The sequence below is a fragment of the Crocodylus siamensis genome, chromosome 1 (assembly GCF_052110815.1).
Source record: "Crocodylus siamensis isolate JL-2025a chromosome 1, ASM5211081v1, whole genome shotgun sequence".
NCBI classification, from domain to species: Eukaryota; Metazoa; Chordata; order Crocodylia; family Crocodylidae; genus Crocodylus; species Crocodylus siamensis.
The window spans coordinates 181,183,282-181,255,370 of record NC_143395.1 but is presented as its reverse complement, the minus strand read 5'-3'; the positions used below and the strand labels follow the sequence as shown (position 1 = coordinate 181,255,370).

The following is a 72,089-nucleotide window of genomic DNA, read 5'->3' as shown; positions in this document are numbered from 1 at the left end:
TGGTCTGGGGTTCTCTCTGATGTCCCCTGGGAAGCCGTGCTCACACCTAGAAGAATTGCCTTCAACAGTCAGAAATTGCCATCCAGATCCATGGCTCACAGCAGTACATCCACCTTCCACAACAATTGTCCATGCACACACGTCCAAACTAATACTCGCACATCAAAGTCTCGCTCACACCAATCAAACCCCAATCGCATACCAAGTCTTCGGCTCAGGCTCTTTTATAACCCTCTAATCACACCACTTTTCTGTACCAATTACACTGCCAATGGCTTATTCCCATAACTTCAACCAATCAAACCAAAGATGCGCTTGTCACTCATCACTCTCAGATGCATACTTGTCACATTCTCAATCAGCAACCAGTCACAATGTCAACCGCTTCGTAAGGTGAATCTTCTGTCTTCCACACTTTTGGTGCCAAAACTTGTTTGTCACTTGTGTGCCAACTGACCGTGCTCACAACTCCTAAGTAGGACAATAGTTCAAAAGTTCAGACCTTCTCCATCCTGCTGTTCCACACTATTGAGCATGCACAACTTTAACAGAAGGAACATAACCAAGGCCCGGGACACAGAGGTCTCTGGTAACAGGATTGGAAGACTTTACTCCAGAGCCAGGGCAGTAGCTAGTTAATTAATTTACTGAACTTAGCAAGGCTGCATGTGGCAGCCTGTACTTCTCTGGAATTAGCAGTGATGACCCCAGTCCAAAGCACACTGAAACCCAAGGGACTCTTCCCATTTCTACGACTTCAGATCAGAATCAGGCACGAACAGGGTGTGGGTGAGTGTACAGAGGACAAGTGACAAAATGTACAGCTGATGTGTAAAGGGAGGAAGAATTAGATAGCAGTTAGCAGTTACATGAGGGGCACATTTATAATGCATGTCTACTGCATACATTAATATAATGAGCAGGCGAATCTGAATAGGTGAATCACTATTTGTGCAGCTGTAAGGTTACTACTGTATTTTACTGTTGTCAAGGCATATGATCAAGAGAAGGGCAGAGAAAGCACTTCAAGGACATCCTCAAAGCCAACTTAAAAAAAAATGCAGCACTGACATCAACTTGTGGGAGACTGTCACCCAGGACTGCTCTAAATGGAGGAAGAGTGCTGCAAGGATCTGAGGACTTTGAAACCTCACGATGACAACAGGAAATGGAAAAGTGGGAGTGGCAGAAACAGCGTGTTGGGGACCAAATCAAGAATCTGGAGCTGCCCACCTCATGGAAACACGTGCCCAAGTTGCAGTAGAACCTGCCGATCCCAGATTGGCCTCATCAGCCACCTGCCAACCCACATATAAGGAAACCGTGGATGACAATTACCCTCAACTGTGAGGGATTGCCAATGATGGATGATTGTAATTATTAACATAATTTATCCTAGGGAGAGGTGGTAGGCACCACCTATTATTAAGGGTGCCCTACACTTAGAAGATGCTGTTTTTCCTTGCATATAGTTTTAGCAATCTTTATCAGTTTGGTCTGGTATTTTACACACTGGCTGTCTATCTCAGACCATTGGCAATGCATGAGATCAGCCAGGCACCCCTTGGAATCGCCAGCCGCTGACTCGGCGATTGGATTTCAGGCAAAACACAGTTCTACTATTTCCAAGAACAAGGTTAAGGGAATGTAAATTGTTTTACCCATGTTAAAAAAAGCAGATGGTTTTGTTTTGTTTTTTTTAACATGAGGTCCTAACACACCCACACTTGGGAGCAGCAAATTGAAATCTGGCTTCTTTCCCAGAGATAGGTTCTTTGCTGTCCTCATGAAAAAGCCCTCCAAGTCTCACCAAGGTCTGGGTTTTTGAGAAGCAACGTTTGCCCATGCTCAGGAGAGACTTCATAGATCTTTGCTGCTAAAAACTTTGGAGTCCAGAGCAGGCACTTTCCTTCCGAGCAGGACTTCCCCATCAGTTACAGCCCCTGGTTGCAGTGAAACTGGAAACAGGGAGATTCTCTTTACCGTGGTTTTCAACTTGTTTCAGGCCCCTTGTGCATATATGCTATGAATGTCTTTGATGATATTGTTAGAAATGGAGTATTGTTAGAAATGCACAGCTTGCATCTTGCACCCTGTGGCGAAATGCCGGGCTAGCGGCTCCGGCACCGCTTAGGGGAGCCGCGGGCTTTGCGGAGTTGTGTGAGCGCGCGGCTTGTGGGGCGGAATTGAGGTAGCTCTTAGCCGCCCTCGAGGTTCGCCGAGTTGGCACAAGTAGACGACTTAGAGTAAGTAGTTAGTGTCTCTTAATCTATAGGGTGTCCGTTGGTTCACGAGGTTCCAGAGCCAGCCCTTGCGTTCCAACAGTGGAGCTAGTCCAAAGCTAGGTGCGGCTGCCGGCTCCTTAAGTCCCAGAACTGGTCAACGGCTCATAATTGGGAAACACAAAGCAATACTGTAACACAGCAAATCGTTGTCAGTTGTCGGATTTCTGAGGCCTTTATCTTCGCTGGGATACGCCCAGGCGGGGAGGCTGAGAACCGGTCTGCGGGGTGATCAGGCCCACAGAGTTTTCCAGTTGTCGTCTCTGCTGCTTCCTGCTTTTTGCCTCTTTTATAAATGTTTGTTGGACTGCCTCTATGACACTAACTATAGTATACAGATAGGATAATTTTCTTTTACATAATTATTGCTAGGCAGATTTTCTACATAAGTTTCATTTCTGCAAAAATGACACTTTTAGATAAGAAATGAAATTTACAGAATGCGCATGTGTAGCTTAATGCCAGTGGAGAGAAGTACAAAGCGTTCATTTTGATTAACAGTCTACTTCAAGGTTACATAAATGTGAGAGTGCCGCGTGGCAGTTACACAAAAAAAAGAGAAAATAATATAAAGTCTTTGCTAAAAACTATAAGACAGTTACACACCCGATAAGAAAGAAACACTGCCAAGGACTTTTTTCCTTGCCCAGCCTTGCCACAGCTCTTCTTATACTAAATCGCAGACTCTTCCCCCAGCTTCTCCCTAGCCTTTCTCATGCAGATTACAGAAGCTGGAATTCAACTGACTGTGTCCTTGAAAGGGGGGGGGGGTTTAAACTCTTGGTGACCTATAGTGCTGTCTGAGCATGCTTAATTAGCTGATGCATATTTACCTCTCCGCCCTGCATACTTAAGTAGTTAATTATAATATACATGCGATATATGTAGTGATGTAACTACATGTATGCTTGTATGAAACGGAAATGAACTGTAAGAGTTCCTGTTTCTGCACACGTGCCCAGGAGGAAAAAGATAAATACAGCCTGCAAAAATTCCTTGGTGGGTTCAGAGTAATCTGAGTTTTTGACTCTGCTCTGACCCTATTTGCAAATACACCTTTTGTGCCATCTAATGTATGTGTGTCTGTGATACTTTGCAAGCCTCCAAGAAACGGACCGCAATTTTTTGCATCAACATGATGGCAAGACCCTGCTTTGTTCAGTGCACAGGAAGGACCCACTCCGGGGATGAATCAATAGGTGGTGAAGTTGGCTGTGGTCCAGGGTGCCTGCAGATGTGCGGGGAGGCTGCTCTGACACACTGTAATTACAGCGCATTGGAGCAGACTTGATTAATTGAGTCTGCTGAAGTGTGCCAATTAGTATGCTCCAGCAGCTTTCATGTCTTGTGTATCAGGATCCCTGCGCTCCAAAATGGCAATTGGGGGAGGGCACTACAACTAAAGTTTGTTTGAACTTTAGTTAAATTGCCCCTGGTACCATTTTGAAGCACGGGGACACTGATACAGGAGACGCAGTGGGCACTTTCAAGCACCCCAGAGCAAGTGTAAAAACACAAAGTCCCTTGTCTCACCTGTTGCACACAGGGTAAGGCAAATCATGTAGGGGACTACAGGAAAAGAAAAAACAATGGCTACATGGCTAAAGTAGCTGTATGCCATCCAGGAGAACTGGATTCCCTCCCTGCCTCTTCTCCTCATGGAGTGATCACTTAAATCAACCATGAACTAATTACGTGTTCCTTGTTTTCTGGGGAATTTTTGTGAGTTCCTGCGGTCTGATTTGCCTAAATGCTGAGCACTTACAGCTGCTGCTGAAGCCAATGGACACTGTGCCTGGCACATATAGAGGGCTACCTACTCCAAAAAAACAGCAAACCAGTCAGCTCTGAGATGTCACATCTTGGGCACCCAGCAATAGTGAACACTTTTGACCTTAATCTCTTGGGGTCTCAGTTCCCTACCTCACTTAGTTCTGCCATTTCTTGACTTTTGCATGCTGAATTTTGCAACCTTAATAATGTTTTTTTTTACTACATTTTTTGCATGTAATTATTTATCTAATACCATAGACAACCATGACATCTGCAGACAGCACGGCTTCTGCAGTGCAGTAAACAGGCAGCCTTAGTTGTTTTAACTCTTTGACTACAAACGGATGTCACGTTTCTCCCAAGATAAACCATTCCATCCCAAGACAAAGTGCAATTGTTGATATATCCATGTCTGTTGTCCTGGGATAAATCCTAAAAAGGTTCATGGGATAAGAAGTGCTAACAGTTTATCCCAGGACATTGCAAAGTTGCATCTGAACAGTTATCTCAGAACTGCATAATTGAATCAGTAGAAGCAACACAGCAACGCATTCATCCACTCACTAAATCATGATTGGAAGGGTGATGTGTGTACATACCAGTCCTGAGATATTTCTGTTCTAGGTCAAATGCAACATTTGTTCCTAGCCTTTGTAAGCCAACTAATAACCAGGAAATAAACTCTAGAAGCTGGGTCTTTGGACCAGTCAGGTAAACAGTCTTATTGCTGTAGTGAGCACCCTCCCCTGCAAATTCTTACATCCTCACAGGAACCCACAGAGGAATCCCTCCAGCATGCAGTCCTGGCTCAGCACCATTCCTAGCTGGTACAGTGCCCAGTGTCATGGGAAACAACATCCAAGAAAGGTTCATTGGAATGACACTACTTTCCCTAGAAGTCTCAAACGAAGCTGAAGCATTTGGTAAGCACACCAAAAGGTCCACTTCACCAGCAAAAGGTGCACTTAGGGAGTGGACCTTTTGGTCCACTTGCCAGAGTCATGCTCTTAAGCCTACAGTCACAGCGGGGATGAAGCCAAGGAGAAGCCCGGCCCTGCCTCAAGTCATAGCTATGAACACAAGAGGAGGAAGCTGAATGAGGAGAAGGTGGGCCAGGAGACTAGTGCAGGCAGCAGCCATACTCATGGACCTTGGCAGGCAAGCTGGACCTGACTCCGCAGAGAGTATTGGTTAGACTGAAAGCAGGGTTTTTCTGAATAAAGATGGCTCCTCCCTTCAAGCTATCTTTGACAGCACATACTTACGGTTGAACCATTTTAGCCTCCTTCAATAGCACAATTATTGGTGGAAGAGTAGGCCATGAGCCCACACCACCAACTTGGCGGGGGGCACACAAGAATGGAACTACCACCATGGCTGGCCTGGTTGTCGCAGCCGCTTCGTCAGCCTGGCCTGGCTCAACCCACACACCACCCAGGGTGCAGAACCATTTTGTTGCACCCTGGGCATCCTTGTCTTAGTCCCTTTATGCTTACTTAGCTTCTGCATTTGGCCTTGTTTCCTTTCTCTCTGCAAAACACTATGTACACTTATGGCATTGCATATATGGTGTTCTTCAGGATACTGTAATGATAGCTGCTAGGCACCAGCCATGCAAGCTCATTCATCTCTCCCTATTGATCTCACAACATTGTATTATTTTTCTGTGCAAAAAGCCTGGAGCTTCTGCTTGTTTACATTGGATTAATGATCCATAGGACTTACAGCCTGTTGTAAAAAGACTTTAATTTGTTTGAGAGACCAATAACAGACTCTCTAGTTCCCCATGTGAAGGGTCTGTAAAAGAAAGGCAAACAATGAATTCTTTGCCTGATGTTCTCTTCAGGTTGGAAAAATACCTGGCTGTTACTGTTGGCTCCTGCTGGGGTTAGCTGATGGATCATCCCTGACTAAACCATCCAGTCCAGTGTCTGTATTCTTGTCAATACTGGTATGTTTGCTTACTGTGCCTGGATTCCTTTATTCCTTTTATTACATTTAATAACTTAATCTGATGAAAGCTGCTTGTTATGCTGGTTGTCAAACTCATGCATCAGGAATGGAAAGTCCCCACTGATGGAAAGGATTTTCAATTTTTGTTCTTCTTTCTCCAAATGGGTTCGCAACGGCAGCGGATGGGGTCACGATAAACAGGGATCTGGGTTTTCCATTTACCTTGAGCAGAGAAAATGCAGATTTTCTCTGTTAATGAAGAAAATCATGGATTTCTCCTTTAAAGGAGAAACATGAGGGTTTTCCCTTGCAGGCGGGCAGAATTCTGGCCTGAACGGGGCTGCTTGGGGCTGAGGGGCGTCGGGGAGAGTGATCGGGGGCAGGGGGTGCAGTGGCAGAGAACAGCTCCTACAGCTCCCTCCAGATAAGTCTATGTGGGCAAGGGGGAACAAATGATGCATTAGGAGAGCAGGGGTGCAACGGCACCTGAAGGTAATCCAGCTCTTCAGACTTATCTACTAAGAAAGATTGATCTGGAATGGGAATTTCCCCAGTATCTTTTTCAGTAAACACCAAATAATTCATTTAGCTGCTCTGCTGTGGCCTTGACATCCCCAAGTGCACCCTTTACATCCTGGTCATCTAATGGTGCCAAGTCTCTAGCTAGCTAGCTTCTTGCTTCTGATGTTGTTATCCGTAACTTCAACATCTTTTGCTAGATGCTCCTCATATTCTTTTTTGGCCTCTCGTTTTACTTTTACATTTCAGCTGTCGGAGTTTATGAGCTTCATCCTCATTTGGGCATGTCTTCTATTTTTGAAGGATGCTTTTTTGGCTTGAATGACCTTGTTAAATCTGCTGTTAAACCATGCAGGGGCTTTACTGGTTTGCTTGGAACCCTTTTTGATTCATGGCATACACTTTTCCTGAGCTTCTAATACGATATTTTTAAGCTGCTTCCAAGCTGCCTGCAGGCCTTTTACATTTTTGACTGTTCCTTTAAACTTTATTCTAGCCAACTTCCCAATTGTTATGCAATTTTCCTTCCTAAAGTCATATATCAGCCTGGTGGACCTTTTTTTTTTTTTTTTTTAAGCTTATTCCCTCCTGCTAGAATGCTGATTATGATTATGTTACCGTTGCCGCTACAGAGTGGTTCACCAACCGTACCTTTTGAACCAGGTCCTGGACGTTACTCAGGATTGGGCCTAGAATTTCTAACTAATTAATTCATTAAGATCAAAGCGTGGTGGGCAAGGAGGCAGGCAGTTACCCCAAGAACAGGTGGGCGGGCAGTGTGGGATGCGACCCCGAACGGGCCCCCTGTTACAGGGTTCCATGACGAATTGTTCTTGAAGCAGTCATTTATCACTTCCAGAAATATTATCTCCACATCTTGCCCTGATGAGGTGGATACCCAGTCTATGTGAGGATAGATTAAGTTTGCCATTATTATTGCTTGTCCCATTTTACCAGCTTCGCTACTCTTTCTGAGCATTTCATAATCACCTTTGGCTTCTTAATCAAATGGTCAATAGTACAATGGTAGTACTATATTATTTTATTCAGGTATGGAATTTCCACACACAGGAAGTCTACGGTAGTTTTCCTTTCAAATAACTTGTTATGCTGATTACTGTATATACTATCCTTAGCAAACAGTGCCACTCCTCCACCTGCACATCCTACTGTGTCTTTCCTATATAGTTCGTAACCTGTTATAACACCATCCCATTGATTATCATCCTTCAATCAAGTCTAAGATGCTTCAAATATTGAAGTCACCATTTAATACCAGCATTCTAATTTGCCTATCTTGTTGTTTAGCCTTCTCCCATTTGCACTGAAACATGCATTTTGTCCTTGCTCAGCTGCCTGTTACTTAACTGGAACTCTAGATGTTCTGACTTACCCTGTGTAGCAGGGCTATTGAGTTGCCTGCTACCGAAGATAGGGAATGGCTTAGCTGCCAGTTAGTAAGGCAGCAGGTGTTAGTTGTTGGGAGCCGATTAGATCAGCTGACCGCCAGGGGGTGAGGCTTGGCCTTCATAAGGCAGGGAAGGCTGAAGCCAGACAGTTCCCCTCTGGCAGGGGCAGGGGCAGGGGCAGGGGCAGGGGCAGGGGCAGGGGCAGGGGCTCGGGCTCGGGCATGAGCAGAGCAGCCTGAGTCAGTGGTTGTAGCCTGACCACTCTGACCGGCTGCAATGATGCAGGGGTGGAGAGAACCCTGACAGAGGTAGGTGAGAGAGCCAGCATAGTTTTGTGGAGTTGTGATTATTAGACCGGAGGACCGGGTGAGGCCGTAGGGGTGGAGGAGCCCTCAGCAGGAGCTCCCCAGTAAGGTGGGGGAGTTCCTGGCACCACGGAGGGTGCCGCTTTGTGGGGTTGTCCCGACCCCAGCCCATTGGGGCGACTTTGGGAGGAGTCTAGGAGAGGCGGAAGTCCAGTAGGGCACAGGCCCAGGAAGGTGGGTCTAAGCAGTGGGGGAATCCCGCCCCCAGTCCAAAGTGGGCATTACTGGGACAGGCCCCAATTGGGAAGAGCCCCAGTGGGGTGTAGGCCCAAGTTGGGCATAGGAGGCCCGAGTGCAGGCGGGGAGCGCACAGGGCGTGACCACAGGCCCAAGTGGGGGCATAGAAGGGCCGAGTGCGGGCAGGGAGCACAAGAGGCACAACCAAGGGCCCCAGTGGGGGCATATACAGGCCCGAGTGCAGGCAGCGGAGTGTAAGGAGTGTGAGCAAGGCCCCAGTGGGGGCAGAGAAGGCCCAAGTGCGGGCAGCGGAGCTTGAGAGGCAACCACAGGCTCGACTGTGGGCATAGAGACCGTGGGGAGTGCGGGGTGCAGGCCAGCACGTGAGTGGCCGTGAAATATAAGGGAGGCAGGCCCGAGTGGGGTGCTGCCTGTGAGATACGAAGGCCCGAGAGGGGAGTAAGCCTGTTGGGAAGTCTGGGCTGGGTGAGAAGGGGCACAATCAGAGAGAGCTGCCCCAGGAGGGGGTGCGTGTATTGAGTTGGCCCCGGGAGAAGACCAGCACCGGGACTTGGAGGAAATCCCGGCATAGTAAGACTGGCCCCGTGCCAAGAAGAGTAGGAAGGCAGCCACCTTAACTGAACTAAGAAGATCAAAGACGTGGCGGGCAAGACGGAGGATGTGTTAAAGACCCAGACTTGGCACGGTAGGCAAGGGCACTAGGGGAGGTCACGGCACCCCTAGGGGCCACCCTGCCACACCCTCATTATCTACAGATGAACTCCTTATTCCTCTGCTGTCCTCCTCGAGACCGTATAGAATCTGTATGATGTCCTGCTTCGCATCAAATCTTACCTATGTCGTCATCCTCTTCCCTCCATCTTTTTAGTTTGAAAAACCAATCCACAGGTCTTGCATGTCAGGGTATGGCAGGATTCCCTTGGGGGAAGTGCTACCCAGGCAAGTTGATAAAACTAATCCTAGTAACCTCAAGACCACCAGTAGCCACATCAAAATGTATCATGACACAATAAAACTGGATGGATCAGACAGATTCGCTCTCTAACTAACAACTCAGTATTTCTGCACCAGGCTTCTAGAGTTCCTTTAACACACGCATCGAAAGCAAAGTAAACCACTCCTTCTACAAGGAAGAGAGGAACCTCTTTTTTTAAGCCTCTGGTATTCTGCTAGTCAGAAGATGAAGTAACATGCTCTCTCATACTGACTGTCTCTATTTTCAGGAAAGAGGAACTATCAGTTTATTCACAAAACTTAAGCATACAGGAGAAGAGATTGCGTTGTTAAAATCTGAATTCTCACAGCTTACAGTGTTAGTGTATAATGCAATCCAGACTGGCAGCTTGGAGGATTGCTTTGTGGAAAATGCCTCTGTAACATTAATCAAACATAACTTTTGTAGCCAATAGACTCCTTGATATACTACAAGTCCCAGAGGAGTACTTGGTAGGAAACATGTCCAAAACATTAATCAAATAAAACACTGTTGTCAACCAACCCTGAGGAATATTACTTCACACAAATCTGGAGAGTACAGGGATGTGTACACCGTAGCAAGATTTGAGGATCAAAAATATTTTTAAAACCCCAAAAAAACAGTCCAAATAAACTGCTGCATGTAGGAAGGACTGTAAAGGTGGTAAAGAAAGCATGTGACTGAAACTAGACAGGTACCAATGAAGATCACAACCCTTTGGGAAACACAAGACCTCATTTTCAGGGCAGGGGAAAAGGAAGTTGTTAGTGTAAACTCACCTGGAAGCTACACAGACTCACAAGTTGGTGTTCAACCCAGCAGAATGAAGCATCAGAAAATGAAAGGCATATATAAAACTGTTTATATTGCAAAGGACCCTTTTGTTGGTTACTGTTATGTGGACATGGAGGGGAAAAAATGGGTGACATTTGTGGCACTGGTCACAAATGAGAGGAATCAGATCCTACTCCACCTGGTAGGTATGGAAAAGTTTGCCTATGCTGTGACAGAGTGCACCACTCAGGACAGCCCCATGCATGCCCCTGCCAGGCAGACTGTCTTGTACACACCAACACTGGAAGACACCAGTGAGGCCTTCCTTGTGGTGTTGCTGCCCTCAAGGAGTTTTACCATCAAAAGGATTTTTTGTAATGGTAAAGTAGTTATTCTAATAAATCGGATCAATGGGTCTGTGTCAAACTGACCATAACACCACAAAACGGGGTTAATAGATCCCAGCTGGTCCCATCTAGGGCAGAACGTAAGAGTGGAAGCTCACAGGCAAGGGCTTTAAAAAGTCTGTGGCTTGAAGACCCCTTTAGGGACTCTGACTGGTAAAATTACCCAGCACCTTGTATAATTACGCTTTATGGAAAAAAACGGAGTAAATTACCTGTTTACATCTTTCTTAGTCATATGACAGACAGAAAGAAATGTAATAGCTTGATCTGAAAATGCTGGGAATTAATGTGTTCATTGAAATGACTGAATTCTAAAGCTCTTTCTTGGACCTTCTTCCTATTATGTTGAATAGGAATTCTGTAACTGAGACACTGAAAATGTTGTGCACTGATCTTGCACTTATGAATGTGCAAAGTGATTTGCATTACTAATTCCATGTTTTGGGGGGGTGCTAGTTGTAGCCCTGTTAGTCTAAGGACATAGGCCAACAAGATTCTTTGGGTAAATGCGATAATCTTTTATTAGACCAACTAAATAGTTGGAAAAGTTGTTCTTTGCAAGCTTTCAGGTACGAACACCCTTCTTCAGGCAGAGGGAGATGGAAAGCGAGAGTGCAAAGGGGAGGGGGAGGAAGAGTTAGACCGTAAATACGTTTGTAATCACCGTACTAGCTGGGAGCCTCAGTATCAGAATATTACTGCCATTCCATGGCTGGGGACCTAAATTTCACAAGTGAAAAAGCTTGTTGACCATTGCACCAGAAGTGATATAACTGGTAAAAGAACCCCAAACCTCTGCTTCCTTGTCCCGTGAATTATGGATATGAACATCCATCGTATAAGGACTTGTTTCCAAAGACTCTTAAAATTTTTGCATATACAAAAATAATCCCCCACTGGATAGGCTGGACTGATAGTATCCAAAGTATACACCCAAGAGAGAAAAAGCCAGGCAACAGAATTTTAGCCAGACCAAAACTAAAAAGGAATGAATGAAAGAGAAAGTTGAAGAGGTATTTTTGCAGTCAAATAGGTATAGGGAATTTTAAACAGAGTATTCAAGTCGAACAGCATCCATGTATTTAAGCAAATACTTAAAAATTAAGCAGACCTTTCTGCTCTTTGAAGACATCCAATGTGTTTTTGGGGAAAGGGGTATCCAGCCATGAAAACAGCCGTTGCTATTGTGGGGTTTTTTCTTGTGCTGGATGGTGTCTCATGGCAGCATCCTTTTTACACTCCCTTGCCACAAAATAATAGAAATGATCTCTCAGCAGAGCCAGTAGCACAGCCTGTACTAAAAGCAGCCTGAGACTTTCTGTAGGCCATCGTAACAAACTGTCATTAAATGACAGTGTTATTAAAATTCTTGTGTGTGTGTGGTAATTGCAGGCGTTGATTTTTTTTAAGCCACTATAAGAAACAAGTGCTACTTCCCGTTTTTACTATCTTAAAACCATCTTCAGACATTTAATCACATTTCTGTATCAGAATTCAGTCTGGCAAGAGAACAATATCTTTTAACTGCTTCCAAAGCTTCTGAGCATTCATACTGTTAAGCAATAATTTTAGCAAAAGAAGAACTTGATTGCTTAGAAAACATTTGCTAAAAATCATTTGTTCTCTGCAGTAATAGAATATTCATATTCCCCACGTATGCAGTAGAATATCCAGCAAGCTCCATGGCTACTTACCTGAAGGGAGCACCCAAAGGCTACAACTGAGAGTCGACTTACTTGCATTAGATACAGCACCATAACCATCCAGGAAGGCAATTTATCATACAAAATACACGAGGCAGAATGTGTTTTGAATAAATGGAATCAGAGAGATGAGGGGGCTTGTTCCATAGCATATCGGTGGTAGAACCAGGAGTAGGATGCAAGTCTTATGAGCATTCCCAGCCACTGCTGTTTCCTCAACCTCTCTGCTCCTTGCATTTGTGCAGAATATAACTACAGCCTTAGCAAGCTAACCCATAGTGGCAAAGTTATCCAAAAATGTTATACAAGATCACTTCCTGGATGGATGTAAGTTTCCATCCAGGAAGAGCACACACTGACTGCAGATGCTTCCTCAGCCTGACAAAGGGTATTTATGACCGAAAGCTTGCTAAGAAGAATTTTTCTAACTATTTGAGTTGGTTTAATGTATTTCCACATCCTCCTTAAAGTGTGGGACCCAAAACTGGACACTGTAAAACCTGATGACTCCTCTGAATAAAGCGGGAAAATCACTTCCCTTGATCTGCAAGAGACACTTCTGTTAAGTGAACACCCTGCTGGATTGTCTCTTTTTTTTGCCACAAGAGCACACCATTGGCTCATATTCATCTTATGGTCCACTGCAACTCCCAAGTCCTTCTCTAATTGGCATCCCAGCCAGTTATTCCCCTGTCTATATTTGCACATGAAATCATTTAATCACAAATGTAGGACTTTGTATTTGTCTCCGTTGAAGTCTGTCTGCTTGATGCAGACCATTTTTTCCAGTCTATCTAGGTCATCCTGAATTCTAGCCCTAGCATCTGTAACTCCACCCAGTTTGGTGGTACCTGCAAGTTTGCTAAGCGTGCACTCAATCTCATTGTCCAAGTCATTAAAGATGATGTTAAATAATTCTAGACTTGGGAACAACTGCTGGGGAATGTCACTTGAATCCTCTTCTCAACTGAATCCCGAAAGCTTGCAGAAAAGGGCATTTTTCTTGCGACTGCCCAGTTGATCTAATAAAAGGTATCATTTTGGAACCAAGAGTTCTAGTTTTTTGTATGTCTTCTTGTCTCAGACCAACACAGCTACCAAGTACACCCTTTCTCAACTAGACAGAGCCACTGAACACTGCTGAGCATGACTATCTAATCAATTTTGTATCCACCTTACAGTACTTCCATCTAGTCTGTATTTCCTTAGTTTGTTAAGGAGAAGGTTAAATAGAAGCAGATAAAAGTCAAAAGCCTTGCTAAAGTCAAGGTCACTGCTCTCTCCTCATTCATAGATCCTGTCACCTTGGCATAGAAATAAACCGAGTTAGACAGGGATGACATGCTGTTCCTGATCACCCTTGTCTCTGCTTTAGGAGCTGCTCCATGATCTTTCTAGGTAACAGAGTCGGGCCGACTAGTCTATAATTCCTCAGATCCTCCACCTTCCCCTTAAAGATGGCAGATGTATTTATCTTTTACAATCATCTGAGACGTCACCTGACCTCCACAAATTGTCAAGGAGGGTAGCCAGTGGCTTTGCAATTACCTCAGCCAATTCCTTCAGTAACCTATGGTGCAGTCCATCTGGCTCTGCTGACTTAAAAACATTTACCTTCTCTAAGTCATCCTAAACCGGTTCCTCCACTACTCTAAGCCATTTGTCTCCTTCCTTATCTTTGCTACCAACTGCATTCTTGATCTGGCAGATGACCTTATTTGTGAAGACTGAGATAAGAGGGGCATTAAATACTTTAGTCCTCTCTGCATCATTGATAATTAGGTCACCTACTGAATTTAGTAAGGGACCTACCTTTCCTCAATTTCTCCCCATCTTCCGACTTACATGTAGAATTCTTTTTTTATTGCCTGCTATATCTTTTGCCAGTCATCTCTCAAATTGTGCCTTGACCTCCCTGATTTTCTCCCTGCATGCCTATGCAACTTCTTTACTCTTCCCTGGCGTGATGACCAAGTTTCCACTTCTTGTATCCTTTTTGAGCTTAAACTCATTGAGGAGATGGCCATCTGCCACGCTGGTGTCCTGTTGTATGGCTGGTGTCCCACTCTTCTGTCACACCAAGATAGTTTGCTTCCATGCCCTTATTGCAGCCTCTTTAAAAAGTACAGGCAGCTCTCCTGGACTTCTTTTCTCCTCAGACTTGCCTCCCAGGAAATCCTGCCCATTGGTTCCCTGAATTCTCTCTTTTTTTTTTTTTAAATGCAAGTACATTATCTTTATTCTGGTCTCTTTCCTTAAGATCTTGAACTGTATTATTTAGTGGTTGCTGTCCTCAAGTTATGACAGTAAGTTAAGGAAGCATACACAGCTGGGAATTGCTGGCAGAAGCAAAGAAGTCTGCTTCTTGCACCAAACTCCTCATCTAGCCTCGTTTTATTTGGGGAAGTCTCAGCTGACCAGCTGTGGACAGATTACATTTTTGCTGCACAGCTCAAGCAATGCAAAACAGACAGAACCATAGTTGGGAATCTGGCTCAAGGAACCCACTCTGCAATAGACAGCAATGAGAAATCCCTTTCAAAACTGGCGTTAAGTCAAGCGCTGAAAAAATGTTTAAAGTTCCAGACCAGCCCAAATTTACTAACTCTTATCTTTCCTCTCCAAAGCTCATATTGCAGAACTTTCCTAGCTATTGCTTTGAAACTGTTTTTTTTCCCCATGCTTCAGGTAGGCAGATGTTTTCTTTCATTCCTACCGTATATCATCAGCTTGATACTCTGCTTGTAAGTACCGCTTGCATGGGAATATCTCCACATTTTTTCCAGGGACAAAAGCCTCATTCAACTGTCCTGCACACTGGCACAAGGTTTCTAGTAAAAGTTAATCATTCACTTTCTTTCAAGTGTAGTATGCGTCTCATATAAGATCTTGCTCCTCCTGTACTCAGTGGTGTTTGCCTCAGTGCAGCACATCAGAGAACAGCCCACTCATAACTCCATCGTCAAATAAACATATCCTTGTTGTAGTTCTGTGCCATATGTAGCTGTGATGTAACTGGAATAGGTCTTTCCAATGAAAGATATGCATAGGGTAGCGTTTCCCTTTGTATATGATCCAAAAAGGAGCTTCAGCATGCACTGCTCTGTTGCCAACTCTGATGATTTCATTGTAAAATATCTTCCCTGTGTTTCTGTTATTCTTACAAACCCAACTCGGAGCCTCCTGAGAGTCTAAGAGAATCTCAGCTTCTTTGCTTTTTTTTTTTTTGTTGGGAAAAAAAAAAAGGAAGTTTTTAGCAGACTGGTCCAATTTTCCAGCTTTGTTCCACAATCACAAGTACTAAGGACATGTCCTCACAAGCAGGAATGTGCATTTCCCCAGGGACAAATAGGAGCCACAGCTGCTTGTCCCTGGAAAATGCCTGTGCACATGTGTTCCAGCACATGGTACATTGCTCCCGGCAAGAGGATGGAAAGAGGATGCCCCCAGCAGATTTACCTGGGGTTCTGAGGGCCCCTGGGGACTATAGCCACGGCAATCCGGCAGCCCGGAGCCCAGCCAGCAGATAGAACATGGCTCTGGCAGGACAGGGTCCTGTTTCCAGCTGTGAGCATGCTACCCTGCTTTTTTAAGGTATGGATTTTTTGACACCAGGATCTCCTGGTGACAAACCCCCTCATCCCCCATGTTGCAAATTAGCAGCACAGAGAATTTCTGCATGCATAGGGTCTGTGGTGCCAAAAACTGCATGTCCATTCATCCAGAGGTGCCCTCAGATCTCAAAGCCTGCAACGCAAATATTAAAAACTATACCAAGTAAATCAGAGGAGGGGGTAATCTCATGATTTTGGGTAGGGCCAACTCAAGATTTTTGAATGCTTGGGGTTGGCAAACCCCAATAACTTAAAATTCTCCACCTACAATAATGTAGTTATTCCCATTTATTTGCATATGAGAGAACTACAGTGATGACTACAAGGAGTTTAAAAAAAAAAAAAAAGACCACTGCCATACCCCTTCCCCAAAGTTTCAAATGTTTGGCTTGCCCCTTAGGAAATGCATCTTGGTTTTCCAAATATTGCTAATGCATTTCCTTATTCTGAAAAACAATATTTGTTATGCATTTAGAAGTGGTTAACTTTCTTTCAGAGTACATAGATTGGGTTTGGGTACAACAGATTTAAAAAAATTAGGAAAATAATATTGGTTCTCGTACAAAGGGACATATTCTCTTTTAAGCCAATTTGTCAATAACTTACAAGACTATCAAAATGTGTTAAGTCAGGTCAGATGTCAGCTGCCAAAATACTTCTGTAAAACTCAACTCTGCTCCTTCATATCAGTACTGGAAAGACTGAATGGGAAATATAACAAAGGCAAGATTACCTATGCATATGTACCTCTTTTTAGAGGACTAAATCATCTTTATCCCACATCACACCCTAGCCACATTCAGTACAAGCCTCAAAGTGGAGAAGAACCTGTTGTGTCTCATCATCATTGCATGCATCCTCCACAACCTCTGCGAGACCAAGGGGGAGATCTTTTGCGAAGCCTGGGCAGAGAAGGCACGGTGCGCAGACCAGTGATATGGAGAGGTTGTGGGGAGAAAGCCCCCCCCTGAAGTTGGGGGTGCTGGCCCTGCAACTGTGGCAGGGAGTCAGATCAGATGGGGGAGGGAGGAGAAGGCAAGAATACTAGCTTGCTACTTGCAGGCCTTTCCAGAGTCAGCTAATCTGCTCCTGATGCTAATATAAGACAACAGTTCTTAACAGTTCCCAGGTGGGGTTCCTGCCATCACTTTCATATCTTTCTTGGACTGGGAGGGACACAGGGAAATAGAGTTATTTAGCAAGGGGGAAGTTTCTCATTCCTGCTGTTCTGCAACTCCGGTTGTTTTCATAGATAGCTTTGTTATCTCCTGTCCCCTGATCTCTGTCCTCTTTGCCATCAGGCCCATAGCATTGCTAACTGGGGAGGAATGCAGGGCGCTGGCACTTAGCCCTGTTTTCATCCAATGCTGGAGGCAAAGTGGAAAATCTTTCTGTGCCTTCTTAAGCATACAAGGGAGGTGAGGCTGTTTCAGTATCAACGCTCTGGGCAGCTGGAAGGAAGCTCAGCTTCTCCCAGTAGCCAAGCATAGCCCTAAGAGAAGGCAGAGAAGTGCAAATGAGGCAGATTTAATTTTTTCACGAAATAGGAGATGAGCTGCTAACTGCCTAAGGCTGGCGGGGGGGGGGGGGGGGCAGGAGGGGAGGTGTGTTGCACCTTGGCTGCACTCTAGGAAGGGAGAGGTAAAAGGGGAGGGGGTGATTGTCTTTCAGCCCAGTGCTGAAAGACAGAAACCTCTTGAGAAATTAGTGGCTTGGAGCCCTGCGCTTTGAGCAGTGAAGGCAAGGCGCCATGCCCCTCCATCCATGCACTGGGCCCCCTCCTCTTCTGGACTTCTTGCAGGCTGTTGTGACAGAGAAGGCTGTGATTGCAGGGATAGCTTCTAGTAGCCTCTGGTCCTCCAAAGCTTGGGGGGGGTGGGGTGCAGAAAAGGCCAACAGTTTGCGTCTGGTGACTGCCTTCTGGAGATAAGCTTGCACAGAAGGCTTTGGACTGGTGGAGCATTATCCTACCATTATCTCCCAACCCCACTGGTTGTGGACACAGCCTGCCTGCTCCCCTCCTTGCAGGGGTTTCACATTTTCCCTGGTACCTGGATCCCTATCACAGCTGCATGGAGCAGAGAGCCATACCATCCTAGGCAGAAAAACATCCTCAATCAGTTCCAGTCTTCACCAGAACTAGGGGACAAGGCTGGTCATGAGTGCTGTAGGTTGTGCTGCAGCAGTGGCCACTGCACTGGTAGTCAGGGATCTGCATGGCTCTGCACAGCTGGAAGGGGGGCAGTGTCCTGGGGGCCAAGTTCAGCTGTAAAGTGGAAGGCATAGCCTTGAGGTCCACATTCTGGGTCACAAGTCTGTGGCGTCAGAGTTCCACCTGCTCCTGCGCACATGCTTAAGCATGGTCCTTGGGGACCTGCTCCTGGGTACCCAGTGTCCCATTGGCTAGGGGCCTTTGTGAACCTGGGGCCTCCTCTTACAGTGTGGGTCCCTATGCGTGTAGGGTAGCAATAGGCTCTCATGGTGAAGCACTGGGACAAACTCCTTGTAGAGGGGCATGCTCTGCCTCCTGGCCCTGGACTTTTTATTGGCATCATGCACATGCTTGTACTGGATGTCTTTATCCATTCCATCTTGGCATCAAACTGCACATAGTCCCTTTTGTAGCCTGTGCTTGTATCCGTTGGTCAATGTATTTTCACATGTCCCTGTTGTGGTGCTCTTTGCAAAGATGGTGCTGGATCTTCTTGCCGCAGATGGCAATGAAAACTAGAAGGAAATGGGACAGAAGTCTTCCAAGGAGTCCCAGTGCTTGCAGGTGGGGTCTGGTTGAGGAGGCAGATGGAATGGTGGGTGTAGATAGGGTCTCCCTGTCATTCCAGTTGGGTGCAGCCTCTGCTCCAGAGTGACAAGAGCTCCACAGACCAAGCCACCTCCATGACCCTGAACTTCCCAGGGGCTTCCAGTAGATGCCCTATGATGCTGGGAACTTCCCATGCCCCAGCCTGAAAAGTTCTAGTGTCCTCTACCTGTAACACAGAGGCAGCTACTCCTGAGGTTTCTAGGGGCATCTGACTGCTTGCCTCAGCTTGGATGCTTAGTGCTCTCCCCTCTCCTGGCCCTAATACTCCAAGACCCGATAGCTGCAGGCCAAAAAGCCCTTGTAACACCCAGCTACATGTAGCCCAAATACCTAGCAGCAGTGACCAAGCCATGGGGGGTACAGGATAGCCTCTATGTGAGCCCAAGCCAAGCTCACTGACTCTTGCTTGGGAAGTGATGTATCTATGCTGGGGTTTGGGTCACAGGGTACCTGACCACCTCTGTCCTTTGTGTGGTATGAGGGTGCCAGGGTCAGGGTCTGATGAGCTTTGCCCGAGCCATAGAAGCATGGGCATCTCTAGCTGGATATGCAGGTGCCAGGGTTGAGGGCTGTGAGCCTGTGCCCAAGCACGAGCATTCTTCCAGGGTCAGTGTCTGGGTCTTACACACACATGTTGTGGGGGCACAGCCCAGGGACTCAGTTGCCCAGGTCCCAAGACTTGTGCAGGGGACACAGATGCTTCCCTGCCCCCACTGCCTGCCCATGGCTGACAGGGCTGGAGGCAGGAAGCAAGGGCCAGGAGAGGTGCTGTGATTACTTAGCACTGGGACAACCCAGGGACATATGTGCACACCCACACACGACCCAGAAGTGGGGCCAGGTAGGACAGTATGACATGCGCAAGCACACCCAGAACCTCCCCCACCCCACAGCTCCCAAAAGCATGGGTTAGCATGTGTACACCCCCCCCGACCCCATGGCTCTTAGGAGCAGGGACAGGTAGGACAATGTGGTGCACGTGTGTGCGTGCGTGCACATGCACACACACAACCCTGACCCCACATTTCCATGCGCACCTCCCTGCCCCAACTCTACTATGCAAGACTCCACTCATAACCCAGAGGGGTCCAGACCAGGGACCAGCCCACTGCCTGGGTTCCCTGGAGAAATCTGCAACAATTTCTGGGTTGCCACAGACACCCCTCCCTACAACGCATGTGGGTAGGTTCCTGCCAGCCCAGGACTTTTGCTTCAATTTTCTCCAACAGCTACGATGATGAAATCTGAGACTTGTCACACTACTTAGGCACAATTCACATACAAACAGTCTAAGCAGGGCAGTTGCATCATTCTTCTCTCTGACAAAATGATAATAATCACGGCTGCAATAAGCAAACAAGTGGGTCTTCACCTCCATGCCCACTTTGATATACATGGGTGCCATTTCACACAATGTCATGCCTTCTCAAATGCTGTCACCCAACAACAAATGACCAAGTTAATGGGTAGTGGAAAAAGAGCAGAGCACAGAATGAAAACTGTTAAGGAAACTAACAACCTCATGGAAATGCAGAAAAGAAAAGTGAAGGTAAATTTTACATTTGGAGAACTGAATTGTGGGCAAATACAATAAAATTATAACCCAAATGGTCTTTTCAAGTGAAAATCTGGTTTCATAAAGTGAAATTGTAGGGGTCTCCTTAATGACAGAACTTGCTTTTATTCTTTCTTCGTTCAGCCTCATAGGATCATCTGTGCATCCCAAAGCAGACAAAACATTTTCATCTGCAAGAAATAAAATGGTTTTTTTGAAAGGGGAGAAGTAGACAGGAGGAACTGTTTAAGTGAATTCAAGAAGCACACAACCCCCCGCATAGTATTAACACCTAAAAACTGGAAAACAGACAAAATTCAGTAGTAACACACAAAATAATCCTGTAATTCCAATAAATGTTATCTTCACTTACCTATGCAACCTTCAGCTTTGAAAGGTAGCCTGTAGGCATTAAAATAACTCCTACCTCCAAGCTTCTCCAAAGCAATATTGTCTGTAGGAAATAAGTGACAATGATAGCTTCACACCAATTTTGTACCAGTTTTAACTTCATGAGCAAAAAATGGGAGTCACCTTGAACTACTGTAAAATGGTTACAATCCATTTTGAGCTATAAAATAGTGTTATTTAATTTCTAATATGAACAATGCAACTTTGTTTATATCATTACTTTAATCTGAAGGCATTAATTAACACCCATAAAGTTCAGGGCTTTAGAGAGCTGCAAACAGTTTAGTCTGCCCAAACACAAACTAAAAAAGGGTCAAATTCTATCCTGCTATTCCTGCAAAATTCCATTCCTTAGGAGCAGAATCAGGCCTTTACATGGAGGTAAGGTATTCTAGTGCTAGGGTAGAAGACTGTTTTGGAATCTAGGTCTGATTCAGCCTGTCAGCCAGAATGACCCAGGGAAAGTGACCCCTGCAATGCATAAGAAGGTTCCTTAGAATCAAGGGCATTGAGTGCTAAAAACTGAAACAATGCAGGGGAAGAAAGGACAAGAACAAAGGAGTAGTCCTGGATGTGACAGATGAAGTCACACAAGACTGGACAGTCGGGGAGGAGGATGAGGGGAGAAAGAGGGTGGCAAGTGAGCTACTTCAAGGGGAGGAAAGAGGCAGTGTTCAAGCAAGAGGATCGGCAGTGGGAAGTGAATGAAAGATCTCACAGAGTTGCAAATTATACTAGGAGGAGAAGTCTGGAGAGAGAAGGCTAGGGGTTCAAATGGGAATTGCATCACAGGCAGTTACTGGTAATACAGTTTTCTCCCATTATACATCCCTTGAAAGCACAGGAAATCTTCATTTTTCCTGCTTTGTCTAGAAAAGGTTATGCAGGCAAGGAGCTCCTGTGACCCTAGAAATTTGGTGGCTGGGAAGCAGTGGCCAATAACAGTGCCACTGCTTCCCACCACCAAATTTCCAAGCCCTGTGGCCAGATGACATACTCTGTGCACTGGATTGGGTCACAGCCATAAGCCCAATCTGGCACATGGCTCAAGATGCAGCCAAGCACGAGTCTGGGGCCATGCCTGCTTGTGGATCAATGCCATACAATTTACCTACTCTGCAGCCCAGAAAAGCTAAGAACACATGATTAGTACTTGCATTTCTACAAAGAGTTAAATACAGCCAAATGTAAATGCCTGGTGCATCATATACAGACATGTCTAATTAACACATTAGCTGCCATTCTGCTAGTCTCTAGTTTGAAGTAAATTACTTGGTTACTAACCAGGTCTGAGACTTCTTTGCACAAGTTATGGCCAAGACAAATATGATAAAAAAGTGTTATTAGATTTTAGCAACAAAATCTTGGGCCAAGGTTAATAAGAAGCAAGGAGACAGACCTCTATCATATGTTCTGTGGGGCATTTACAAATTTCCCCTTTTTTGTCATGATCCAATGCATAAGTTTTAAGACCTTCCCTGAAATCTTAAGACAAAAGAAATCCTGTCCCTAATCATCCTCAAAGATGTTCTGTACAAGAACTTATTCAAGTTGTTTATAAGGTGTAGCATGATCCATTTTCTGACAGGGGATTAGGCTGGCAGCAGAGGTTCTATCACAGGTCTGTAATGTAGTCACACCCTGCTGGATCATGGTAATGGCAATCTTGCTAAGGTTGGAGGCATGGTAGTTCTGGAGGGCAGGCAGGCTAAAGTTCAGGTATCATGCCAAAAGCCTAATCAGCTGCCCAACAAAGAAGAAATACAGCAGAGTCCAAGGGAACAAATGCATGATCCTTCAAGGCCAGATTTACAGAAGTAGGAAGGTGCCTACCAGGATTTTTAAGAGTAACTGAAACAAATTAGGTTCTCAACTCACTTAGGCACTTCATATTCATTCTGCTACGTACTTGTCTGCACTTTTGAACACTAAAACCTTTAGGTCTGGTCTTCAGGTGTCTCTAGCAATAACCCAATCTCTCACAATCAGGGAAAATATTATTTTGGGGAGGGGGGTGTGTGGAAGGGAGGAAAAAATCCACCGCATGGGGTGCCAAGATTTGACGAGGAAACAACTTACCCTTTTGTTAGTGGAAATTCAAGGGGGGGGGGGGGGGGGAAAAAGTGAACATATAAAGCCAGCAGCTAGTCCAGCAAGTATACTGGCAAAAGAATCTGACATAAAAAAAAGCAGACATCCATCCAACTGGATTAGGCATTGCCTGGCTTCTGTCCAGCACAAAACTAATGCATGTAAATGAACCTTGCCTGCCTATGTAGTTAGGCCAACATGGCTACAACCAACAGCTCTGAGAATGATCTGGCACTTTCAACATTTAAAAAAATATTTTTTTTTCCTTTTTAGCATCTGTTTTACAATTTGTCTTCCCCCCACCATCCCATTTTCCCCAAGGATGGATTTAAGGACAAGGTCCCAGTAGACAAGAAACCAGTAGGTCCTAATGGTAGAATATGGCAGAGTAAAATATCCACCAGGGAAATAATACCGCCTCCTTTCTTCCTACCATGTTCCATTCATTAAGCTGCAGCCAAACCCATTTCCACCCTTGTTTATTTACTTATTTTGACCAGGTAGCTGGTTATTTTAAGATAGCTTTCATTTCTGCACTTCCCATGCTGCTCCTTCCTCCACTACAGCAAATGATCTGCTCCACTACCTTAAAATCAGTAATACTGTGCATTTTGGTTGTCTTCTGCCAACTACTAACTCCTGCTCATCTTCGCCCCATAATCCTTCAAACTTGCATCTTGTTAAATTAACCATTCTCCTTGTAACAAAATGTATGACTAATTTAATTGTTCAGTTGTATGTTTTATAGTATACAGCACACCAACACTACAATATAATTAGCAAAATTGGGAGCGGGGGGGTGAGGAGGGGTTGCTTACCCTCAAGGAGTAGCTCTTGCTTACCCTCAAGAAGTAGTTGCAGTTTGTTTTCTTGTTATCCAGTTCCCTGTTGCAACTGTAGTCCTGGGTATTTCTCTATTTTCCGTTTTCATTTCAGGTACTCTGGGACCCTTGCAACAGCTTTGGAGGTCCATTATTGACTACTCTGCTCTGGAAGCCTCAAGCAGGGGGGAGGGGGGAAGACAGACAACAGGACATAAAATCTGTTCTTTCAAGGAGGGAAAGAACAGGAGTTCAAATAAGTATTATAGCTGGAAAGCAGTTTGTTAAACAACAAAAATAAGGGTTAGCTACTAAGCCTTAATTCTATTTCTCTGCCTCTTTGTACTACTCTCTGCACCCTCCTGGCACGGTACAGAAACGGGTACAAACAATTCCCTATTTCTAACTCTGTAGTTTTTCCTAGGGGGGTTTAAAAAGGAGTTCATTATTCTTGCTCTTTACTATTTGATGTCGTCTTAGCCCAACTGTAGTTTAAGTACTTAGAAAGCTGAAACATAATTAGGACTCAGCATGTCTTTCTGCCATCTCTACTGCATTCTAGACTGCAAACAGTAGTATACTGAATAAACAACTTGATATTCCTAAGAAGTTCTTTAAAATAGCTTTTTATGGTTTCTTATTCATTTAACAGCTTGATAGCTCCACAGGTCTGTATTAAAATGGAGAAGGAGACATACAAAAACTACTTAAATCACATTTTATTTTTCAAATTCAAAAATAACAATTAGCTTTATTTAACATATGTTACACATCTCAGATTTAAAATACCATGCTCTATTTAAATATCTGAGTGACAACACTATACAAATAAAATGTTACACAAAATATATTTAAGAAAATGTTTTGGTCTTCAATCTGAACAATAAATAGACAGGCACTTCTACATATACAAAGGAAGCAGTCACTATTAGAATAATTCTCATATAAGCAAAATGAGGAAACAGAGCAAGAAAAAAAAAGATTCTGAGTTTTGAGAACATTTAACCCTACATGAGCCATCATGCAACTTGCAAGTTTCTGTTTCAAATTTTGAAACATTTAAGAAGATCTGCACAATTCTAGATTTGCTACCAGCTTGTAGAAGAGATCCAAACCAAATTTTTATAAGCTGACTGCAATTTCACATTTCAGTATCAAATCAAGCTACTTGGTAAGGGTTTTGAAGCCAATACAGAAAACAAGACGGACCAAGTAGCCTTTCACAGGAGTGACAAAACCATTTAAAATATCATTTATGCTTTGAAAAAAATCAGAAACAAAACTGTGCCTATTGCCAAGATGATCTCTCCTTCCCCTTGGGTATTCAAACCTCTTTTAAGTTTTATCCCTTTTGAAGTTATATTGTGCTTAAAAAAAAAAATAAAATAAATTGAAGAAAAAGCACTACTCAAAAAAGGGAAAATCCTCCAGACTTTGATAGACACATTTTTGCACAGCAGATCACATTTAAATGAGAGAATACTGTAGGATAAGACACAGGAAGAGTAAATAAGAATAACATTAAAGCATTTAAATAAAATTTGATTTCCTCCAATTTCTAAATTTCCAAGTGATGTTGCTATTTCATTCAGGCAGCATCTTTCATGGAAATAGTTTACATCTTCTCCCATCACCAGTAATGAAAGATGCAACAGCAACTGTAAGTGGGTAACTCCATACTTCCAATGTTACAAACAGCTAACCAAATCAATGATTTGGGTGTTAAAACTTCTGAAGTTTATTTTAATTTATTTTTAGGCAAGTTTGAAACATAATGACCACTGCAACAGTGGAAAGATCAGGACCACATCTTCACATAATACCATCAAAAGTTATTACATTACTATTATCACTTTTTGAAGTATGGACAGAAAAAGTTTCTAGCTAATGAAGACAAAGGACTTTTAATAGTTCAGAGAGGAAATCAGACCCAAACTTGGAAAAGAAGTATTTGGACTTAAGACACTTATACACATTACTTAATGCATTAACAATTTAAGTGTGGATTCTGTAACTGTGTCCAAATCTTAATCATTTCTTGAGGTTTTCTGCTATGCACCAACATTAAGCTTGTATAGGAACATATGTTATTCCTGTATTTCTCTTCAATATCAAATGTTTTGAAGCCTTTGTGTTTTTCTGGAGCAAGCCCAAGTTTCTGAAGGCACATTCCAGTATAAACATCATCAATAGGATAGAGAAGTACCTGGTCAGATGCATTATTCAGTCTCAGTGCCAAGTCACCAGAGTACAGAAACCCACCACCTCCGGCATATGGAGGATAAGAACCTTCATAAACACTTTCCGGGATGTAGTATTTCAACTTTTTCTCTCGATGAGGTCCAGCATCTTTAATCACATCACCTATAAACAAGTCTTTGGCTTTGTCCTTTGATAAGCTCTTCAAGTAATCCAGGATCTGATGAGTATTCACAAAAACATCATCATCCCCCTTAAAGATAAACTGGACATCTGGACAACTGTTAGTGACCCATTTAAGGAACAGCACCTCTTTCAGAGTCAAATTGAAGAAAGTGTCTCTGTAGTTCCAAAGAAGAATGTCTTTATGAGTTTGACTCTCAAACTTCAACATGGCTGACAGGTTGGGAAAATTATCTTCTGGTGGGGTCTGCCCCAGTAAGAAGACCCTCACTACTGTTATACCTCTTAATTTAATTTCTTTCCCCCAAGATTCCCGAATTGCTTGCCTTCTATCAAAATGTGGTATAAGTGACTTGATAGCCAGCAGCAGAAAAGGTTTATGTTTGCATTTGTTTGGCTGATCCACTAGTAATGAGTAATTTCTACATCTCAAATAATACAGAAAATCTTTAAATCTGTCTGGCAAATTTGCGAAGTCATTAACCTCTGAAGTCACTGATGGGTCAGGATCACAGGAATTCAGAACACTAGCATTTGAAATTAAACTTTCTTCTACAGTCATATTGGAAAGCAAGGTTAAAATGGGGTTGTACAGGAGATCAAGCTTCTGTTGCTGTTTATTCCAATAGGCCTTGTGAGGCCTCCAGAATTTCCTCCAGAATTTGCTGGCAGGTATAACAACCTGTCCTTTTGTGTTCTTCTCGTGGCCACCACTTCTTGAAACTTCCACAATTACATAAATAAAAAAGTTTACCATCATTAGAATTCCGAACAGCTTTAATCTTCTGCGTCCAACACTCATTTCTCATATCTGCAAAGAAAAGGGGTGATGTTATATTTTATTCAATTGTTTTCATCATGTTACTTATTTCAGAACAACACAGAATATTGCCAACCACTTCAAAACCATAAACAAGCTCAAGTCAATGACTGAAGATCTGGGGTCTTCCTTCCTTAAACAAAACAACCCCTCCCCCCACCAAACAATGCACGACCCTCTAGTATGTAAGTTCTTTGTTACAGTTGTAAGGGTTTAGGGTCTATTACAAAACAAAGTCTCTATCAGTCTAAAATTTTACTTAAACTTCTACAATAGAACAATGTATTGGCATAAACATTCAATTTAGCAATTAACTACTTTCTGAGAGATTCTTACATGTCCTGCAGGTACAAGCAAAGACATAAGATCCAGAGCAGGGGTCAGCAACATTTTTGGGCAGAGCACCAAAAACACCCACAACCTCTATCTGGAAGATGTTGGCGTGCTAGTAATGGATGGCTGGGGAGCCCTGAGGGACCTGATTTTTGTGGCAGTGCAGTTGGGGCCCCTACCCTGCCCATGGCGCATATGTGCCTGCCGCCTGCAACGAGCAAAGGCCCTGCAGACCTCGGTGCAGCTGCTTGCAGCCTCCCTCCCACCTGCTGCAAGCAGTCTGGGCTCCATGGCAGGTGGAGCCTTGTGCCACCTGCAGAGCTCTGGCCCAACTTGTTGCCAGTGGCAGGTGCACACATGCATGCTTTGGGGAGGACAGTGGGAAAGGGGCCAGGGCTGCGCTGCCACAACTAGGAGGCAGCCCCACACATCTTTTCCATGACCTGCCCCAGGTGTGCATGTACCCGCCACCAGCAATCAACTGGGCCTGGGCTCTGCAGACCCCAGTGCAGCTGCCTGCAGCTTTCCAGCTGCCCACCAGACAGCCCACACTCTGGAAAGGTCCCTGCCACCTGCCATGCAGGCCAGGCTGCTTGCAACAGCTGGCGGGGAGGCTGCAAGCAGCTGCACCACAGTCCACAGAGCCCCAGCCCAGCTTGTTGCCAGCGGAGGGTGCATATGTGCCTTGGGGAGGATGGCAGGGGGGAGACGGGGGCCAGCTGCAAGAGGCCCAGTCCTTGTTGTGGCAGCACAACCCCAGCCCCTTCCCTGCAACTTGGCATGCACACCTTGGGGCAGACAAAAATACCTTCGCATGCCATGCTCTGGCATACATGCAGGGGGTTGCTAACCCCTGATCTAAAAGGTTTCAGGTTGACATCCCCAGGAAGTACCTATCATCTTGGTAGGTACACCTACACTTCTTCATGCTGCAGGGTCTGAGCTTCTCAACAAAATGCTGCTCTTGAACTTTTTAAAATCTTTTTCTCAAAAATCCTTTCTACTATTTGATCTCTGACAAATTGTAAGCTTACTGTGATTACATATAAATGAAGCCCAAGAAAAATGCATTTTCCCTTCCTCCTGTAGTGCTACCAAAACTCATCTTTTAAGCATCTTCTTTTTAAAAAATTCAAATAAGAGCTTCTAGACTATTACCAACAGCCTTTTACTATTGGTAATGTATTACCAATAGACCTTTTTCTGCAAAAAGCAGGTCTTAGAAATTGAGGTATACATTATAAGCAACAATACAAAAACTTCCTAAAAAGAGAAAAACCATGTCTGTAGGATCCACAGGGAGCAGAACAGTGAACAAGTTCATTTCCACTGTTGCTACGCAGTTTTTTACTACAAGAAACATCTCCTCTTCTCCCACATTCATTTTGCTTTTCAAAAAATAAGACGCATGTCTTATTCATGGACATGCAGCATGTGAGAAAACATGGTAAATTGAGGCCTCATGTAAAGTATATACAGGCCTTCCATGAATAGCTAATTTTTGTTTTTACCAGCTGAACACCCCTAAAACAAAAAAACCCCTACAAAATAAACTGGTTCAGATAAATGAACCAAATGAAAAATGCTTTAAAAACAATAAAGTCTGATACAAAATCAATTCACCAAAAGTAAAATGTTTTATATTGAGCAACTGTTAAAACAAAGGGGGGGGGGAGGAAGAAGGAAATGACAGATTATGCACAAACATGCAGAGAAGGTGGTGTTGGTATATGGTGCTTACACATACTTCAGCATTTGGAGCATTCATCCAAGATGTGGAAAGACCTGGTTTCAATTATCTCTCAACATCTCACATCCCTAAAAACATACCCCAGCTATCAGGCTATAAGGATGGGATATTCTTAGATCTCTCCTGTTGTCGAGTTTCCACTAAATCAAAACATTCACTAGATTGGGTGCCCCTGCCCCTCCTAGATGAGTCCTAACCCAAAAAGCTAGAGGAGAATTCTTGGAGATCCATCTCAGAATATGCCATACCTGGGTTGCTTAGTTCTTCCATATCAGGCAAAATAAGTTTAACCAAAGTGCCCCACCTCTTGCGTAAGACATTCCCCAGGCCACGTTTTGTGAATCTAATAAAAATTTTCCCCAGGTAAAATATATATTCAAATTTGAATCAAATTTCTAAATGGGGATCTGAGAAGACCAAAACCACATTTTGGGTTAATTTACTATTGACCAACAATTACAACCAGCTGCGAGTATAAACACCTATATGAACACTCCTTACAACAGCCAAAGGATGACATTACCATGGTCCCCCTGCCTTTACCTGGGGCAGATTAAGGTGTTATGTCAGGACTGTAGTTTTGTTAAATGTTTAGACAATGGATTTGAATAGGATGACTTTGATAGGGATAATCTTGCCACAGGCAGAGAGCAGGGCTGCATGTCCTAGGGAGGTCCCTTCCAGCCCTGCTTTTTGGATTCTATGAAAAATAAGATAATATCAAATTATACAAGTTTATAGGATATTTTTAGCTCTTTTGAATATTTACTATGAGCACGCCAGCTAACAGGAGCCAAAATATTAAAGGAAACAGACCCATTGTTTATTTTCTTTATTCCTGACAGAAGAAAGCACCAAGAGCAGACAAAGGATGCCACAAGGATATCACAAAGTAGATTAATATGATGGACAGCTTTTTAGTTTACTCCACCTTTCCATCTTGCTATCTCTGTTAGTAGGTCAAATTAACAAGATATCAGTTAATATAATTATGCTGATAAATCTAGAAAAAGGTGAGGTATAAGGAACTGCATCACAGCTAGAGATCACTGAAAAGAAAGTTTACCCACCCAGATGTCCTGGGAATTGCTGCATAAATTACCACAATGTAAAAAGCAGCATATATTACCCTTTGAACAGTGAATTCTTGCTGAATTTAACACTAAAGCAAAAGACTGTATTAGAATGGACAAAGTAAATTAGATTATTCTTGGTAGTGCCAGAATAAATTACCAATGTAAAGCAGCATATATTACCCTTTGAACAGTGAATTCTTGCTGAATTTAACACTAAAGCAAAAGACTGTATTAGAATGGACCAAGTAAATTAGATTATTCTTGGTAGTGCCAGAATGATGTTATAGCTGTGATGGTCCAGGAATTACATGAGGGCCAAGGATTTTTGAGGGTGGGAACTTTAGCCAAAGCATGCAATTGGTCCAATAAAAGTTAGACAAGCTTCTGAATGCAAGGCTTCCTTATATTCATCAATTATTCATGCAAGGCAATCCTGCATCAAAAGCCTGTCTAGCTTTATCCCAACCCCACAGTTGGTCCAATAAAATCCTTGCCTCCCACCCACAAAAATCCTTGTCTCAGATTATTCTTGAGAAAAGGGAACACAAACAGAATCTTCATACCATCTTAATCTGGCCCTCTTGTGCAACTACATTATAATGACAGTATTTAATTACAAGTTTATTTTTCCCCACAGAAATTCCGCCTTATTTGGAGTACAGGTTGAACAGTCCTTGATATTCTATTTTATCCCTGTTGTTCACTGCATGGCCCACTGCTTCACGAAACACTATTCACCTTCTACTATGAAGATAGAAGTCCTTAATTTCTTCAGGAGATCTTCCACAGTGCTCATCACTACAGTAATTGAATACTTAGTGAACATTAATTCACCTTCACGGTGCCCTGTGAGACAGAATCATACCTTCTATGGATGGGGAACATGAAAGGCTTAATGTTAAAAGTGCCTATTTATTATGACTATTTTACTGGGAGGTACCCAGGGCCCAATTTTTAGAGTAAATGCAGAGCAGAGCCCCAATTTGACTCCAGTGATGACTATGTGTGGAGCACTATTTGCTAGTCAGATAGGAATATCTTAAGTTAGACACCCATGTTGAACATGCAATTAGAAACCACTTGTTCTAGTTTATGCTCCTTCCTATATCTTCAGAAAGTATAAAGTGGTCAGGGAATGAAGCAACATATGGGTCCTATGGACAAGAGCTTCCTTTACTATATGAGCTAGTAGAAGACTGAGGGTTTGGTTTTTTATATGGTACAACTGAAAAAAAGTGAACCTGGCAGAACCAACACATTCCTTAACAGTAGTAGTGGGTGGTGCTACTAGCCCCAGGTCTGAAAATATCAGATGGGATTTCCGGCTTCTTTAAAAACTACTATTACTACTGCTGCTGAAGAGAATGCTGTAGAGAAGGCAGGTACAAACAGCTATCAGTTTAGACACAAATGAAAAATATTTCTCTCTGTGTTATAAACAAAAAAGCCATTAAAAAGTTCCATCTAATAGCACAAATGTGTTCAATATCTTGTTCACCAATAAAGTTATGAAACATTTGTATTTTTAAAATTCAAAAGATAAGGCAGTTTGTTTAATTTATTCTTACAGCTTGGATAGGTAATGACAGATAGAGTGGTTTGTTTGTTTTTTAACTCAGCAATGAAGTCTCTTGATTAAGTTGTAGGTCTTCAAAAAGTGATTTTAAAAAGAAAGAGAAAGCTATTTGAGAGCATTAGCATTTAACCTCTATTGGAACTGTATATTGAGATAGCCGAACTAAAAATGCAACAAGTTTGAAATGGAAAAATAAAAGACTTGAAAGATAAATCAAGCCAGTGGAACAAAATTGCTGAAAGATTATTTTGTAACATGTAATTCATTTAGTATTTTAAAAGATTTTTTAAGGAATAAAGACAGTATCTGGAGTCACACAGACTACTACACCTATCAATTTTAACCATCATACTTGAGGATATAAACTAATGTTAGGCAACCGCTCTCACATGAAGGGAACAAGATTTACAGTTCAAAAACTAGTAATATGGCTGTGGTTATTACCATAGGAAGTGTCTCAAGGCAAGTTTTGCTCTGACCTGGGCAGCTCACATAGTGACTGATCAAAAAGGAAGCAGCACAAATTTTGAGTTCCAGGTAACTTGCCAGCAACAGCAATAGAAAAAATGTGCAAAAGTGCTGTTTCAGTGCTTTCACCTTGATGGTCAGAACCTGAGCAGGTCAAAAGGACTGAATCTACTACAGATGTCTAACTAAAGGCACAAGCGAGGATTTCTTGAAACAATATCTTTTATTAGATCAAATGGACCCAAAGATAGGATAGTATCTTTTACATATCGGTTCAATAAAAAGATATCACTCTAAGAAATCCTTGCATTGCATCATTTCTGGACCATCATGGCTACACGAGAAAAGGAGCTACTGTTATATAAAACAGTTAAGAGCTGAAGTACAGTCAAGAAGCCTAAAGGAGGCCACTAGTGTTTCTCATTCATCCTTGCCTTATACCAAATACTTTTACATTTAATTTTGGGACTGAATTATGCCCTCTTCCCCTTGGACTGGAATTGCTGTTAAGATAGTGGATTCATACACTTTCTCTAACAAGAACTGGTTAGAGAAAAGGTACTAACAAAAGGTCATCGTAACATATTACTTTGAGTAAAAAGACAGTGCGTGTATCTACACAAGATGCTAGAGTGCAGCAGACTAATTCTATTGCACATTAGCACATCATGCCAACAGCCATCCTAATGCACTAACGTGCAGTAGAATTAATCTACTGTGCATTAGCATCGCGTAAGAGAGATGTGTGCTGGTGCTACTGCCATAATTATGATGCATTAATGCACACGTGAATGTAGCCTGTGTGTACTAAGTTGTAACTAAAGTAGATCAGTACAAGCCTAATGCATGTGGATTTAAGTGCGTCTATACAAGGGTTTGCATTGTTATAATCAAAACTGTTTTAAAAAAAAATTTAATTTAAAAAAGCCAAACTTCTGTATGTAAACATAATTTTACTTTTTCTGACCTGCTCATTAGAAGTGCATTTTTTCTTTTTTATCAGTTTCTCTTGTCCCCGTATCCTTAGTTACTTGGTTTGGGTCATTTACACTTTCTTCTAAAGAAAGGCATAAGATAGCTTCAGAAAAGTCGTATTTGTTTCACAAATATTCATATTATAGCATTTACGCCTCTGCTGATGACAACAACACAGATCCTTTTGGGACACATGAATATAATTCTATACAATCAGCCAAAAAAGTCAAAGAATAACAGAAGTTTCTTATTCTACTATCCCCATTACTCACTTGCTTTCAGTCTATCCTCTACCAAAATCATTGAGGGTACCCCAACTGAGAAAAATGAAATCATTTTCAAAATAGCTTCTCCTTCTTTAAACTTTATGAGCAAGACCCTACCAGCACTTCAGGTTTGGCTGTTGCCATAATGTGGTACTTTTCAGTTTGGGTATATGGGAGATAGGGATCTCAAGAACCACCTTAATAAAAATTAAAGAAAGAAAAATTACAAATGCACAAAAGCCCAGACAGTAGTGATAATCAACCCTTGTAACTTCATTGTTCAGGGAGGAAATAATGGGGATCTCGTCCTGAGGCCCCCTCAAAATGCACACAAAGGTGCAATGGTATCTAACCACACATTCATGGCAGGAGCCATGACTGTGGGATAACGCACTAGATCCCATTGCATCTGATAGCTGGTGCAGAAGAGCCTGATCCCAGGCTTCCTTAGCACTAGCAAGAAGCAAGCTCTCTTACTGGGAGCCCCCTCAGCTGAGCGACTCCCACCTACAAGGATGCCCCAAACATCTGCAGCTATCTCCCTCCCTGGGGTTTCACACACCCCCTAGGCTGGGAGACAGAAGCCGCACCTAGCTGATTCATAAGATTGGGAAGCAAGCTGCAGGGACCCAGCATCTGCAGCTGCTGGGACTGAAAGTACCCAGCATTTATGGGACTCGCAGCCTGGACTGGGCAAGGAAGACCCCTGGGATGGAAGCCCACAGCTGACAGGGCTCCCAGCTGCAGGAGAGACCATGCTATATTTGTAAATCAGGGTGGATTTAATTTAAATCATGACTTAAATCACTGGTCAGGAAGCCTCAACTTAATCATTGTTTTCTACAAAAAGTGCATTCTTGTTTGATATAACCTTCACTAAAATATTCCCAAACAGGGTCTCTTATGGCCTGGCAAGACTGCAAGCTTCTGCCTGGCCCCTGGTGCTGCTCAGCATGGGTAGGAGGTCCAGAGCAGGTGCGGGATGGCCCGGGTCAGGGCCATGTGCTCATGTTCTGGCTGGTCCACTCTGCTGGGCTGATTCTGGAGCAGGTGCAGGGTGGACCGGGGTTGGGGCTGGGGCCAGCGGCAGCAACAGTCAGAAGGAGCTGCCGCTGCCTGGGCTACCTAGGAAGGCAGTCCAGCTGCGAAGCCACCCCAGCTCTGCTGTATGCCCAGGGAGCGGCAGGACATGCCACAGGATGGATGGAGTCCGGGCGAGGTGGGACCAGGGGACCCACTGCATGCCTAGCAAAGTCCCTCTGTGGGCTGGATCCAGCCCATATTTTGCCCATCCCTGCTCTATTCATTTAATTTCTTGAGCCTTTGTACTTTCAGAGGCAAGGGCTTGACTCTGCATACAGAAGTTTGCAGAGAGACAATACAGCTGACAGATAGATTTCATAGACATTAGGGCTGGAAGGGACCTCAGAAGATCATTGAGTCCAGCCCCCTGCCCAAAGGGCAGGAAGTCAGCTGGGGTCATAGGAACCCAGCAAGATAAGCATCCAATTTGCTCTTGAAGGTGTTCAATGTAGGTGCTATGACAGGCTATTCCAGACCTTGGTGGCTTGGATAGTAAAGAAGTTCTTCCTTATGTCCAGCCAGAAATGGTCTTGCAGTAGTTTATGACCATTCGACCTTGTCATCCCTTGGGGTGCTCTGGTGAACAAACGTTCCCCCAGGTACTGGTGGTCACCCCTGATAAACTTATAGGTGGCCATTAGATCACCCCTGAGCCTGCACTTTTCCAGGCTAAAGAGTCCCATGGCTCTCAGCCTGTCATCGTACGGTCTGCTTTTCTGACCTCTGATCATGTGCATGGCTCTTCTCTGGACTCTCTCAAGCTTCTCCACATCCTTTTTGAATTGTGGGGCCCAAAACTGGACGCAGCACTCCAGCTGCGGCCTCACCAAGGCCGAGTACAAGGGGAGAATGACGTCCCGGGATTTGCTCGAGAAGCATCTATGGATGCACGCCAGCATTTTGGTCACTTTACTAGCCGCAGCATCGTATTGCAGGCTCATGTTCATCTTGTGGTCAATGATGACCCCCAAGTCTCTTTCTTCCTTAGTGCTGGCCAGCGTAGCACTGCCGAGCCTATAAGGAAGCTGCAGGTTTTTCTTCCCAAGGTATAGAAACTTGCATTTTTTGGTGTTGAACACCATCAGGTTCTCATCCGCCCATTTCCTGAGTTTGTCTAGGTCAGCCTGGATCATCTGCCTGTTTTCTAGTGTGAATGCTTTGCCCCAAAGTTTGGTGTCATTGGTGAACTTGGCCAGTCCACTTCTGACTCCAGTGTCCACATCATTAATGAAGATGTTGAACAATATGGGTCCAAGGACAGAGCCTTGGGGGAACCCCATGGGTCACAGGACACCATGATGAGTGACTTTCATCAATTACTACCCTCTGGGTCTGACCATGGAGCCAATTTTCCAGCCAGTGGATCGTGGTGGACCCAAGGCCACAACTGGCCAGTTTCGCCAAGAGGTGATCATGGGATACCAGATCAAAGGCTTTTTTGAAGTCAAGATATATGACATCAATCTCTTTTCCCTTGTCCAAGTGATAGGTCACCTGGTCATAGAAGGAAATGAGATTGGTCAAGCAAGACCTACCTACAACAAACCCATGCTGGCTATCCCTCAGGATGTTGGTGTCAGCCAGTCCATGAAGGATGGCCTCTTTAATAAAACTTTTCTAAGATCTTCCCCGGGATAGAAGTCAGGCTGATGGGCCTATGGTTAGTTGGATCCACTTTCCTCCCTTTTTTGAAGATAGACACCACATTGGCCTTCTTCCAGTCTTTGGGAATCAGGTCTGTTGTCTCTCATCTTTATAATATGCTTGTTAACAAGCATATTATCTCTGGAGACACAAATCCACAGTTTAAGAACTGAAACTAAGCATCAGAGAGATGCTTAATGGGATCTTGTAGACTGAGTGCTGAGTCTCATTGGGTAGAGTGGTTTTCTTTCATCTTTACTCATCTATAAAGAAGCCTCTGGGAACCCCACAAGATTAGGCCCCTAATATAGTCCATGGCTTATGCCCCATGTATAAAACTTTTAGAAAAGTTACATGAATATATTGTCTCAAATAATATAATTAGAAGTTATAATCCCATTCCATGATGATATCTTTGAGCTTTAACATATCTTAAATTAAAACTATCTTTATATAGAGGTTTAGTTTTTTTTGGGGAAAAAGCACCAATAAAAAAAAAAAAAAAATCTGATAAGGTAAAAATCCGATCTTTTTTTTAATTGTTGATTTTTATCTGCCCTGGTGCAAATTAAAGCTCAATAGCAATCAACTATAAAATTAGTACATATTTTCAAGGTCTAACTTCACAGATGGTTGGAGGTTTTTGTTTTTTTTTTAAATCATGTGAGAAGTATTTTCTACACGTAGCTGACCTCAAGGTAACTGTGTTATTAACCAGTTAACTGCATGATACTTGTATACATGTAGAAGGGATCCAAGAGACTGAATGAACGAAATACCTAGGTAATGTTTCATTTTCCGATAATATTCAGAAAATTTCCAATAATACTAAACAGAATAGTATTAATAATACTAACAGAAACAGAAGTGCTTGGTACCCATTACACATTAAACACCAACCACTACTTCTTACTCTGATCTTCAATTGGTTTTATAAACAAGTTTCCTACATCTAAACAAGGTTGCTAACAAAGTTTACATATTTGAGATGCAATATTGATCCCATATGCAAGTTGGAGATATAATAGAGAAACACAAATAAAATATAGGTTAAGCCAATGAAGCTGATGGTTTATATATGCAATATAAATCATATTTTACACACACACACACCAACACCAGTTTTCCATATATATTAGGAGGGCATGGTAAAGGAAAAATATGATATATCCTTTTATATTTACTTTTGCTTTTTAACAGTCAAAAAGGCCAAAGGCTTCTTTTCTCTTTCTTTCTTTTTTTTTTTTTTAAGTTGGAAAACTTAGGTAGAAGCAAACCTGGAAGACTAAGATAAAGTAAAAAAATGTTTAACACACAACCAGTTTCAGAACTTTTTCATGAACTTATAGAAAAAAGCACAAGTTTAAATATTTTTAAGCGTTTTGAAGCTCCTGGCAAAGCTAGAAATACAATCAATCTCTTGACTCAAGCTACTGCCTTAAAAAATTAATCTTTCCTCTCAATGCATAATGCTCATAGTAACATATCATAATTTCTAAAATTCCAAATTTTAAAGTCCTGCAATACCAAAATTATAAATTGTCATTGTTTATTGGCTTCAAGTAAAGACTATCAGCATGGCATTCTGATGGACAAAATACAAGAGTTATTTTTGTGTCATTTTAAATAGTTAGGAAATTCAACATACGATATACGCTGTGAGGGGAAAGCAGACTAATGGATAACTATGGGATGAGCACGAAAAGTATGTAATTGTCACAGACCATTTCTACACTGGGGATACTTTGCCAGATGAGGAATAGGTACACTACCAAACCTGTATTTTGTACCAGTACAGTAAACATCTTCATAGTTCCTTAACCTCTAGAATGTAATCATACTCGTAAAAAAAAAAAAAATACAATTATGCCAATAGGACTACCTCTATATCAGCAAGTCTCAAACTTCTGGGGGGCTGTGCACCACCTTTTGTGTCTGCTATAGTACCATGTACTTCTAACTACTATGGATAATAAAAAGTAAACACGTCATTACAATCATACTTCAAGTTTCTCCAACCTAAGAGATACCGTAGAATTATTCTTCAATTTTCTTAATTTATATTTCTCTTTTCCCATTTCTTTTTCTTTTCCATCCCCTATAAGTCTCTCAAATTGGAACATACAGCCAGCACTGTGTTATACTAAACATACCCCTTTGTACGCTTGACAGACATGCCTATGACATCAGAAGCTGATGGTCCTGCAACAGGTTATCATCATAGGGAAGGCATTAGCATAGCAGCAAGTGATGTATGAAAAAATGCAACTATAAAATTCGTGATCAAATTCGTAAACATTTAGGGGTACAGTTCTGTTTCTGTTGGTTTGTTTGTCTTTTAAAGAACTGTAGTAGGAACCTATACTGTGGCCAAAGAAAACAGTCTATGTAGATACAAAGAAGATTGTAATAATTAACTGTACTACAGTATTTGTATGACAAAGCCGAATTAAAAACCTTTTTTTTTTTTTTTTTTTTTTTTTTTTTACTCATTGTGCATGATAAAAGGTACAATAAACACTACCAAGGGTATATACTATTCCTTTCACTGTACTAAGTTCATTCTAAATTTTCCAAGACCTCGGTCAAAAGCTCCAATCTAACCCCTCAAGGAAGTTGCCATCTTTCAAAGGACAGTCCCTTTTTGTAAAATTTGGCCTCAATTTAAGCATGGAGAACTTTGATACTCAACTTTAATGTGAAGCCCTATCTTTTTTCATGTTCAGTTCATCTGCAACGTAACTTCTGCTGCTGACAAAATAGAACCATTATGTACATTCTTAGGTCCTGAAGGTGAGCCAAGATTCAGACAATTATTTTAAGACAACGAAGTCAAACAGCGAATATCACATCCCTTTGAATACATTTTAAATTTTAATAAACCTTACAGCATCACAACATCACGCAAACACTATGAGAGGGGTTTTTGAACATGGGAACCTACAGCTCTAGAAACAAAATGTAAAATCACGAGCCCCAGGTTATGAAGACTTTTTAAACAACCATTTCCAATACCAAATGGTTTTAATACATTGCTGTTGGTTTTCCAGCTGCACACTCAAATATGTTTAAACTTTTCAGATAGATCAGAGCTTAGACATAAAGCACATCAGTTAGAAAGAGTATTCAAAATGCCAGCATGTGGCCAAAGTCATAAATCAGGCATCTTACTTTGCTATCGCAACACAAACCATTGTAATAGATCATAGCCAAAGTCACGTATTCTGCAAAACTTCAAATTCTGAAGCAATGTCCTAGTTTCTGTGTGACACCAACACTATACCATATAGCAATCATTTTTTTTCTAACAGTGTATTTTAATAATCATAATAGCCTTCTTTTGAACTATTTATCAGTTTATTTTAAAACTTCTAGAATTGCCACCTGTTGCATTATTTAATACCAACAGTGCACAACTGCCCTGTAGTAATTTCATATGAGCCCTAGAATTTAAAGAAAGTAAGGATTAGGGCTTTTAAAGCAAGCTTTGCAAGAGAAGAATCCCTGGATTAGTGGTTTTAAGCACCTGCAGCAGGATTTACTGAGACCAAACTTACAACCATTTTTGTCCTGTTAGAACTGTATACCTGGTACGCAGACCTGGTATAAGTAAAGCTGGATCTATTATCCACCCTCAATAAACAAAGCCTGGATGGTGGAGAAAATCCTTTTGCAATTTTCATTTGCAAAGCAATGGGGGTGGGGGAGAACAGACCAACTCTGAGCATATATTTTTGTATCTTTTTCTAGAGTTAGCCTTCCACAATTCATGTTTTCTCCATTTAACCTTTACAGATGAATAACTGTTGTCCAAGACACTAAGACAGGGAAGCAAACAGCTCAGATAACTGTGCTGTTCTAGGTCCCAAGTTCCTTTCCAGTCCACATTGGCAGTAAATCAGAAGTCACTGGTGTGCTGCTAAATGATGTCCCACTTCAATGCCTGGGTGTCTCTTACCACCACAGAAAGGGTAGCACCATCACAACTGCCACTAACTGATGTGCAGTTTGGGAGATCAAAACACAAATTGGACAGTACCATTACTATCATTTACAACAGTTTATATACCACTGCTTAGTGCAATGACTTTTTAATTAAAAGCTACCCAGGATACTACAAACTGAAAAACCATGTGCTACAATTCAAAAGAATTATGTATGCAATTTTAATTTTTATGCAACACTTTAACAAAATAAATTTACTATATATTACTTTTGCCATACCGCCTTTCTATTTAAAAAAAATCTGTAAAGCCAGAAAAAAAGTGAAAATAAAGACTTGGTGAAAAGCCAATACATATTCAGAACTGCTGGAGGGGAGAAAGGGAAGGGGAAGGTATGACTGTTTGGATTGACCAGAGTGTATGTCCCTGGACCCTAAGAAGGACTCCGATTTCCAGAATTTGAAGTTGCCACAAGGTGCCCAACAAATCCAAAACCTCAACTGTTTTACCCTCTTCCAGCAGTTAGGGAATAAACAGGTTAAAGGGACATTATCTCCTTTGCTAAAACGTCCAGGTTACCATGGAGGTCATGAATCTCTCTACCAATTTCTCTTCTTTCAGAATTTGATTTTGGGCCCTGTTTCATTATTAAACAGCAGTTAAATCTGCCCCCAATTTTGCTATAACTTAATTCTTACTAAGAAAAGGTAGCTAGCTGTTAGTATGAAGTCAGACAAAAGGCAAGGAAGAGGCGTACCTTACAGACTAAATGAATCAGGAGATGTGCAAGCTTTCATGAGCCACAGCTCACTACTTTAGGTTCTTCATAACTAGGACAGCATACAGATTTTCAGTTTTGGAGAAATTCTTACTGACAGAAGAATAGCTCAGGGTCTGGAATGAACATGCATTCCAGCCTACTAGCTGAACCCATGTAGCTTTTTAACCAGAGAGCACCAGAGCTGCGATTCACAAATCTTTTTTGTACCAGGACCCATTTGTAAATAGCGATAGCTAGTCCCGACCCAGCAAATAGTAGAAAACACACAAGTATTTTGTCCCCAAAATACCTATTACACATTACAAGTTAAAGCAGCTCAACAGCCTTTAAAATTAAGGCAGAAATGAACATGAGGAAAACATTAACAGCAATATCAACATGTGGTCCTCCATTACCCACAAGTGACATTCATCATTGTGCAATCCGCATAATACAAATAGCCAGTGCCCCTCACTCCCAACTCACAGCCCCCCAGTCCTGCTGGTTCCCCTCATTCCTGACCCAGTGCCCGCCACCCTGACAGTGTCTGGGAAAGGGGGTGGGAGTGTGCACCTACAGTGGGCACAAGGCTGCAACCTGGCTGGGCCAGCATGGGCAGAAGCCACCTCTGCACTGCAGCCCAGCTGACAGGATGCAGAGCTGGGCATCAAGTCTCATTGCTCCTACTGCCACCATCAAAAACCCCACGCCAGCCATGCCACCAGCAGCACAAGGAGGAATGAGGGAGAGGGGCACTACTCTCCACTCCTCCTGTCACCAGCCACCTGCACACCAGGCTGAGGCTCTACCCCCATCACCATGGCCTGGCTGTTGCTGCTCCCCTCAGGCTACTCACGCTGCCCACCACCCCTAGCCAGTTACTCCTTGCACAGCCGGCACAGGGGGTCCCAGCAGCAGTAACAGTGAGTCTCGCCACCCCAATCTGCCCTCCTGTGTCAGGTCGTGCCTGCAGGGCTGCATAGGCTGCTCATGCCTGTGCTGGTCTGGCCAGGCTGCAATCCCATGCCTTCTGTGGGCACGCAAATCTGGGAAGGCATGTAGCTGCCCCCCTGCAACACATCGTCTATGCCTCCCTTCTCCCCCACCCCACAGATTTACCCATCAGGAGTTGCTCTCTATACTGTCTGGCTGCTATATACATGTTTCCACACATGAACATGGCACCCCTGCCTGATCACCCTCCTTCTGCTTCCTGCAGCCCCTTGCAGGCTGGAACTCTGCCAGCCTGCAGGGAGAAATGTATGGTTTTCCATGTTTTTCTCCTTTAAAGGAGAAAATGAGTGATTTTCCATGTTTTCCCATGATTGTTCGCTACCCCTTCATATATTCCTGTGACCCATGGGATGACGGATGCTCTATGGGCCACACTCACCATCAGGGGAGCCCATTATCTGACATCCAGTCCTCCCTCTTATGTAGGCAGGGGACTGGCTGTCAATAGGCAGAGCCCAAGTTTAAAACTGCCTCATGCTGTACATGGCGAAATTTAAAAACAGTGATGCAAGGGGGTAGGGCTGAGGACAGATTCTCTGACCTTGGGTCCCAGCTCCCTGGCTTAAAAAAATAAAATACAATAAAATCACTACATGTGCTGTTCATATAGTATTTAAAGCCCAGGGGACTCTGAACTGGGGCAGGAATATCTTTTTTGGCCCTAGTTCTTGGCCTCCCCAGGCTCTGCAATCCCTGCTGCCCAGTTTTTAAACCCTGGGGACCAGGAGCCTCCTTGAGTCTAAGTCCCAATCCCTAAGACTCGCCTGCGACTGCAAGACTGTTTCCCACCCTTGTACTTTTACAGTTCCATCTGGAGGCATGGGAAAATTGTCTGCAATTCCCCCCATGGAGAACTGTCCTCTCCCATTATGCCTTAGTCATCCTTCAAAACAGAAAAAATAATTTAGGAAAGATTACTCTTTCTGATGTTACAGCCAGTCTGCAGACAGTGTTTTGGGCTCAAATTTATATAAGAAAATTGCAACAGCCTCACTAAAGTTATAATTTAAACCATTTCAGTTAAACCTGTGTAAAAATACCATAAAAAACCTTAAGCTGAAACAAGTGTATGTACACAAGTCAGGTATCTTTAGCTTTGTTTAAATCAATTTGTTTTCAGAAATAGAAACATGCACTGGCATAACTAATTTGAATCAGACACTGATTTAAAAGTAAACTGTTACAACTTTTATGTAGAAAAATACCACTTTTCAGAGTCCTACACATGCTGCATTCATTTAAAAAAAATTTTAAAAATTAGGAAAGACTTAATGGGCGTGTCCACACAAGCAAGCATGTGCCTCTTGCCCTGCCTCAAGCCCCTTTGAGGCAGGTCAACAGGCACATGCAGGAACAAAAAAAAAGTTTGCAACATGGGGAGAAATTTATAAATAAATAAATAAAAATCAATGTTTAAAAAAGCGGCACAGGGCACGGTCCTGAGGCAACCGGAGGCTGGGTCCTCCATGGGCCAGAGCATCTCTATGGTTGGCCCTCGCCCTGATGCTGAAACACATGGCTGGCAAGGCTGCACGTTTCAGTACCAGGGCTCCAGTGCTGGTGAGTAAGGGGCTGGGGGAGGGGACCATGGAGAGGACCCCCGATGGCTCCACCCACTCCCCCAGCCCCCCTGAGGCCCCCTCCCTCTGCTGGAGCCGGCCCCTCCCCCTGCCAGGCCCCCAACCCCTGCCCTGCCCCATAGCTTAAAAAACAAACCAACCCCAGAACTTACCGGCAGTTGGAACTGCCGTGCATCTGCCTGGGGTCTTGCCCACACAGTGACAGCCCCAGCCTGGACTCTCCTGCCCCTCTGCTGTCCTGTGCTGCCCGAGGGGCTCTGTCAGGAGACCCTGGAGCCCTGCCTCCCCCCCCCCAAAGGTAAGCAGAGGCCTTTTTTGTTTTGTTCTGTTGGGTTTTTTTTTTTTTTAAAGTGATGGTGCCTTGGGTTGTGGGGGTAGCCATGGGGGCCTGGAGGTGCAAGCTGGGGGATGAGGATGGGTGGGGCACCTGTTGGGGAGGGTCTGGGGGAGTGGGGGGTGGGGCTGGGTGAGGCAACCATTGGGGGGGCTGCACCATCTGGTGGGGGATGGGGGCAGGTAGGCCAGCAATTGGGGGGGGCAGGAGGGGCATGTGGGTCTTGCAGGAGGGGTGGTAGCCCCTGTCAGGGCCATTTGGCCCCCTTTGGGGACCTATACCCCTTGTGTGGGGGTTGAATCCTCTATTGGGGGCCCAAACCCGTTATGAGAGAGGGCCCATCATCACCCTGTGGAAGTGCAGCAAAACATATATTAATGAAATATGTATTTATAGAGTTCACTTTATTATTATGATAAGAGACTTGCTTTAACACTGTAGATATATCAATAAAACACTGTCTAACTGATCATGGTCTCTTTCTTGCTCTCTGTCTTTATAGCGGTCTTTTGTTTTACTTGTGGAGGATCATGGATTTGGGGGTATTTTACAGAGTGACTTTGGGATTTTTTGTTTTTTTGTTCTGGTTTTGTTTTTTTTTTTAAATCAGGGATTTTTCAGTTTTCCAATAGGGAACACCAGAATTCTTGCTAGGGAGGCCAGGGGCAGGACCCTGCTTGCTCAGAGCTAGCATCTTGGACCCATCTGGCTGTGGCTGACTTCCTGGACAACTAGGGTCAGAAGGAAATGCTTTGACAGTTCAAAGCAGGCCACCACACCCGAAACATCTTCCAGGTGATAGCTGCCCAGATGGCCGGGCAGGGGCATACATGGCAGTAGTGCCGTACAAAGGCCAACCCCGCAACCGCAGTCCACGGGCCCAGAGAGGCAGATGCCTCTACTGGCTCTGCAGTTCCCATCCAAGTCTGGCAGGTGCACGGTAGGTCACAGCCAGGCAGCAGCCCCCACTGCCAGACTGCTGCAGTGGGTAGAAGGTGCAGGGAACTCTCAGGGCTGCTTCAGCACTCCAGCTGGCACAAGGGGTAGGGTCCCCAGGTACCAGTTGGCTGGGCCCCAGAAGCTCCTGAGAGCTAGTAACCCTGAGATACTTGTCAGGGTGGCTTTTCTTTACTGCTGGGGCCAGGACAGGGCAGCTTTTTATATTGCTGGGACAGCACAGGTGCTGGCCCTGGGCTCTAGCTCCCCCTGGCTGAAGATCCGGGAGAAGCTAGGCAGGGTTACTGTGCCCCAAGTGGCACAATTTGTTCCACAACAAAGTGCATGTCTGAGCATGTGCGCTAAAGCAAAAAGGCCCGGCTCAAATTGTCACCGCTCCTATTTGAGCTGCTGCAAGCACACGTGCTTGCATGTATGGATGTGCCCAATCAGTTCAATTAAAGCTCTATTAGATCATGTATAGCTAATTGTTTGAAAAATCACCTTTAAAAATTGGAAAAAAAAAAAAAAATGTTAAAAGCCACCTCTTTATGAAGACATAATGAAATACTTCAAGCATAAGAGTGGAGGCAGATTTCATGCAACAATCTGAAGTTTGGCCATTAGTCGAGAAAGAATTGTGCTACCAGAATAAGGCAAGACTAATAATTTGCTTAAAAGATATGCCATCAAGTATTTTAGTCCAAACTTTGACCCACTTTATCAGAAAACAATTAGTCAATCCACATCTAAATAATGTCTTCTCATCACCCAGTCATAAGCTTACCACTATCAGTAATGCCAACTCTCATGAAAAAAAAAAATCATGTGACTCCTGATTTCCAAGTTAAATGAACTCTGACTCACGATCTCCTGATAGAGAGATCAAATCTTGGGATTTTCTTCTTTTGGCGTATGTAGGGAGCACTAAGCTGGTAAGCCTGTGGACGTGAAGGGGCAGGGGGAGAGGGGGCACATCGAGGCCCCACAGTGAGGGTCCTAGGGAGTGAGGCAGGCACTGAAATGAATGGGGCCTCAGGGCCAGGGCAGGTCATGAGCCACAGGCAGCTGTCTCTCTGTGCGTCTGCCCCTCACTCCCAAGCCAGAGCCCCTCCCAGCCCTGTCTCTCACTCCTGAGCCACAGCCCCCTCCATCCTGCCGGGGTGTTTGGGGACGCCCCCTCCACAGGCTCCAAACTCCCCCCCCCACACACACACACTTCAAAAACAACATCATGGTTTTAAGAGTTTGTCTCATGATTTTTGACACAGTGGGGTTGGCAATACCACACTATATTAGTAACATAAAAAAACAAAAATAAACTTGTTTTACCTATTCACTTCACTTGGTAGCTTTGCAACTGCAGTTAAACAGTCCCATCCCAGGAATGCTGACACTGAATTCTGGTTCTTAAGGTAATAAATACAACAGCAAAAGTTAACTTCCGCTGTATCCAAAGGCAATTAAAATATATTTAACAAATGTTAAGTTTTTAAAGGCTGCAATATAACAAACAAGTTAAAAGAAAGGAAAAAAACCCCACTAAGGCTTTAAAATGTACTTGATGGGATTATATTAATAAAAGCTGGGGGGGTTTTTAAAAGGAAGAACACTTCATAAAAAAAGCTTTTACTACTATAACTGCATCAAGTACATTTTAAAGTCTTAGTATTTTTTCTTTTCTTTTAACTTGTTATATTTTTAAAAGGCTGCAATATAGCAAACATCTGTTAAAGATATTTATCTTTCTTTTGGTTACAGCAGAAGTTAACTTTTGCTGGTTTTCCCACCTCAGTATGATGATCATGAACCATATGACAATTACCAACCATGCAAATGTTCAAACTAAGACTTTACTATTTTAAATCAGACTGACAACTAAATACAAAAATTAAAAAGAAAAATGACTATAAAATGTAGTTATCAGACTAAATTTATCATTGGGCTTAAATCCATACTTAAGGCAGTCACCTGGGTTTCAATTTCTATAATTGTGACTCCTAATAACCTGCGGAGTCCAATGTCTTAAACAGTTATTTACATAAAACCGTATCACAGTATCTTCCATTTACAATCCATCAGTCTGTGTGCCTCATATCACAACCACCACTTTGAAGGTTTTGAGTAATTCGAAGTCTATGTAAATTATAATTACAACCAAATCTGGGGAACTCTATTCTGTGTAGTTCTGACTTATTCCGTCTTAAGCATGTTTTATCACAAGGTGCTTTAGTGTCTTGGATATGTCCAAAAGGACTAAGATGCAATCTTCATTAGAAACCAAAACTATGATGACCCACTCAGGAAACAATTTCCTTTAACTGTATTCCTTGACTTTTCTAACTGTAGTGTAGAAAAACATTTAACTGACTTAAGGGATCAGTGAGCAAAGCCAAGACATTTTCAGATTTGACTAAGATTATGGCTTCTTCAAGTAACTGTGATATAAACCTGTTCTGTGGAGTGAGCCACTGGGATGAAGTTTTGCACATGGATAGAGCACACAACTGCTCAGACATAGAAGCTTCTGTTCCCAACAGTTCAGGAACAACATGGTGGGAATCACAGACTCGGTATCCCTCTACTTTGTGATGCTGGTGGAAAGGCTGGGTAAGATTTTTACCTGTATGCTGCCACAAACCTACACTGGCATCAGACTTTGACCAGTAGCTTCTTGGTAAGTATGCACCATTGATTATTGGAAGAGCAGGAACTCCATTTACACTAGTACCCCAAACATAATGGCATAAGTTGAGCATTACTGCTGCCCCATAGTCATTGTTTTCAAATCTTACTTATAAATAACTCCAGTTGCTTCTCCACCTCTAGTCCTGTAAGCTGTAAGAGTGAAGTTTATTGTTACGTATAAAAATCAGAATAGCCGCAGTGAAACTGTACAACACTGGCGATTTCTCTTTGATACTTAATACTGCAAAGCAGCAACAACTACTCCGAAGGTACCTGCAGACTCAGTAAGGCAACACTGAAGCAGTTCACACTTAAAAAGATTACTCTCAGAACTACAAAGTGAAGACATTTTCCACCTCCATTTTCAAAACAGGTTTAAAGTTTAAATTTGTAGAAACTGAGGGGTCAGCCCCAACACTGAACACTCCAGGCAGTTTCCTTATGGCCTATTACCATTTTATATCCTGAGCCAAGCTGATTAAGTCACAGAGCCTTTAACGGCCCATAAAAAAATATATATATTGTATTTGAAAAAAAAAAAAATTATAAGATTTGTGACCCATAAGCCATTCAGATTGGACTAGACATATACAACTGTTGGCCTCAAAGGTGCTTTATTTTTTCCATAGTTAATAACTTGGGCCCCAATCTGCAAAAGGTATATAGGCACTTAACTTTCATTGATATAAATTAGTCAGATGCCTAAACTGCTTTGAATATCTAGACCTTAATTTCAGTTGTCTAATGAAGAACAGAATCAAACTAACTGCAGCTGCAGTCAAAGGTTGAAGGAAAGCCCAAGGTCTGCTCAATGTACGCAGCTATAATCAGTAGTGTTCATCACCTAGGGAAATAAGGTATACCAATAGAAACATAACTACAGCTACACCAAGATGACTGAACTTAACCTTTCACTTATTTCTGGTGCCTGCACAAATTTTATTATTTAATTGCACTGGTATAAGAAATTTAAAAACTGACAAAAGCCAGAGATCTCTACTTCATGTCCTCACTTGGCACCCTAGTTATTAACCTATAACCTGCACTCCTGGGATTAGTAGTACATTTAGTGGCTTCTTTCTAGCCACTGAGGGGAGCTTATAGTTCCTGGTTAGCCTACGGCCACCACTGCTATATGATAAACAGACCGGTTTCCAAAAGCAGCAAAGATACTATAGAGGGAGAGTACAGGAATGGAGCATTTCTAGTACAATATGACAACTGTCAGACCCTCCCATCAACCATCATTGGTTTTTGTAGGTTAAATGATACAGCCCCAATTGGTCTATTTAATAGCTCCCAACAAACCAGTTATCCACATATCTGTCTGATCCAGGAGGGCTCAATTTATGACTTGCAGAGCAGAACAAACCCATGGAGACATCATCCAGTTAATGTTGCCACCACTCCCCACTGCCAAATTTCCAACCCTAGCAGGCCAGATGATATGGACCCGTGTTAGGTCAGGCCAAAGTGCAGGGCCAGGGCAGTAGGCCCAATGCAGTCCACACAGCACCAGGGCCTTATCCACCACGTGCATGGCTAGGGCCAGGGCAGCAGACCATAGCTGGCACATGCAAGGTGGCAGGTCCAATCCAGTGCACACAGGGCCAAGGCCAGGGCCAGGACTGGGGTGGCAGGCTCAATCGTGCACAGGGCTGGGGTCACACACTGGATCACACCCATGCATCATCCCCAAGCCAGACCTGCCTCACGGATCAATCCCATGCACTGGATCTGGCCTGTGGACTGACCCCACACCACTCATCTGGCCTACAGGACAGGAAGGCTGGGCACTACTTGTCTAATTTTGTTTTGAATCTACTTATACTCTCCTCCTCAATCACTTTGTACGGCAACCAGTAGAAAACAGCATCCTTTTGTTTGTTTTAAACCCGCCTCCTGTTAATTTCAGTGGGTGCCTCCTTATTCTTATATTCTTGGAAATGGTGAATAACTATTTCCTCAATCATATCCCCCTGCCCCCATCAGCATTTCCCTTTATGAACTGAAGATTCCTAGCTTTCTCAGTTTTTCTCTGCTCTATACCCCTGACCATCTTGATTGCCCTTCTTTAACTTCAGTTCCACTGTATTCTTTTAAAATGTAGGAACCTGAATTGCATGCAGTGTTCAGGATGTGGGCCCACCATGGAAGTATATACTGTAGCATGATGATGTTTTCCATTTTGCTTTCAATTCCCATCCTAATGATGTCCTACATTTTATTGCCTTTTTTGGTTGCTGCTGCACACCAAGATGATGTTTTTAACTATACAAAGACTTCAAATAGCTTTCTGGAGTCATAACTGCTACTTCAAAGCCCAACACTGCATGTATAGCCAAGATTATTTTTCCCCCATAAGCATTATGTCATATTTGCCAACACTGATCCCTATGTGTATTACTTCGTATTTGCCTCAATTTATAACTTATTAATTGTTTTAAAAATATGCTGCAATGGTGAACTCCCTGATTTTAATGAGTTGGATGACTTTTTAATTATTTACATAAAATGAGAAGAAAAAAATATCAAGATAAGGTCAATACAAGCTTTATAAACATGCTGATGTCACATGATGCATTACAGCATCTTCAGTCTTTCCAGTGAATTGAAGTGGAGCATTTTCATTTCACCAAGTATTCTTAGTTTTATTATGCAGAACAGGTTGAAAGTTTTACCATTTGGACTGATTCAAAGTTGAGGAAACCAGAAAGTGCGTTTTTCTTTTCCAACATATGGAGAAAAGGTGGGAGGTCATGAGATCTACTCTTTCTAAAATTATGAATTCAGGACCACATTTTCAGATGTGTTTGAGCAACTAAAGGTTTGGATGAATGGTTAAAGAATTGTGCGAAACAGTTTAGGCAGTTAACATCCATTAATATCAATTGGTTTTGAAATCAAAGACAGCCAGCCACCTCACCCAGGGTGATTTAAAAAAAAAATTATCAATATCCATCTCTCTCTCAATAATTTAAATATAAATAAATAAATACATACAATCGGGGGGTTATTTAAATCAGATTTTTCTTGTTAAGATGATTTTAAATAAAAACTAAACCTATATAGAGATCGTTTTAATTTATGCTAAAGCTCAAAGACATCATCATAGTATATAATTAGAAGTTGTAATCCTTACTCTAGGAGACAATATATTCACATAACCTTTTTAGAAAAGTTTTATAAACAGGTCACAGCAAACCACAGAATGAATTTTATGGGGTTCACAGAGGCTCCTCTATAGATTAATAAAGATTAAAGAAAACCACTCTACTCAATGGGACTCAGTGCTCAGTCTAGAAGATCCCATTAAGCATTTCTATGATGCCTGGTTTCAGCTCTTGAACTGCAGCTTTGTGTCTCCAGAGATAACATCCTTATTAACAGCAGTATATCAAGAAGAAAGATAACAAACTTGATCAGCCCTCTTGTCTCTCTGAAAATTTGTGCAGTACACAGAATCAAGCCCTTACCGCTATCTAAAAGTGCAAAGTTTCAAGAAGTTAAATGAATCTACATATCTCTATCCATATATAGGACTTTGTCTGTCTTGTAATGCTGTGGTTCCTGGGAGGGTGTGGCTCCAGCCAGCACTGTACCAAGAATGCCGGTCAAGAATGACAGGCGGGGCGGGGCTCCAGTGGAGTAGGCCAGGTAGACATGGAACCAGTTGGGGGGTGGGGGGGGTGCAGGGCTGAACATGGAGTGGGAAGGAGGCGGGGGGTACACAGGTGGACGTGGAGCAGCAGCAGCAGCACAGTGTGATGGGTGGCAGTGGCCACTTCCACATGCAAACTCCCCCCACAACCCCATACCATTTTCTAACACAATAAAAACTTCAGGTCTAATTAAATGTATGTTAAGTAATTGAACTGCTAAAATGTGCATAGATAAAATGCATCAGATCTTGGCTAGCATAAAATACCAATTTTAGTATAAAAAGGCTATGCAAATATAAGTGGTTATATCAAAAAGATTACTGGGGGGATGTTCAACAGTTTAAATTAAGATGTCCTACTTGCTGATTTAAATCAATCCACCTTCAGAGGCCAAAGAACAAGTTACTTTGCTAGTATGATGGAATCACTATTAATAGACCAGTTTTCATGTACATGTGAGCAAAATAATCCAGAATAAGGCGATTCATCTCCCACCTTTGAACTGCAATTCAACAGGTTCTAACTGCTAAGGTATTAAGAACACTCTTTTTCTAAAATGTTTCCCCTGACCAGCTACTGATGAAATTATTTCATCAATTCTCCCTTTGTTTAAAACACATTGCACACCCCACACTCATCGCACCCTGGGACTTTTTTTTTTTTTTTTTTTATTTAAATGTTAATTGCTTCTCATGAGGTTTCTATTCAATCACTCTTCTGCACCACCTACCATAATGCATTTGAATGATTCAATCCTCTCTCACCATTATATAGGACCTGGAAGCTTGTGGAAGTTTACATGCATCTTTTAAACCAAAATTGCCCTACCTTGCACTCTCTGAAATCAACAGATAAGCTACTATAACCCGATGGGTACAAGATTGGGCCCAACATCTCTTCAAAAAACTTTTATACGAAAGGGGAATCTTGCATCCATTTAGATATGTATTCTCCAGAATGGAATTCGTGACTTTTCAGTTTCAAGTTGAAAATATGAAAATCTCTTCTCATTTCAAGTACCATTCTTCCTTATCCTTCAAATCACTGCCGGTCTTTTAGACGAACAGAAATTGTATTATGAAATCAAGGAGAGAGGAGCTAGAGAAAAAATAGTACCTGCATGCACAAAGAAATCTGACTGCGCTATAACAAGTACATATAATTTATAGGCAGATTAAGTAAATACTTTATATTTTTTCTTTCCAATTTTTTTTTCTGGATACAACCCAACCTAAAAGACCCTGAAGAAAATAGCAAAAAAAAAAAAAAAAAAAAAAATTGAACAACTCCTTACACACCAGGCACAATGACCCTAGCTTCTTCATAAATTAGAGGAGATTTTTCAAAGGATTATCTTCACATAGGCACCAACAGTTGAAGGGTTAATAGAAACACTTTCACACTTTCCAAGTCTGTTTCAATTACTTCTGTGTAATGGTTTACTATATCAGACATTCATATAAAACAGCAGGGAAAATATAAAAAGGAAAAAAGAGAAACACATTCGTTTCAAGTTTTAGTGGGTTATAAGTTACAATAACCAAACAAAAATATTCCTATAACCACATCACTGATTTCATATTTTAAAAAGTTCTACAGATGAGCTCACTCCTCACATCTGTTTACCCATTTTACAATGAAAATAAATGAAAACTGTTTAATCAACTGTGTAAGAGTAGGGTGTTTTAAGAATAAAAAAGGAAAACAAGACCCATTCTGGCCATCTCAACCCTCAGGATTTTTAAAACCATAGTGTTCTCAGCAGATTTGACAGTACGTTTCATGTTCCCCAAGTTACGGAAAGAAACACCAACTGTTGACCTCAAATATTTGGGCTGAGAGGGATAAAGGAATAGTAAACTATCAAAAGCTTAACATAACACTAGATAGAATTGAAATCAGTAAAATGAAGTTTTGGATCAAGCTCATTTCACCCCTATATTTCTGTTCCTTTTTGTTTGTTTAATCACTTCCCGTTAAAATTTTAATGGAGGCACTGTTTGGAAAATCGTCAACTGAATGGCAGGAGTTATGCTTTATTTCAGTTTCGTAAAAGCAAATGGTTTACCAAAATGCTTTTGACAACTACTAACAATGTGACAATTTAAAAATCGCATCCTGAAAAAAATGAAGGATTTCAATTTTTAAGAAAAAAAGGCTGGCAAGAAGAGTCTGAAATGAAATATAGATTGAAAAAAAGGGGTGTTAGAGTCCACAGCTATCTAGCTGAGTATCTTTGCGGCTAGAGTGCTCTCCTGTAGTTTAAGTCTAGATTGGCATGAATACAGAAATCTCAGCCAAGTCTACATAATAAACACTACACTACAGTCTCTACTCAAAGACAGAAGACTTCTATAACACTCAGAACACTGGCCTTGCAAGCCTTAACATCTTGCAGCTCTCAATCTCTACCAGTGGGAGCAGAAATATAGATTGTTTTGTGACTCAAAGGTAAAAAAAAAACAAAAAACAAAAAACAGACACTGTTCAGCTCAGAGGTAGCCAGGCTTGGTGTCAGATGGTCTGAAATAGTTTTATTACCAGCAGGGTTGCACTAGCAGGTAATAAAATACATGATTTTAAGCAAAATGCCAGTGCCTAGCAACCCACAGAGAGAAGGATCCACTGCAATTTCTAACGCTCAGTGAACTTACTCATGCAGCAAGCTAAACATGGGTATAAGCATTTCTGCAGTTAGAACCCAAGCATACATACATTCTCCCAGTTCATCCTATCCATACTCCAACTCCTAAACTTTAACCTAAGAGTCACTGCTCATCTTCATGCTACTGTAATAAATACTACTAACACCAATCATCACGTAAGCAAAAGAACGTTACACATCTGCTATTATTCAAGGGTATCTAAACCACCCTATACAAGTGTCCATTTTGCTTATTCAAAACAAAACTGCACAACAACCACACTCTCCCCCAGCTACCAAGCACAGGGCCTGAAAGCATCAGGAACACCCTAACTTGCCATAGGCAAAGCAGGATGACAAGGGCATTAAAAATCCTTTTGCAGCTGCCAGTCCTTTCAGCATCAAAAGGAGTGTCATCTACTGGAAAAGGCACTAGACTAGGTATCAGAGACCTGGGATCTATTCCCATCTGAGTATCTGTTATACAACGTCCAACAAATCACCTATCCCGACCTTACTGTACATGTCTCTGGAATAGACATAACATTTTCAGTAAATTGCTGAGTGTACCATTCATTACTAAAGTTTCATTACTAAAATGTATGCTCCATTGTATAACCCACTCATCTCTGCAATTAAACTTAAATAGGAAAACCACACAGATGGAGATAATGTAGACATCTAACAAAAAAGGAGAAAAGCCCCCTCCAAAAAATTAAGACTTGCCTACACAGAAAGAGTCTCCTAGCAGTAGTTTCAGGTATCCTCGTTGGTAAGTATAATGTTAAAAGATGAATACTTCCCTGCTATAACTCATAAATTATTGTCATTAAAAGGGACACTAATGATTTTAAACACTCAAACTCTACCAGCACTTACTGGTGGAAAAATCATCTCTTGATCAGCTGAGATGGAAAAGAGTAGCAGTCATTTCTCTTTTTGACCTGGTGCATTTGATAGTACTTTGGGCCTGATCCAATCCTTCCCCTGATTTCAACAGGGTTGGGATCAGGTCTCTCGTGTAATCAGTTCCATTGTTCCTCCCTTTATACCTAGCCAGCTTTCTGCTCAATTGTATGCATCTGTCACTCAAGGGGGGTGAGGATGGTAAGGAAAACAAACTTCTCAGTTCAATGGAAAAATCGAACCATATAAAAAGCACCAAACCTGCAGAGAGGCAAAGGGAAGATGGGCTTACAGCTACCTGGGGGGTTTGGTTTCTTTTTCCTCCCCTCCCCCCCCACTGGCCCCTACCTCTCTAGAAGGGGGGGGAGGGGAGAAGAAAATGGGCAGGATGAATAGGGAGTTTTCTTCAGGGGACTTAAAATCACTGAAACGGGGGGGAGGGGGAGGCAAAAGGGGGGCATCTAGTCCAAGCCAACTGAGGAGGGCAACTAGTCCACTCCTGCTCAAGGCAGGATCGTCCCCGTCTAAACCATCCTCATGGACTGGCTTTTCCACCATCCTTTTCCCTGACTGTCTCTCTCGCGCGGCTCCCGGCCTCCAACTTCTTTCCTAGTCCCTCCAGGAACAGCACAGACCAAGCGCTTCCTTAGCCCGACGAGGAGTGTTTGTGCCCGAAAGCTTGCAACAGAATTGTCCAACTATGTTAGTTTGTCTCATAAACGAGATCGGACCGACCCGTGTCTGCCCGCACACTCCCCTCTCTGCACGCTGCCGGTGCGTGGCCCTCCCCAGAGGCGCAGGCAAGGCAGGGAAGCGGCGGCGGGGGGTCGCGGAGCTGCTATGGGGACGAGCTCCCAGCAACTCCGCCTAACGTGGGCCAGGCCGGGCTCAGCCCGCGGGGCACACCAGCCCTGCACCAGCACCCAGCCCGGCGCCACAGCGGCAGCCACCCCGGAAACGTGTTGCAGCCGGCGGCGCGGCGCCGCGAGGAGAAGCGACCATACATAATATAAACTGCGACAGACGCGCGACCCGACGCCGTGAGCTCCCCTGGGGTGGCTCACCTTGCCGGGCAGGGGCTGGTGCCGGCCGCAGGTCGCTCCCGTCGCCCTTCCCGCATCCACCATCGCTTTTCAGCAGGGCCGCGGCCGCCCGCCGGGCTCCATGCGCGACCCTCACCTGGCCCCAGAGCCCGCACCCGCCGCGCCGGCAGTTGGGCGCCGCTCGCCTCGCGCCGGGGGGGCCGTCACGCGCTCCCCCGCCGCCGCTGCCTGTGCCGGCCGGCCGGGCTGGGCGCGGCGCCTCCGCCCCGCGCAGGGCGGCCGCCGCCTGGTTCCCGCCCTCGCTCACTCACACGCACTGCACCCCGAGCTCAGCCCCTGGGCGGCAGCAACAGCCGGCTGCGGGGGGGAAGTGCCGCCACATGCCGAGGCGAGAGGCGGCGCTAGATCTAGCCCCTCAACCGGGGCGGGGTCACACTTGTCCTCGCGACCCCCTGCCCGCGCTCTCTGAGCACGCGCTGGGCTGCAGGGGGGGTTGGAGGGAGCAGGTCGCGGAAACTACTGTTCCGGGACCCCGCCCCCCCGAGCTTGTCCGCAGCCAATCGGGAGAGGGAGCGTGGCCAGGCAGGGCGGGGCGTCCCGCAGTGGTGCCTGAGGCGGGCCGAGGTGGCCTGGGCTGCTCGAGATCCCGCGGGCTTTATTGCGGCATGGGTCGGGGGCTGCGGCTCGTCCTGGCGCAAGGCGGCTTCCCACAGGGTGCCAGCCTGCCCCGCGCCGTCCCCCCGAGATTTTTTGGCACATCCTTTTTTTCTTATTTGCCTCTCTACACATTGGATCAGATCTCAGTTCTGGGCATATGTTTCTGACGGGGTAGCAGTACAAGTGGCTTCATGTTCAGCCTCTTGCAGCTGAGAAAAAATGCTGGGGAATTTGGTACACAAAGGACACGTCTGCAAGTGGCTTGGCAGGAAAGCATGCGCCCTCATGCCACAGCCCCATGGCCTCACCCGCAAACTTGTTTGCCTGAGCATGGTGCCAGCCCCGGGATCTCCGCTTCCCACGTTTTGGAAGCGGCCAAGCGTAACTCTCATGGCTGCAGCTGTGACCTGAGTGCACCCTCAGGGAGGTGTATTTGAATAACCCCAGTGTTTATTCATGACAAATACTCTTGTGAGCTTCAGGGGACAGGGGACAGAGGAACTGCATTGGTGCCACCACTTGGCATTGGCAGTACTGAGAGCATGTCCAGCACCTGCACTGGCATTACACTTCTGGGGGCAGACCCAGCACCCTTGCCTCCCTGACACTGTCACATCATGACAGCGTCCCCTCGCAAACGGATCTGCCTCCTCTGGCACGTCAGAAGAGTATGTCCTAGGGCAGAGCCCGGATTCTCCTGCTTCACCGTCAAATCCTTGCTGCCATGTTGCAGCATGGAGGTCACTCCTAGGAGCTTCTTCAGAGGACAGAAACTTCTGACATTCAAGCGGCTTAACTTAGCAGGTGGGAAAAGAAGTTAGCCGAAAGCACTACCAGGGAAAGGAAGACTAAAGATGAGATGGAGAAAGATAGTGGAGAGGGAAGGAGTTGTAAGAAAAAGATCCTGTGATTGAAGCTGGTGGAGAGCAGCTGGTGGAGTATGATCTGCAACAGCAACCCTGCTTAGACGGGACAAGTGAGGGAAGAAGAAGAAACTTAGCTTGTGCTTAGTTTCAGAGGCTGGTAACTTAAGTAATTCAGTTGGATTTTCATAGGGATTGGAAGGCAGTATGTCCCTGGCAAAAAGCACCCTCCTCCCCTCCTGCAAATTCAAGGTCTTGCCCTGGTGCATGGGATAGATAAAGATCCTTAAAGAAAACATCACCCATATTCTTTTGCATTGCAATATTGGGTATTTTTTGCTAGTTCCATTCTCAGAAACAGCTGAGACATTTAACCTGTGATAATAAATAAATAAATAAATAAATAACTGAGGTAAACATTTGGCATACAAACAGTTGCAGGCCACCTTAATAATAGCTTCTGCTTCTAGACTTGCATATAAATAATAGATGCATATAAATAGCTTTTCATTTATGTAGTCAGGATGAAATGCTACACTACTGAAAGTTTTTCAATATTTTGTAGTAGGGTTGGAGTGTTGTAGCTGTGATAGACTGAGAAATGGCTGAGAGGTAAGGATGTTTTCTGATGTCTTTTATTTAACCAACTATGGTTGGAAGAGCTGTTGGACAAACTTTTGGACATCAAGTACCATTCCTCAGGTCCAAAAACCTTGCCCAATAGCTTGTTCAAAAGCTCGCTCAATTCAACACACTTGGTCCAATAAAAGACATTTCAAAAGTTATTTGCCTCTTCCAATATTTTGTCATCTCTATGAAACATTCCTCAAAAATAAACATGAGAATTATAATTAGCACCATTTAATGCAAATTAATCAGGCTCCCTGTATTGACTGTGCACCACTGAACTCATTTAGTCATTGACTTCAATGGGACTGGGAGTATGGCTGCCCTAAGATGACACCTTGTCAGTTTAAACCGGGCACCCCTAAATTGGACAGCAATTGAGAATCTTAAATTTTGGAGATGTATGTCAAAAGCCAGTGGAAATCCTATGTGATAGATACACAGGGCTAGACAGAGGCATGGGCGAACTGGGTGTCCGCCTGGGATCCAGACAGAAACAGGGCTCAAAAATGAAACAAGATGCAACAAAAAATCATTATCTTTGGTGAAGCAGAGCCTAATAGTAAAAGTTCACCCAGGGCTGCCAGGAGTCTAGGTACGTCCCAGATGATACAGTAATGTGTTGTAGGAGAGAGGTTTTTTTTGCAGGATATCTTTAGTATACTGTAATTTTTTTCTTGTTTTCTGTGAAAATGAGGCTCAAGCGCTAACCAAATGGTTGTATTAAAAGAGAGATAGATAAATCTTTCAGACAAGGAATGTTGACTTTACTAAAGTCCAAAAAAAATCTGCCAGTAGCGAAGGCTGCCGCTAGCTCAGTGGTTCCACCATACAGTCCAATGTCACTGCACCTCAGTTTCACTAACATGGCAAGGACAACTGCAGCATGTAAAGCAAGGTCTTGTTTTTTTTCAGGAAGTATTTTGGTGATTCTCAATCAGAGTGATATGGCACTCTGGCATGTGATGAGAGATTTTTAAAGGTGCTGTAGGATGTCTACAACGTTAGCACTTTTAGGTGTGCAAACGCCTACATATGATTCACAATAGAAACCCAGAGATTTCAAATAGGAATGAATTCTGTAAAAAATAGCATCCTGATCTGTTGTGGTCTTTCTAAATACTTTACAACAGACAAATCACTCTTATTTCTTTCATAATGAAGAAACAAATGAAAGGTAAGAGGTAGCATTTTCCAAGGGGTACCTTGAATCTAATAAGGGGTGCTTTAGACTAAAAAGGTTGGGAACCACTACCCTATTTGCTTACACAGAAAGGGAATGGGAACAGAGTGGGTTTTTTTGTTTGTTTGCCTGTTGAAGTCAGCACTCCTCATCCAAACTGAAGCAGAAGCCCTCAGACTTTTACCAAAGCCATTACCACAAAATCACCTGGTACAGTCATTTTTAGAATCCCAAGAACTGTACTCGCTCCAGTGATCAACAAAAATAGCGACCATACACTTATATACCTCCATTGTGTGGCATTCTAGATTAACAGGTGATCCTTAAATCGAGATGCTAAGACTCAACTAGTGTAAGCATGACTGATTAGGTACACGCTGCGCAGATATCCACCGAGTAATTACAACTCCTCTAATTCTATTCTAATGGGTATTGGGCATCTGTAAAACTTGCAATGGATTTTCAGGAGTTAATTTCTTTGCTTCAAAATCTTGGTCAGGAAAACAGGAAAAAAAAAGGTCCCCACAGTATCACACAGTGCTAATTACAGAAACATACAGATGATTTTCAGGCACAGTTTTCCCGATTTGTTCTTTTCCAGGGATTAACAATAGTACCAAATGGGTGCAGAAAGGTTAGGCTCAGTGGCTATGTACCTCTGGCCAAGTGAGTGTTTTTAGGAAGGAAGTTTGAGACTGCTGAAGTCAAGCATGAGGTTGTTCTGATCTGCAGATTTCACTTTATATTTTTTAGTTTAAGATAAAAACAAAACTGGAAAGGAAAGCTGAAAAAACCTTAAACTGTTTTCACACAACACTGGTCTCTTCTTGATGACAAGATCACTCCAGATATTAGTTTGAGTAGTTTAACTACATGTATCTTGGGAGGAAGGAGTTACTGTGCTCTTCAGAATCCAGGACCTGTAGTCCTTCACTTTCTTCCTCAGTTTCATACAACCTAGACACATGACTAGAGTTCCTGAACAAAGTCTGGGGTTGGGCTTAGTAAACACATCATCAGCACATCCTCTCTCAACAGGAAATTCCTGCACCAGCACCCCTTCTCCTCAGGCCTGATTTTAAGAAAACATATAAGATGTAATTATAAGTCATCTGTAACTATGACCTATGACACATTTCTTCAGCCTCCCAGCACTCTCACTATGGCCACAGAACCTTCATCTGATGAAGTAAATTTCAGCCCAGGAAAGCTTGTGCTATATACATCTTTGGTTAGTTTCTACGGGCACATCCCCAAGAACGGAATGTGCATTTCCCTGGGAACAAATAGCAGCGGCACATATTTGTGCCACTGCTACTTGTCTCCAGGCACTCCTCTGCACATGCTTTCTGGCATGCGGCAAATTGCCCCAGGTGGGGTAGGGCAGGCTGGGCCCAGCACTTGCTGGCCCTGGCAGTCTTACCTGGGGTCCTGGGGGCCTCCCAGGGCTGCAGCAGCAGGGATCCAGGTGCACGGAGCCTGGCCAGCAGCCAGAGCATAGCTCTGGCCAGCCAGCCATTGGTTTCTGGTGGCACACCTTGCAGCCACATCATAGAATCATAGAAGTCGGGTCGGAAGGGACCTTGTAGATCTTCAAGTCCAACCCCCTGCCAGGGCAGGAGAAAAAACTGGGCTCAGATGATCCCAGCTAGGTAGGCATCAAGCCTCCTCTTGAAGACCCCCAGGGTAGGAGCCAGCACCACTTCCCTTGGAAGTTGGTTCCAGATCCTAGCCGCCCTGACCATGAAGTAGTTCTTACAGATGTCTAATCTAAACCTACTCTCCAACAACTTGTGGCCGTTATTCCTTGTTATGCCAGGGGGCGCTAGGGGAAACAAGCCTCTCCCAAACCCTTCTGGTCCCCACTAGTGAGTTTATAGACTGTCACCAGGTCCCCCCTCAGCCTTCTCTTGTGAAGGCTGAACAGGTTCAGGTCCCGCAGTCTCTCATTGTAGGGTCTGCCCTGTGGTCCCCAGATCATGCGAGTGGCCCTCCTCTGGACCCTCTCAATATTGTCCACATCCCTCCTGAAGTGGGGCACACAGAACTCCAGCTGTGGCCTGACCAGTGTCACATAGAGGGGGAGGATCACCTCCTTGGCTCTACTTGAGATGCACCTGTGGATGCACGACAAGGTCCGGTTAGCCCTGCCAACCGTAACCTCACATTGTCGGCCCATGTTCATCTTGGAGTCAATAATGACTCCAAGATCCCTTTCTGCGTCCGTGCTCTCAAGAAGGGAGTTTCCCATCTTATAAGTGTGCTGCTGGTTATTACTGCCCACATGCAGCACCCTGCACTTGTCAGTGTTGAAACGCATCCTGTTTTTGTTAGCCCACCCCTGTAACCTATCCAAGTCTTGCTCCAGTCTTTCCCTCCCTACTAGTGTGCTCACCTCACCCCAAATTTTGGTGTCATCAGCGAATTTAAACAGGATGCTTTTCACCCTGTTGCCCAAATCGCTGATTAAGAGATTGAACAGCATGGGCCCAAGGACCGAGTCCTGGGGAACTCCACTGCCCACTTCCCCCCAGGTTGCATATGGCCGATCCACCACCACCCTCTGAGTGCGGCCCTTCAGCCAATCTGCAATCCATCTGAGTGTGTAGGCATCAGTGCCACAGTTACCCAATTTCTTAATGAGGATGGGGTGGGAGACAGTGTCAAAGGCCTTGCTGAAGTCCAGAAAGACTACATCCACGGCAACACCTGCATCCAATGCTTTTGCGACCTGATCATAAAAGGCAATCAGGTTGGTCTGACATGATCTGCCCCTAATGAAACCGTGCTGGTTGCCCTTGAGCATCATCTCTGAGGCCGGCCCATCACAGATGTGCCCCATGATGATCTTCTCAAAGAGTTTCCCTAGGATTGAGGTAAGACTGATGGGCCTATAGTTGCCTGGGTCCTCCCTCTTCCCTTTTTTAAAGATGGGGACCATGTTGGCTACCTTCCAATCATCCGGCACCTGGCCCGATCACCATGAGCGCTCGTAAAGCCGTGCCAAGGGCCCTGCAATAACCCCTGCTAGCTCCCTCAACACCCTGGGGTAGAGAGCATCTGAACCTGCTGATTTGAACACCTCCAGCCCCTCCAGAGGCTCTCTAACCTGGTCCTCCCCAACCTGAGGTCTGGAGGCATTACCCTTGAGTCCGTCATGTGCCACGCCACTTTTTTCCATGTTGTTCTTTTTAGATACCAAGATTTTCCGGTATCTAATTTTGCTCCCATGCTGCAAATATGCAGCACAGCAAATGGATCCCCATGCATCACATGCATGTCACAGTGTTTTCACATTCATATGGATACAGCCTAAGGTGCAAATCTACACTACCTTCTACTTGACTTCAGACTAGTAACATGGCTAACTACGTCTTTTGCTCAGGGCACCTTTCCCCACATGACTTTACGTAGAATAGCATTTAAGGTATGCTTTCAGCCCATTAGCTAATATGAGCTAACAAATTTTAAATAACTAACAAAGATAACAGTATCTTTCCCACATGCTTAACACACCAGCAGCTGAGTATATCAGACCCTGTAGAGTCCTCTGGTGCTGCAGCTAGACAAACCAAGATAGTTCAGGTAGCTACATTGCTCTACAATGCAGGCCTATGTTGTGTGCCTAGCAATTAATCGATCAACCTCCAGACAAACAGGAAGGACTTCCTTTTACTGTGTCCTCCTGTCTCAGCAGGTCTTGTAGCCTACAGTCCTACAATGTGAGAAGAAACACAAGGTAGGTAGGAGCTGGACCTGAATTTTACCTAAAGGCTCAGGCATACTAGGACACTGTCTAAATGCAGTATAGTAATTGATTAAAACCTGCCACCAAAAAACACTGACAAACTATTTTTGCCATACACAAACTAAATAAGTCAGGAAGGCTGGTAAAGGCACATTTTTGTATGCATCTCTCTTAGAAGGTATTGAGATATCACAGTAATGGGCAACTAACTAGTCTGCCAGCCCTCACAGCTTTATCTTGCTAAAAACTTAAGGTAACTATGTTTTACATAAAAGATCCAGCTCCTTGGAGACAAGTGATTACATGAGAACCTCAGTTTTTTAAAAAACAGAGCTTTCTAGTCTTTAGTGGCTATAGAGAACTACCTGAAAAATGTAACAAGTGTACCCTGAAAGCTCAAAGAAACAGATGACAAATAAGCATATATATATTTTTAAATTTCACAGTTTTGTATGCCAATACAACATACCACTAAACATAACTGACTTCTTTTTTAAACCCAGAGCCTACTCTGGGCTTGGCAAACCCTGTGCAAAGTAAGGTATGACAAACCCCATCTAATCAGAATCCAGCAAGTGTCCTCCACAGGAAAAGGGTAGTTTAGTTATGGGTGCACTATGACATTTCTGTAGTAACACAGCCCTGCAAAACATATTCTTATGCCGGTTTGTATTAGCAGACAGGAGTCAAAGAGTTTTCACCTCTCAGATCTCTAGAGTCTGTGTGTTCTCATGGGTGGAACATGCTCAGTCTTTTAAAGAGACAACAAAATGCCGATTGCTACTACCGTCTATGGCATGACTCATTTTCTCTGAAACCAAGAGATAATATTGTAATATTTTGATTAGTCAAATATCACCTTCAATCACTAGCATAATGCAAACAGTATATTCCATTTATATTTCTGGAAAGAACAGGAAGGCTATAATGTAGCCGAATTCTCACAGTATCAATATCACATCATTTAATGTCATAATTTCTCCCTGTTAGAGCATTTCTCCTGTATGTCAGTGCTGATGGTACAGTGAAAGGTGATTTTTTTAAAGGTCAAGATCAGTGGGGCCTGAGAATAGCAGTTATTATTAGAAATGTGGCTTCACTGTATTAGCTTTTGCTGCCTCTTATTGCAAATGGACAGTCTGCTGACCAGTATTCCTATGCTTTAATGATCATATGGGCTTCTGATTCATATATTTCTGATTTAAATAGAATTTGAATCACCTTTGTTACATGACCCTGTGCGTCTATCTCAAGATTTTTAAAAACTTTCATCACTGGAGTATCAGTGTGATTCCCCACTGAAATTACATCTCAATCCATCTTTCAGAATCCTGTGAAGATTTTTTATGCCATTCTCCTCACTGCGGCACCTGAACATCTAATAACTGTGGGTCTAGGTTGTGACACCTTGCCCCTACTAAGGGCTGTAGCTATGTGGAACTAGCTCACCTGAGGGGAAATATCAGGAGAAAGTCTGCTGCTGCAAGAATACTTCCCTAAGTTTCCTGGTTGACCTGAAGAAACAGCAGTTCCAGCAGAAAATATGCCTCTGTTGCAGCTTCTGTGCTTATGTAGACATACAAAGCTGGCTGGTTTGAGTACTGCCAGCTGTGTAGCCACATCATGACTGAACTCAATGCTGGCTGCAAAACCTGCCTGAGAAGCTGAGCTAAATACTTAACAACTTATCCCAGGATGAGCTGTGTCTTGCCACAACTATGGTACAAGCAGTACCAGGGCCAGCAAGTTTAAAGCTGGCTCAGGTACATCGCCACAAACGCAATCACAGTAATGACTGCCACCCCATCTCTGAAGGGTTTATAGTCTCTGTACTTCCCTGAATGGAAAGCCTGAAATTCTGGTTGGCCTGTATGCAAGCTGTGCAAGATCCCTGGTATTCTGTGCAGCCTCCCCCTGTTTTGGCATTGAGATGAAAAGGGGAAAATAAAGCCAGCATGACCAAGAATTACTCTTAAGAGCCAAACAGAGGGCTTTGTAGGAATCTGATCCCAAATTCCCAGGGTCGCTGAGAGCACAAAACACACAGCAGCAGCCCCACCATACACTGTGAACATTGCCTACACTGGGCCATGGAGATGCCCACCTTTTATGGCTATTCAGATAAATTTATTGGTATAAACTGTTGGAAGCAAGGACATTTTCATTTCTATAAAGCAGAGTATTGTACACAAGATAATGTGGAGTGGGAGGTAGCAGGCTGAAATACAAAGTTGCAGAAGCCCATCAGAACTCTGAAAAACTGTAGTTGAAAACCATATATAACTGAAAATACTCCTTAGGCACATCAAAAGACTAGAACAGGCAATGTTACTGGAATTTACAAACTCGCATATTCAATTCTTCCTTCCTGGGAGAACACACATTCCAATGTTTGAGCTCTCTCAGGGCCTCTGACAATTATGCTCCTTTTTATAAATATATTATGTAAGTTTATACATTTTTATTAATGTTTGTTCTAGTCTCTTCCAGCCTAAGGATGCTTTCATTTGGGGTTATTTGTTAGGGAGGGGATGGGGCCATTTTCCTCTGTGCATCTTTAATACAATTTCAGTTAAAGTACTTTTAATAAAAAAAATAGAGAATCTCAACATTTAGGGAATACTGTTTCACTCCTGAGATTCAGCCAACGAAACAAATTCTTTTTAACACTTCACAGTTAAATGAAATATTTGCATATAAAGCCTACATATAGTCTACATAGCCACTCAGGGGCCAGCAATCTGAATGTGTGACGGATTGTTTTTGAAGTCCTGCTTGGAGCTGAGGGCTATGCTATTTGTCATTTATAGTTAATTTTCTTCAGTAGCGTAACTGGGGGGGAGTGAAGTGGGTACAACCAGGGCATCAACCCCAACCTTTGGGGGGTAGGGGGGAGCAGAAAAGCAGCCATTGTTGCCATGGCAGCTGATCACACTGCTGCAATCAGCATGGCAGGAGCTGGGACTGCTCTAGGCACTGTAGAGCTGCTCTGAGTGTGGAGCTGTGGTGCTGTGTCTCTGATTGTCCCCAGATTTGCATAAAGGGCTCAGATTTGATCTGTAGCCTTTGATGATACAGTACAGCTAAACCTGATGTTACAAGAGCTCAAACATGTACTCAGCTTAATGTGAGTAGTCCCATTAACGCAGATCTGTAGCTGGTGAAAATTAGCATAGTTCTATTGACTTCAGTAGATTATTTACATGCATAAGGCTAAACGTATGCAAGAGCAGGCAACAACTGTACTGATTCAGAATATTTACAAGTATTTATTAATGTATGAGGGCTAAATCTCACCAGCTGAACAAGTCGGTTTTAAAACTTTTGTTTACTTACAATGAGCACACCTACTTCTTGGAGGCAGAGGTGACTGGTGCCTCCTGAATCTGAAGGGGCACAATTTGTGAGCAGGCCCAGGGGCGGGCCAAAAGCCCCATATCCACTTCTATACTTCTGTGCTGTGGGTTAATGCCCCCCACCCCGCAACATGCCGCCAGCCTGCACGGCAGAAAAACTGCCCCATCTTCAGCAGTGCCAAGTCGGGGGCCAATCTCGGGGTGGGGAGGCATGTCCCCCGTACCAGTCGCCTGTGCTTGGAGGGATTCTTATAACTGCTTTTAAGAAAAAACTTCATTTTTTTCAGATTCTGTTATGGTCCTTATGCTTTAAAACATAAAACACTGCCCTTAAAGTCATTATTGGGCAACCACTTAACTTCACATTAACATTAGAAACTTGGCTTTTATGAAATTATTTGTTTCCCTGAACTCCACTTGTTTCTGAAAATGTATGTAGGACAACACCATTTTACATGCACTTGTGCATGTACCCACATTCCTGCTCTCTCTTGGCTTATCTATAGAATTAAAGTAACAGGAAGTTGTCATGGAATAAAGGCTGGTGAACTTCAAAGTATAGTAGTTTACGAACAGAAAAACAATGGTACATTGATAACTCTTTTTGTTTTATTGTAGCAGGTCATAAAAAAATCAATTAAACCTTATGTTTCAGAGTGTATATGGAATGTCAGCAAGGGGGTGAGACAGAATTTTCCATCTCTATGTTATAACATTGTAAAATCAGTCAGGTGCTCATTCAGGTGTACATGTGTGTGTGTAACATCATATATTGACAGAAATCAGAGGCCAGACACCACATTTTTGGATCAACGATGTGCACTAGTACAGTACCTCCGACACAGAGGGTGCATCTACATGTGCAATTAACAGGTAGCAATAAATTCTAGTGCAGTCTGCACTGGGGTTTATATGTGCACCTGGGACTGTAGCACATTGACCCGCGGTGGTGCAGCTCCAGCTGGAAGTGGGTCAGGCTGTCAGCTTGGGGCTGCTACAGTTCGGCTCCATGTGATGAGGAGGAGCTGGCTGGGGCACAAGGGTGATGATACAATGTGTGGCTAGCTGCCAGGCAGCCCTACACTGTAGCACCCTTGTGTCCTAGCCAGCCCTGGTCACTGTCTACACGTGCATTGCAGCAGAGTAAATAACTCTGTTGTAGGATAGTACTTGTGTTGGGCAGTACTATCCTACGTTAATTAGTTTACTCTGGCCTAAGAGCACCACATGTGTACATGATGATGCTTTATTGTAGAGCTAATTAGTCAACTCCACAGTAAAGTGCACATGTAGATGCACCCAATATGTTCATAAGCAGAGAAAGAGGCAATGAGGCAGATTACCTAAGGCAATGTAAGATGCCAGCAAGTGAAAAAGGGAGAGAGAAAGAGGAAGCCTTGGGGCACCTGTGATGCAAAACTGTAATTTTATAAGTTGTATTTGTACATCTAAAGTCAACACCAGCTCCATCCACATCTCCCAAGGTCCAGCCTGAGAACAATAGGGTTGAATTGCTTTCAATAACAAGAGTACCTTCCTTTCTCTCTTCCTCTTCTGCTCTTCCATTGTCTTCCTATTTCCTCACCATTGCTTGCAGTTCCCTGCTGTCTCACTCTGCCAGCAAACAGTACTTCAAAAAAACAAACCAAATTCATCCCTGGTGCAATGCAGAAGAAGCAAATGGCTTCCCTGACCACCTGGATTTCAAAGGAGTTACACCAAATTTAGTCCTGGGGAAACTCACTTCACTCCACAGCTTCTGAACAAAACGGCACAGACAAGTTCTTTTACCAAGCTAGTTTAGGAAATTTTTTTTTTGCAGAGTTTGTTCTAATTACATTGGTTTTGCAGGGAGGGAGAAAATGATGGTGTGGGGACAAGCTAAAATATTTTATTTACATACCTGACTAACTGACAAACTCTAGTTAATCTTGGGAAGGACAGGATCTTTCTCAGTTTGAATTCTGCATCAAATCGTTTAAGCAAGAAGGTTGCTTTCAGTCCTGGAGAAACTGAATAACTTTGATTCACGTTATGTATTGTTTTATTTTTCAACTGTAAATTTATTGAGGCATCACTGGACAAAAAACATGAGACAAATTCTCATCCTGGTTACCCCAGGGTGATATTGGAACAACTCCTTTATCCCGTCTATGGAGTTATTTCATTGTTTCATTTTCATTATTTAAGACAAATTAAAACACTCTCTGTGAACACATGCCAAGGTCTTCAAAATATGAGTCTTAAGGTTGATTCTGAAATCCATTTATATAGATGCTTAATAAAGCAACTTTCTATGCAAAAGCCCTGAACTATCAGCAGTTTCCAGTAAAGGCAAAAGGAGGTACTCAATGTTTGAGAACAAGGTTCCCTAGTTATAGGAATCAAAACTCAAGGCAGAGGTGATATCTTTTATTAAACCAACTAAGCAAGCTTTCGGGCACAGGCATGCTTCATAAGGCATAGGAGAACTTTTGCAATCTTTGCCATCTCCTATGTCTGAAGAACGGTGCCTGTGCCCAAATGCTTGCTTAGTTGGTCTAATAAAAGATATCACCTCTGCCACAAGTTTTGATTCCTTTTGCCTCTAGACCAGCGTTTCTCAGCCTGTGGGTTGCAACCCGAAAGTGGGTTGCAAGAATATATGAAAGGGTTGCGAATAAACTTTAAAAATAAAGCAACAAACCATTAAAAATGGATTATTCTTTAAAAAGAAAAGCATGGAAAACTGTGGCTTTTCCCTTGCAGGCTGACAGAGTTCCAGCCTGTGAGGGGCTGCTTGGAGCCATACTTGCCCCACACACTGTGGGGGCTAGGGTCTGAGGGCACTGGGTTGGGACTGACCATCAATGTTTACAAATGGGCCCCAATACAAAAAAGGCTGAGAACCATTGCTTTAGACCAATAAGGCTACAACCTGGAGACCTGGTTCCCTAGTTAGGCACTTAAGTATGAATTTAGGAACTTATGTTTAGTCTCCTGTTTCTTAAAACTTAGCCAAAAGAAAAGAAAAGAAAAGAAAACCCATGTGGATGTAATTTACACAGTAAAATAGCTTGTGTAGACTCCTATTTACTTCACTGAGGCTGTATATCCAGACAATGTTCAATCTGTGAGAGTCTGATTGAGAAACAAAGCCTCAATCTACTATCTAAGTAAAGTGATCGTAGCTTTACTGGTATCTCAGGAGACTGTTGCACAATAAATGATACACAACTACTTAACAAGAGATAGTTTGGGGGTGTTTCTCAAAGGTATGTATTTCTATAGAAATGCTTGGGGCACACTTGGGTTGTAAACTATTTAGCACAAGGACTATTGTTTTATTATGTGCTTGTATGGCATCTATTACAATAAGCCTTGACCCATTTGGGACTTCCCTATGCTGCAGTAACACAGATAAAAATAACAGATCTACAGACAGCAGGTATTAAGCCATCAGTTCTTTGGGATAAGGGTCATTAAGTATTTTATCAGCCATCTGAGCACAGGTGGACCCTAATCTCTAGTTGAGTGCCTTAGACTCATGGTTTTTGACCTTTTTTTAATTTGCGGACCCCTAGAAATTTTAATAGAGATGCAGACCCCTTTGGACATTTTGAATGGAGGTGTGGATTGATTTGAATGTTATGTCAGACTACTCACACAATTTTGATTGATCATAGTCATCTTTCACAGTCCCACCCCTTAGACATAGTCTTCAGACACCCAGGGGTCCACAGACCACATGTTGAAAACTACTGCCTTAGATACAATTGCAACACCAAGAACACAAAATGGCCTTGTGGACAGAATGCTAACCTGGGATCTCAGGGGATATTAATTCTTTTCCTCTGTCACTGATGTTATGACTTTTGGCAGACTTTCTCCTTTCTGTTCCTCCTCCATGTGCAAGGTAGGGATAAAATATTGACCCCCTTTTTGAAGCACTTAGAGATCTACAGGTGTGAGATCTACACTTCGAGATGACAGGTGTTACAGGAGAGCAAAAGATTGTTACAGTGGAGTGGTAGCTAAGATTTCCACCTTAAAAATGTCCTGGAAAATGAGGAATAAAAAGGGGGGGAACTGTGAAGAGAACTGTCTGTGTCTTATGGCCATACAAACAATAATAAAGGATGCTTTGACCATCCAAGTTCTTAGTAGGAGGTAGTTTTAAACATATCATTTTGTTTTCAAAACTGACATAAGTCCATGTTTTCTTTAACTTGTCTTTTTAGATTTCAAATAACTCCCCCTCCCCCCCCCTTATGTTATTTGTTTGCTCATGTTCTTTCAGATCATAAACGATTACTGGCACAGGTCATATCTATCTTTGTATATTTCCGGCAATATACCAATTATCTATTAATAAATAATAACCCCCAAGGTGCACAGTTTAGATTAGGATATGAACATCCCAAAATTGAGTTTAATTTTGAGCTGAGTTTATGGTTCATATCTGCTTTTGATAAGTTCAAGAAAATATACTAGTAATGCAGACAACTCACCTGTTAAAATAGTTAAATAGGTCTATACAAGAAATGTATATTTATACAAGATAAGGATGAAAGAAATCTCGAGGTCATTCAGTCCAGCTCCCTGCTCAAGGTTCACTTCTGTTTAAACCATCCCAGATAAATATTTCTCTACATCTGCATTTCCGAAAATTGCAGTGAAGGAGATTCCTCAACTTCTTCTAGGTCATCTGCTCGTCTCTTGAACCACTTAGTTACAAAGTTCTTCCTAAGGTGTAACCAAAACGTCCCTGGTTGCAATCTAAGACTATTACTTCTTGTACTCTCATCTCTGGAAACAGAGAACAATTACTTTCCATCTCCTTTACACCAGTCATTGTTGCAGTTGTAGAGTGTTATCAAATCCTTACCTGCCCTTTTTTCTCTCGATTAAGTAGTCCTTCTTCTTCCAGCCTTTCTTTATATGCCATGTTTTCAAGATACCTAATAATTTTTGTTGCCCTCCTCTGGACTTTTTCCAATTTGTGCACATCCCTCTATAGGCACAGACTCCAAAATGGACACAATATTCCTGGTGAGTTAAAGTACAGGCAGTCTTTGGACTTATGATGCAATTGGTTCCTGAAAAACGGTGTTTTAGGTTGAAATGTTGTAAGTCAGCCTGTCTGCTCTCCTGACCCCTGACACCTAGTCTCAAGAGAGGGTTCTAGGCTGTGGAGGCGCCTAAGCCTCAGCCTCACAGATAGGCAGGATTTTATACAACCCACCCTGTGCTTTACATTCCTATTGGCCAACTCTAGGGCTAAGTATAGTCAAAAGCCTAAGGCTGAATCAGTTCAATCATTGCAGGTTAATTTAAGCTGTGTAGATTGAACTGATAAGCAAGTGAACAGACATTCACTTTTGATTCCAGAAATGAAGCCACATGCCTGAAGTGGCCTAGGCCAGAAGCTGGGGAGCGTTAGAGCACATCTCCCTGCTGGGCTGGGGCAAACAACTTAGGCCAAGGCTAAATTGCCTACCCAGCAAGGGGAGGTAGAAAGCATCCTCAGACGCTGGGGGATCATGAGTTAACTTGAATCTGGAGGGGAGCTGGGACAGAAGTTCAATAAACTGATTTAACTTAAACTAGTTCAGTCTGATACTACATCCATCCAGGTTTATCTTAAACTGGTTGTTGCCATTTTGAAAGTGGTTTATGTGCACTGAACTTCTGTTGTGTTACAGATCTGAACAGGTTTCCAATCACTTATACTGGTTTATGTATAATTTTTGTCCCTAGCCCAAGTAACTCTAACTTCTATGGAAGAAAGAGACTTGGGGGTCATGACTGACCACAAGACGAACATGAGCCTGCAATGTGATGCTGCAGCTAGAAAAGCGACCAAAACGCTGTCTTGCATCCATAGATGCTTCTCAACCAAATCCCAGGATGTCTTTCTCCCCCTATACTCAGCCTTGGTGAGAACACAGCTGGAGTATTGCATCCAGTTTTGGGCTCCACAATTCAAAAAGGATGTGGAGAAGTTGAGAGAGTCCAGAGAAGAGCCACACACATGATCAGAGATCAGGAAAGCAGACCTTATGACGACAAGCTGAGAGCCATAGGGCTCTTTAGGCTGGAAAAGTGCAGGCTCAGGGG

At 43.3% G+C, this 72,089-nt stretch overlaps 1 protein-coding gene across 4 annotated transcripts; it reads right to left on the bottom strand.

Moving 5' to 3' along the window:
• Positions 1–24,376: 24,376 nt before the first annotated feature.
• B3GNT2 (UDP-GlcNAc:betaGal beta-1,3-N-acetylglucosaminyltransferase 2) lies at positions 24,377–56,049 on the bottom strand. Of its 4 annotated transcripts, none has more exons than XM_090050388.1 (2): positions 55,868–56,049; positions 24,377–26,865 (listed from the first exon to the last, which is right to left on the bottom strand). In XM_090050388.1, exon 2 carries the CDS (start codon positions 26,854–26,856, stop codon positions 25,660–25,662), a length of 1,197 nt encoding a protein of 398 aa, XP_089906514.1. In that variant the 5' UTR covers positions 26,857–26,865; positions 55,868–56,049; the 3' UTR covers positions 24,377–25,659. The 4 variants fall into 4 exon arrangements, with proteins under 4 accessions (XP_089906514.1, XP_089906506.1, XP_089906495.1 ...); XM_090050380.1 differs by having other exon boundaries at positions 55,693–56,048; XM_090050369.1 differs by having other exon boundaries at positions 55,578–56,047.
• Between the last annotated feature and the right edge of the window lie 16,040 nt (positions 56,050–72,089).

Coding starts and splice junctions, on each gene's coding strand:
- B3GNT2 (XM_090050388.1), bottom strand. CDS start 26,856: ATGAGTGTTGGACGCAGAAGATTAAAGCTGTTCGGAATTCTAATGATG.